This window comes from Mobula hypostoma, chromosome 31 (genome assembly GCF_963921235.1).
Source record: "Mobula hypostoma chromosome 31, sMobHyp1.1, whole genome shotgun sequence".
Classification (NCBI taxonomy): domain Eukaryota; kingdom Metazoa; phylum Chordata; class Chondrichthyes; order Myliobatiformes; family Myliobatidae; genus Mobula; species Mobula hypostoma.
In genome coordinates, this window is record NC_086127.1 from 7,892,849 (window position 1) to 7,964,937 (window position 72,089).

Consider the following 72,089-nt stretch of genomic DNA (forward strand, 5'->3'; position numbering starts at 1 on the left):
CTCCCCCACCGGTTCCAAGTGAAGCTGCCCAGCCACCCCTGTGACACAGAACACAGGACACAAAATGATACAGCGCAGTACAGACCCTTCGGCTCACGATGCTGTGCTGACCTTTTCCGTCAATCTAACCCCTCCTACATATCTCTCCACCTTTTCTGTTGTCCATGTGCCTATCTAAGTGCACCACCATCCCTGGCAGGGCACTTCAGGCAATTACCACTCTGGGGAGAAAAGGTATCTCGGAGATCCACCTCCAAACACCTGAAAATTTTACCCTATGGGATTCGCCACTTCTGCCCTGTGAAAAGCTCTGGCTATTCACTCGATCTATGCCTCCTCTCACCATCTTTACCAAGTCACCTCTCATCCTCCTTCACCCCTAACTGACCCATTCTCTTAAAACAAGACATTAATTGAGGCAGTAACCTGGTAACTCACCTCTGCACACTCGCTGAAGCTAAAACATCCTTCCTGCACTGATGTGACCAGAGGCACATATGCCCTGCCTCCCATGGAGACCATCTGAAGATTGTAAAGGAATAGGGAAGAGTAAAGGGAAATGGAGGGGTAGGGGGTGAAAATTGGGATGGAGGGAATTGGGAAAGGAGAGAGGATGGTGAGTGGAAGAAGGTGACAGGCAAAAGGACAGTGGAGGGAGACCAGAGGGTGGGATAGGAGTAAGGTCAGGGGTGCAGGATGAAGATTGGGTACTGAAGAACACGAAGGATGCTGAGAGGGAGCCACGGTTAGGGGTGTGGTGAGTTTCTGGAAGTTTCCCTCTAAGACACACACTGCCATGTCTTGGAAATACATTGCTGTACCTTCAGTGTCACTAGGTCAAAAACCTGGAACTCCCGAACATCATTGTGGGTGTCCCCACACATCAAGGACTGCAGCAGTTCAAGATGTCAGCTCACCACCACCACCACCTTCTCAAGGGAACCTCTGGTGGGGCAGTTAAACACTGGCTCAGTCTCTGAAACTCATGTCCCATTGATGAATAAAAAAATTATTGGTGCCCAGGGGCTACTAAGGGCAGAAATGCAGATGGGGTTTGTGGTTGGCAGACAAAGAGGATGGGGAATGTGAGCTGTACATTAACAGTGAACATCATTCTGTCCCTCAGTCACAGACTCCGCACTCAGTGATCCGTGTGTAACCCACACCGTCCTGGATCAGCCCTGGAGGAGCAAACAATGTGCCAAAACTGAGTGCTCCGGGGGACATTTGATGGATGATGGAAATCTTGAAGTGGGATGGTACGGATTCAACAGGTAAAGTGAGGAGATAATCACTGAGAACTGGACACAGAAGGGGAATGTAAACAGGGGAACAAGGGGTGTGTGAATGGGAAATGCAGGGAGACCGAGATCATCAGTGACTACACTGAGATGGGGAGTAAATACAGGGAGAGGAGAGATCCCACATTCTCGGGGAAGAGACAAGGGGGAGGTACAACAGAGAGGGAATTCCCAGGATTGGTGTGGTATTGACCAGAGACAGGGTACGGACAGGGTGAGTGTAATTTCCATGTTTCTCTGAGTGAATAAACTCCCTCAGATCGGGGACTGACTCTCTGATTGTTGTTTCAGTTCCGGAGGATGGAAGATTCCTGAGACAGTCGTTCCACAGTATCGCTGCTCTGGATGGAACCCAGGCTGGTTAAACGGTAGGGTGAGGCTCACTGGGGCTTGGTTATTTTTGGGAGGGTCACACTGACGATCCCGATCTCTTCAGAGAGCCCTAGCATGGACACACAACTTGATCTCCCTGAGAGGTCTCCCCACAGTCACTCAGACCGCTTTACGGTCCTGTATCATCATGGAGTCCGGTGGAGGAGTGACAACTTCCTGGAGTTGGGTTACAGAACTGATCTGCCCACTGGCCCCATTCTGGATACGATCCAGAGGAGTTTCAATCGTCCCATTCTCATTAAAGTGGGTTGAAGAGGGTCAGGTCAGCCACTGGCTGCTGACTGAGTCTGGACTGGACTGGGGGTTGTGAACCACTGCTTTACAGTGGGACTCATTAACATTTTACTTTATTGTCACCAAACAATTGATACTAGAGCATACAATCATCACAGTGATATTTGATTCTGCGCTTTGCGCTCACTGGAGTACAAATCAATAGTAAATATTAAAAATTTAAATTATAAATCTTAAATAGAAAATAGAAAAGGGAAAATAGAGGCAGGTCTGGATATTTGGAGGGTACAGCCCAAATCCAGGTCTGGATCCGTTCAGCAGTCTTATCACAGTTGGAAAGAAGCTGTTCCCAAATCTGGCCATACGAGTCTTCAAGCTCTTGAGCCTTCTCCCCGAGGGAAGAGGGACGAAAAGTGTGTTGACTGGGTGGGTCGTGTCCTTGATTATCCTGGCAGCACTGCTCCGACAGCGTGCGGTGTAAAGTGAGTCCAAGGACGGAAGATTGGTTTGTGTGATGTGCTGCGCTGTGTTCATGATCTTCTGCAGCTTCTTCTGGTCTTGGACAGGACAACTTCCATACCAGGTTGTGATGCACCCTGGAAGAATGCTTTCTACGCTGCATCTATAAAAATTAGTGAGGGTTTTGTGGGACAGGCCAAATTTCTTTAGCTTTCTCAGGAAGTAAAGGTGCTGGTGGGCCTTCTTGGCAGTGGACTCTGCTTGGTTGGACTAAGTCAGGTCATTTGTGATACTGACCCCGAGAAACTTAAAGCTTTTGACCTGGTCCACTTGCGCACCACTGATGTAATTGGGGTCGTGTGGTCTGCTACTCCTTTTAAAGTCAACAACCAATTCCTTCTTCTTGCTGACGTTGAGGGATAGGTTATTGTCTTCACACCATGCCACCAGGTTCTTAATTTCCTCTCTGTACTCAAACTCATCATTACCTGAGATACGGCCTACAATTGTGGTGTCATCAGCAAACTTATATATTGAGTTCGATGGAAACTTGGCTACACAATCATGGGTGTACAGTGAGTACAGCAGGGGGCTGAGTACACAGCCTTGTGGGGCACCGGTGCTCAGAGTGATTGTAGAGGAGAGTTTGTCCCCTATTTTTACAGCCTGGGTCCTTTCTGTGAGGAAGTTGAAGATCCAGCTGCAGATCTGAGTGCTAAGGCCCAGGTTCCGGAGCTTGGGAATCAGTTTATTTGGAATGATGGTATTAAAGGCAGAGCTGTAGTCAATGAAACGGAGCCTTATGTATGCATCTTTATTCTCCAGGTGTTCTAAGGAGGAATATAGGGCCAGAGAGATGGCATCTGCTGTTGATCTGTTGCTCCGGTAGGCAGATTGCAAAGTGTCCAGGTTGACCGGTAGGCTGTAGTTGATGTGTACCATAACCAATCTCTCAAAGCACTTCATAGCAATTGATGTCAGAGCCAGAGGTTGATAGTTCATTCAGGCATGCCACCTTGCTCTTCTTCGGCACTGGGATTATTGTGGCCTTCTTAAAACACAAGGGGATCTTAGACTGAAACAAGGAGCAGTTGAAGATGTCAGCAAACACTCCAGCTAGCTCGCTTGCACAGGCCCGGAGAACCCGTCTCGGGGCCCCATCTGGGCCCGTCGCCTTCCTTGAATTTATCTTCAGGAAGGCCCTTCTAACGTCGTCCTTGGTGACGATGAATCTCGATGCCACCAGGTCAGGTTCATCCTGAGGGAGTGGGATGCTCCTCTTCTGTTCGAGTCTTGGGTAGAATACGTTAAGTTCATCAGGAAGAGAAGAGCCATAGTTATTGATATTCCCAGCCTTTTCTTTGAGCCCAGTGATCTCATTTAGACCCTGCCATAGTCGACCGGCATCCCTCTGGTTAGCCTTGGTTAAACACCAAGCAGGTAAAGATGAGAAGTGACCAGTGCAGGATGAGAATGTATCTGTGAATTGGGGAGTGAGAGGGTTTGGGGTGACAGGGCATTTAGACAGGGTGTTACATGTGTGCAGGATGAGAATGTATCTGTGAATTGGGGAGTGCGGGGGTTTGGGGTGACAGGGCATTTAGACAGGGTGTTACATGTGTGCAGGATGAGAATGTATCTGTGAATTGGGGAGGGCAAGGGGGTTTGGGGTGACAGGGCATTTAGACAGGGTGTTACATGTGTGCTGGATGAGAATGTATCTGTGAATTGGGGAGTGAGGGGGTTGGGGTGACAGGGCATTTAGACAGGGTGTTACATGTGTGCTGGATGAGAATGTATCTGTGAATCGGGGAGTGAGGGGGTTTGGGGTGACAGAGCATTTAGACAGGGTGTTACATGTGTGCTGGATGAGAATGTATCTGTGAATTGGGGAGTGAGGGGTTTTGGGGTAACTGGGCATTTAGACAGGATGTTACATGTGTGCAGGATGAGAATGTATCTGTGAATTGGGGAGTGAGGGGTTTGGGGTGACAGGGCATTTAGACAGGGTGTTACATGTGTGCTGGATGAGAATGTATCTGTGAATTGGGGAGTGAGGGGGTTTGGGGTGACAAGGCATTTAGACAGGGTGTTACATGTGTGCTGGATGAGAATGTATCTGTGAATTGGGGAGTGAGGGGGTTTGGGGTGACAGGGCATTTAGACGGTGTTACATGTGTGCTGGATGAGAATGTATCTGTGAATTGGGGAGTGAGGGGGTTTGGGGTGACAGGGCATTTAGACAGGGTGTTACATGTGTGCAGGATGAGAATGTATCTGTGAATTGGGGAGTGAGGGGGTTTGGGGTGACAGGGCATTTAGACAGGGTGTTACATGTGTGCAGGATGAGAATGTATCTGTGAATTGGGGAGTGCGGGGGTTTGGGGTGACAGGGCATTTAGACAGGGTGTTACATGTGTGCTGGATGAGAATGTATCTGTGAATTGGGGAGTGAGGGGGTTTGGGGTGACAAGGCATTTAGACAGGGTGTTACATGTGTGCTGGATGAGAATGTATCTGTGAATTGGGAGTGAGGGGGTTTGGGGTGACAGGGCATTTAGACGGTGTTACATGTGTGCTGGATGAGAATGTATCTGTGAATTGGGGAGTGAGGGGTTTGGGGTGACAGGGCATTTAGACAGGGTGTTACATGTGTGCAGGATGAGAATGTATCTGTGAATTGGGGAGTGAGGGGGTTTGGGGTGACAGGGCATTTAGACAGGGTGTTACATGTGTGCTGGATGAGAATGTATCTGTGAATTGGGGAGTGAGGGGTTTGGGGTGACAGGGCATTTAGACAGGGTGTTACATGTGTGCTGGATGAGAATGTATCTGTGAATTGGGGAGTGAGGGGTTTGGGGTGACAGGGCATTTAGACAGGGTGTTACATGTGTGCTGGATGAGAATGTATCTGTGAATTGGGGAGTGAGGGGGTTTGGGGTGACAGGGCATTTAGACAGGGTGATACATGTGTGCTGGGTGAGAATGTATCTGTGAATTGGGGAGTGAGGGGGTTTGGGGTGACAGGGCATTTAGACAGGTGTTACCTGTGTGCAGGATGAGAATGTATCTGTGAATTGGGGAGTGAGGGGGTTTGGGGTGACAGGGCATTTAGACAGGGTGTTACATGTGTGCTGGATGAGAATGTATCTATGAATTGGGGAGTGCGGGGGTTTGGGGTGACAGGGCATTTAGACAGGGTGTTACATGTGTGCAGGATGAGAATGTATCTGTGAATTGGGGAGGGCAAGGGGGTTTGGGGTGACAGGGCATTTAGACAGGGTGTTACATGTGTGCTGGATGAGAATGTATCTGTGAATTGGGGAGTGAGGGGGTTGGGGTGACAGGGCATTTAGACAGGGTGTTACATGTGTGCTGGATGAGAATGTATCTGTGAATCGGGGAGTGAGGGGGTTTGGGGTGACAGAGCATTTAGACGGTGTTACATGTGTGCTGGATGAGAATGTATCTGTGAATTGGGGAGTGAGGGGTTTTGGGGTAACTGGGCATTTAGACAGGATGTTACATGTGTGCAGGATGAGAATGTATCTGTGAATTGGGGAGTGAGGGGTTTGGGGTGACAGGGCATTTAGACAGGGTGTTACATGTGTGCTGGATGAGAATGTATCTGTGAATTGGGGAGTGACGGGGTTTGGGGTGACAAGGCATTTAGACAGGGTGTTACATGTGTGCTGGATGAGAATGTATCTGTGAATTGGGAGTGAGGGGGTTTGGGGTGACAGGGCATTCAGACGGTGTTACATGTGTGCTGGATGAGAATGTATCTGTGAATTGGGGAGTGAGGGGTTTGGGGTGACAGGGCATTTAGACAGGGTGTTACATGTGTGCAGGATGAGAATGTATCTGTGAATTGGGGAGTGAGGGGGTTTGGGGTGACAGGGCATTTAGACAGGGTGTTACATGTGTGCTGGATGAGAATGTATCTGTGAATTGGGGAGTGAAGGGTTTGGGGTGACAGGGCATTTAGACAGGGTGATACATGTGTGCTGGGTGAGAATGTATCTGTGAATTGGGGAGTGAGGGGGTTTGGGGTGACAGGGCATTTAGACAGGGTGTTACATGTGTGCTGGATGAGAATGTATCTGTGAGTTGGGGAGTGAGGGGGTTTGGGGTGACAGGGCATTTAGACAGGATGTTACATGTGTGCAGGATGAGAATGTATCTGTGAATTGAGGAGTGAGGGGGCTTGGGGTGACAGGGCATTTAGACAGGGTGTTACATGTGTGCAGGATGAGAATGTATCTGTGAATTGGGGAGTGAGGGGGTTTGGGGTGACAGGGCATTTAGACAGGGTGTTACATGTGTGCTGGATGAGAATGTATCTGTGAATTGGGGAGTGAGGGGTTTGGGGTGACAGGGCATTTAGACAGGGTGTTACATGTGTGCTGGATGAGAATGTATCTGTGAATTGGGGAGTGAGGGGGTTTGGGGTGACAGGGCATTTAGACAGGGTGTTACAGTGTGCTGGATGAGAATGTATCTGTGAATTGGGAGTGAGGGGGTTTGGGGTGACAGGGCATTTAGACGGTGTTACATGTGTGCAGGATGAGAATGTATCTGTGAATTGGGGAGTGAGGGGGTTTGGGGTGACAGGGCATTTAGACAGGGTGTTACATGTGTGCAGGATGAGAATGTATCTGTGAATTGGGGAGTGAGGGGGTTTGGGGTGACAGGGCATTTAGACGGTGTTACATGTGTGCTGGATGAGAATGTATCTGTGAATTGGGGAGTGAGGGGTTTGGGGTGACAGGGCATTTAGACAGGGTGTTACCTGTGTGCAGGATGAGAATGTATCTGTGAATTGGGGAGTGAGGGGGTTTGGGGTGACAGGGCATTTAGACAGGGTGTTACATGTGTGCTGGATGAGAATGTATCTGTGAATTGGGGAGTGAGGGGTTTGGGGTGACAGGGCATTTAGACAGGGTGTTACATGTGTGCTGGATGAGAATGTATCTGTGAATTGGGGAGTGAGGGGGTTTGGGGTGACAGGGCATTTAGACAGGGTGTTAGATTAATGGGAGTGAGGGGTTGGGTGACAGGCTTTGTGTGCTGGATGAGAATGTATCTGTGAATTGGGAGTGAGGGGGTTTGGGGTGACAGGGCATTTAGACGGTGTTACATGTGTGCTGGATGAGAATGTATCTGTGAATTGGGGAGTGAGGGGTTTGGGGTGACAGGGCATTTAGACAGGGTGTTACATGTGTGCAGGATGAGAATGTATCTGTGAATTGGGGAGTGAGGGGGTTTGGGGTGACAGGGCATTTAGATAGGGTGTTACATGTGTGCTGGATGAGAATGTATCTGTGAATTGGGGAGTGAGGGGTTTGGGGTGACAGGGCATTTAGACAGGGTGTTACATGTGTGCAGGATGAGAATGTATCTGTGAATTGGGGAGTGAGGGGGTTTGGGGTGACAGGGCATTTAGACAGGCTGTTACATGTGTGCTGGATGAGAATGTATCTGTGAATTGGGGAGTGAGGGGTTTGGGGTGACAGGGCATTTAGACAGGGTGATACATGTGTGCTGGGTCAGAATGTATCTGTGAATTGGGGAGTGAGGGGGTTTGGGGTGACAGGGCATTTAGACAGGGTGTTACATGTGTCCTGGATGGCAGTGGGGAGGTAAGTCTAACAGCCTGGGGGAAGATGCTGTTTCCCAGCCTGGTTCACTTGTTACATGTGCGGTACAGTGGTCATGAACGATGGGGACAGTTCAAACCCTGCTTCTGATTAGAGTAGTGTTCACAGCCTCAGGAAATGGTACAGTTCTCCTTGTCTGGAGGCTGGTCCAGTAGGTCAAGATATTTGCAGCCTAGCAGCATATTGAGTTGGATAAATCCCCAGGGGCCAGGCTTGGACTTTGTACGAGGGTAGAGAAGAAATAATCAGAAGCCCTTGTGGAGTCTTTGCTTCGTCATTAGCCATGGTGACTGGAAGGGAAAGAGGGATAGTTGGGAAGGAAGGGGAGGGCAAGAGGGAGTGGAACAATGAAATAGAGGGGAATGTGAGAGGGAGAGGAGGGGTGGAAGAATGGTTACTGGAGAGATGGAAGTGGGGAAAATGTATGGCAAAGTGGGTGGGAAAGAGGGCTGAGTGGCGGAGAAATGCAGACTGGAAGGGAGAATAAGGTATGAGAAGGGGGGAAGAGATGGAAGAAGATGGTGATGCTGAGGATTCACAGGTCCACAGCTGGACAGTGCAGATCAGGAATCAGTGGTGAGGCTCATTGAAGGAAACACTATGGGAATATTTGTTTCATCCCTCTCCACTGATGCCTGAAATGTGGCGAATGTTGTTCTGTTGTTTAAGAAAGGCAGCAAGGAACATGACACGGATCAGTGGGGTTCAGGGGATCACTGGCTGACACTGGGCTGGTCAGGTGTGTGGAGTTGGGATGAGGTGGCTAAGGGATTGGAGACTGGTCATTGTGTGCGGATCAGAATAGACGTCTGGAGAATCGTAGCCCAGATAGAGGGTGGGAATTCACTGGACACCTGCTGAATATGGGACGTTGTGTAGAGATTGGGCAGGGCTATGATACATCAGGTTATTGGGTGGTATTTGAAGTGTTTGGGCATTGGAGGGTGTTGAGGGACTTGGGCATCAGAGAATGGTGGTGGTTTGATGGGTCTTTGTGAAAATGTTATATCATGGGGTGATGAATAGGGTCAGGATTGGGGCAATACACTCAAAATACTGGAGGAACAGCAGGTCAGGCAGCATCTATGGGAAAGAGTAAACAGTCGACGTTTCAAGGCTGAGACCCTTCGTCAGGGTTGGGGTTGGATTTGATGGACTGTAGGTGGGGGGGTGGTGGTGTGAGGAACTGTGGCTTGTGGACAGAGTGAGGAGGGATCATTGAGCAGAGAGTGATGAAGTAACTGTCAAAGGGATGTTCTGACAGAGGTCAGAGAGGAAGACTGACAGATCAGAGAGAAGAGACTGGTGAGGAATGAGAGAGGAGAGGCAGGAACTGTGACAGGATGGAGAGGGAAGGTGGAGGGATGGTGGACCCCAGTTGTGTGACAGAGTAATAAAGGAAAGTGGGATGTACTGGGGGAATAGCAGACGGAGACTGAGGAGACAGTGTGGTGGTGTCTGGGAGAGGGAGTGATGGAGTGTCTAACAGAAGAAAGATGGAGTGAATGGTGAGAGTTTTATCTGTGGGGTGAGAGAGATTTGAGTGGAGAGATTTCGGTGTCTCGGATAGGAGGGATTGGTGGTAAAGAGTGAGGGATGGGGTGTGAGATGAAAGAAGAGGGTTGACTGAAGACGGAGGTGTGAATGGCCCAGGCGGACTGTGGAGTTAGAGGTTTCAACTCGTGGGAACCCAGGGAGCAATGACTGGAGAACCTGGGCTGGGTTTGTCCTCCACCTGAGCTGGTGTCAGTGGAGGAGATTGTCGAAGGGAGTGTTCCTCTTCCTGTTCGAGCCCTAAACTTCATTCTGACTCGGGCTAAGGACAGTGACTGATGTTCAGGAGGGAGAGTCAATGCAGGGAGACTGAGTGTGTCAGGGTCATTGAGTTAACCCCTCTCCCCCACCTCCTGTCCCAGTCTGACATCCGAATGGAGGGAGACTGAGTGTGTCAGGGTCATTGAGTTAACCCCTCTCTCTCCCCCACCTCCTGTCCCAGTCTGACATCCGAATGGATGGAGACTGAGTGTGTCAGGGTGATTGAGATAACCCCTCTCTCTCCCCCACCTCCTGTCCCAGTCTGACATCCGAATGGAGGGAGACTGAGTGTGTCAGGGTGATTGAGATAACCCCTCTCTCTCCCCCACCTCCTGTCCCAGTCTGACATCCGAATGGAGGGAGACTGAGTGCGTCAGGGTGATTGAGTTAACCCCTCTCTCTCCCCCACCTCCTGTCCCAGTCTGACATCCGAATGGAGGGAGACTGAGTGTGTCAGGGTGATTGAGTTAACCCCTCTCCCCCACCTCCTGTCCCAGTTTGACATCTGAATTTGACATTTGCACTCTACCAACCGCTTTTGATTTCTTATTTTTATTTTCCAGATCCACCGAATTCCAAAGGGACCAGCCAGAAGCCGTCCTCTGGCCCAGAGGGAGAGACATGCTCAGGTATCAGGTTTTGTTTGATTGTGGGGAGGGTGGGGGTGTCTTCAGTCCAATTTGGTATTCAGGAGCAAATACAGTGACAGCATTGGGAGAGGCCTCTTTAAACCCTTCACATAGTTTGTGTAAATCTCTCAGACCCACCTTTGTGTACTGGTGTGTATAGCTCCTCATTCCACACCTACCTCGCTCCACTCCACCTTCCCTCTCTGACCGTCTGTACATCTCATCTCCGAGGGTCACTGATACTCAGCATTAGACCCGGACAGTCTACATCCCTGTCCACCCACCGTCAAAGTCAGCTTACCCCAGCTCCTCCCCACTCCACTTCATCCCCTACCCCCTCTCCCTCACCCGAGGTTTGTGCAGATGTCATGATGTTGCATCCTCTGGAGTAGATCAGCCTGTTTCACCGGCCTCACCCCCACCACCACCCTTCACACTGGGGGTTTGCTGCGTCTGGACCTGCTCCGGCAAAGGTCTGACTGAAGACTTTTCTCAATCTTCCAGTGAAGGGGCTCCCGTCAAAGGACGAGTGTGAGAAGATGATCAACAGTGCCCAAGTGTTGATCCTTGGGCAGAACAACCTGAGAAACTCCCAGGAGCAAGAGACCTACCTCCGTCAGGTGAGAAATGTCGTCCACATTTATTCCCAGGGTGAAGACTGTGGTTCATTTGGCTTTGGTTATTCCTGTTCAATGAGCAGTGACTATCCCTTCCCGATAAACGGTGAATGACCCAAACCAGAAACTGTAACACCTGAGTCACCAGCAACCCTCTGTTTTCCATCACCACCCAACGTAAGAAGAGATAAGAGCAGAATTAGGCCTTTGAGCACATCACGTCTCCCCACTGATTTTTTTTCTCAACCCCTTTCTCACGCTTTCTCTCCTTAACCCTAACCCTCTTATTGATGAAGAAGCTATCGATCTCTGTCATAAATACACCAAGTGACTTGGCCTCCACCACCAACTGTGGCAAAAAATTCCACAAACTCACCAGCCTTCGGCTCAAGAAATCCCTCCTCATCTCAATTTCAAAGAGACGTCCCTCTACTGAGAGGTGTGCCCTTGGATCTGGGAGTCCCTCACTCACATCAAAACCCTTCACACATCTGCCCCATCCAGGCCTTCAATATCCGGTAGTATCAGTGAGATTTATCCACCTTGCCACCATCTTCTGAACTCCAGCCCAGAGACCTCAAACACTCCTCATAAATTAAGCCTTTCACTCGTGGGATTATTCTCCCCCAACTCCCTGTCACCGCTCCACATTTACAAAGTTTACCCTTCCCCATTTATCCTTGCTCAAAGTTTGAAGTAAGTTTATGATCAAAGTACTGTACACCTTTGTCAGACCCTGAGATTCATTTTCCTGTGGGCATACTCGGTAAGTCTGTAGATAAATAACCATAACAGAATCAATGAAAGACTGCCCAACTGGGTTGTCCAACCACAGTGCAAAAGACAATGAACTGTGCAAATGTAAAAAGAAGAAATAATAAATAAATAAATAAGCAATAAATATCATGAACATGACAAGAAGAGTCCTTGAAAGTAAGTCCATTGGTTGTGGACGAAACGTCAACTGTACTTTTTTCCATAGATGCTGCCTGGCCTGCTGAGTTCCTCTAGCATTTTGTGTATATTGCGCGGATTTCCAGCAACTGCAGATTTTCTCTTGTCCATTGGTTGTGGGAACATTTCAATGACGTGAAGTTGAGTGAAGTTATCCCCTTTGGTTCATGAGCCTGATGTTTGAGGGGTAATAACTGTACCTGAACCTGGCGGTGTGAGTCTTGAGGATTCTGTACCTTCTTCCTGATGGCAGCAGCGAGAAGAGAGCATGTTTTGGGTGGTGGGGGCCCAGCGCATTTACAACGAACTGACCATATCTACTCAGCACCAGTTCCAGTGTCGCATCAACTGTTCAGGAGTGGTCGTTACTTGATTGATAACATCATTTGAGCTGAAGAGGTTCCCATAGTTGAGGGGAAAGTTTTCCGCTGGTGGTAAGTGAAGGGCTTCCCCAGTTTTGAAAGAAAGTTTACATCCCATTTTGTACATAAGGGAACATGATTCCGCTAGTTGATGTGAGGGTGGGTGGTGGGGGGTTTGTGCCAGGACGGGTGTATACTTGCTTTTGTAATTTAATCCTCTTGAAATGAATGCTAACATCACATTTGCCTTCCTCGCCACCAACGTATTCTGCTGATTAACCTTTAAGGAATCCTGCACGAGGACTCCCATGTCCCTTTGCACCTCAGATGTTTGAATTTTCACTCCATGAAAATAGTCTATTGTTTTATTTCTTCTACCAGAGTGCATGACCATACAGTTCTGGACACTATATTCCATCTGCCTCTTCTGTGCCCATTCTCCGAATCAAAGTCCTTCTCTGGCCTCTCTACTTACTCAAAACTACTTGCCCCTCCACCTATCTTCATATTGTCGAAAAAACTTGGCCACAAAGCCATCAATTTCGTCATCCAAGTCATTGACATATAACATAGAAACAATAGTCCCAACACAGACCCCTGTGGAACACCACTAGTCAACGGCAGCCAAGCAGAAAAGACTCCCTTTATTTCCACTCTTTGCCTCCTGCCAGTCAGCCAATACTTTACCCATGCCAGAATTTTCCCTGTAATACCATGGGCTTGTAGCTTCACATGCGGCACCTTGTTAAAGGCCTTCTGAAAATCCAAGTGCACAAGATCAACCAACCCTCCTTTAACTGTCCGGCTTGTTATTTCTTCAAGGAATTCCAATGGATTTGTCAGGCAAGATTTTCCTTAAGGGCAGCCATGATTTTCTTTATATATTCCTTCATAATCCAAACTATTTCCCGTGGGTCAAGATGTAGGCGGCTCTGTTGATCTATACGGGGACCTACTTTCTCACTTGCCTCTCTTTTACTCCTTCAGTTCTAACTGCTACATCTATCTCAGTCTTCCTTGATCTCCTATGCCCAATATCCACCATCAGTCAGGATTTCCCTGCATGTTCCAGGTTTATCCTTCATCCTGACGGGAACATGTTACACCTGGACTCTCGACAACTTACTCTTGCCGTTCATTCCTTTCCCTTCAAACAGTCTCACCCTTTTCTTTTTTAGATTAGATTATAAAGACACGCAGTCCTCTTTTATTGTCATTTAGTAATGCATGCATTAAGAAATGATGCAATATTTCCTCCGGTGTGATATCACAAAACACAGGACAGACCAGACTGAAAAAACTGACAAAACCACATAATTATAACATATAGTTACAACAATGCAACAACACTATAACTTGATGAAGAAGTCCATGAGCACAGTAAAGTTCAAAGTCTCTCAAATGTCCCACATCTCACACAGACGGGAGAAGGAAGAAAAACTCTCCCTGCCATGCCTGACCACAATCTGTCTCTGAGTAATCCGAAAACGTCGAGCCTCCGAATCAGCTCTCCGACACCGAGTACCGAGCGCCATCTCTGTCCGAGTGATTCGACCTCAATCTCGGTCACCAATAGCAGGCAAAACCAGGGATTTTGAGGCCTTCCCTCCAGAAGATTCCCGACCGTGCAGTAATGACAGCAGCGAATGAGCATTTCAGAAATTTCTCCAGATGTTCCTCTGTGTTTTCACGTCCGTCTCCATCAAATCAGAATTGTCCACGACCCCTATTTAACGGATACAATATCATTTTTCACCGGAGGGCTGCGCACACGCGGCGCGCTGCTCTCTCTCCTCCCGCCGATGTTTTCAACACTATCTTAAAACTAATATAATTATGCTCACTGGAGCCATACTACTCCGTGATTGTCAATTTAGTGACTCACCCTGCCTCGTTCAGTTCTGGTCACCTCATTGCAGGAAGGTTGTGGAAGCTTTCGAGAGGATGTGGAGAAGATGTACCAGGGTTCTGCCTGGACTGGAGAGCATGTCATCTGAGTGTAGTTTGAGCGAGCTGGGGCTTTCCTCTCTGGAGTGAAGGAGGAAGAGAGGTGACTTTCTACAGGTGTACAAGATGATAAGGGATATCGATTCAATCAGAGACCTTTTCTCAGGGCAGAAATGGTGATAGGAGGAAAGTATAGGAGGATGTCAGAGGTAAGTTTATTTGCACAGAGAATGGTGGGTGCATTAAATACTCTGCCAGGGGTGGTGGTAGAGGCAGAATCATTGGGGGCACAATCTGATTCTTCAACCATCAATGCATCTGTACCACAGGGTTCAATACTTTTTCTGTTTTCCTTCTTTATTGACGACTTGGTTGATGCATGCAGTAACGAGCTATACCTGTACGCTGATGACTCCACACTATTTGCACCATTTGGAGCAGGAGAGGGTAATACAGTGGCAGCAGGCCTGAATAGGGATCTTGACAGGATGAAAGCCTGGGCAGACGACTGGAGTGTCACCTTTGAGCCTACTAAGTGCAAGGCGATGGTGATGTCCAGGAAGAGGAATCCATCTAACCCCGACCTGTATTTTGGGAACTGCAAGCTGGATTTAGAGAAGGAGCTAGTAATCCTTGGTGTTAATATTGACAGCAAGTTGGTGTGGGATAAACACCTTTCCACTATTTCAAACAAGGCTGGACAAATGCTTGGAGCACTGCAGAAAGTAGCATCCAAACTAGACAAAGAGGGCAGAGCCACGGTTTACAAAGCCCAGGTACAAAGTATCATGGAGTATGCCTGCTTATCATGGATGAATGCTTCACAGAGTGTCCTCAGCCAGCTTGATTCCATTCAAAGAAAGGCTCTCGGGATTATAAGTGTAGGTGAAGCCACAGCTCGTGAGAAGCTAGCCATCAGTAGCTTACACCACAGACGACAGGTTGCTGTGGCTACTGTGCTATACAAAATGCACACCAGCCACAGCCCTGCAGACCTTCGCGCCATGCTGCCTTCATCTTATGAGAGACAGCGCACCACACGATCAAGTTTATCTATGCCTGCTCATGCTGTTTCTATGCCTGATGCGAGAACCTACACTCTGGATAGAAGCTTCCTTCACTGTGCTATCAGAATTTGGAACATCCTTCCAGATGCTGTGGTTGGAAACATCTGCGATGGTGGGGTCCAAGCCTTGAAGAGTCGAGTGCACAAACACCTATCATCTCTGGGAGGGAAGTCACATGCTTCTTCACAAGCTGTCATGAAGGGGACCAGGATGGCAATGCTTGGTTGTTGGTAGGTAGGGTTAATACCTGACTTTCAAGAGCACTTGTGAGTTATGTTCCGGCTGGACTTAGTCCGTAAACTGCCGGAGAGCAGTGCGGAAAGAACAAGTGCTGTTTTCTCCCAGCAGGGATTAGTTTTTAGTTCCAAGTGCTCTTGTCACGTTTTGTCACCCTGCAACCTTATCCTTCAATCTCTTTGAATTATGGAGGGCAGCATGTGTATGAATGTCTCTCTCCAGCAGACTTCATCATGACTCCAGTATTTCTACTAATTTTTTAATGTTTCTTAATTGTAGATATGATTTTTTTTGCGTTCTATCACCGAGCAGAGCCTCAGCCTATCAGAGCCCTCTTTGTTGCAGAACGAGTTGAACAGATCAGGTGAATGAGCAAAGAAGTTACCGATGGGATGTAATGTCGGGAAGGGCACGGACGTGCAGATTGGCAGAAGTAATAAAAGCATGGGCTATTTATTAAATGGGGAGGAAATTGAAAAATCAATGACCTCATGCAGGATTCCCCAAAGGTTCACTTGCAAGTTGAGTCGGTGGTAAGGAAGGCAAATGTAATGTTAGAATTCATTTCAAGGGGACAAGAATGCAAAAGCAAGGATGTAATGCTGAGACATTGATCAGACTGCACTTAGAGTATTGTAAACAGTTCTGGGCCCCTTATCTAGGAAACGGTCTGCTGCCGTTGGAGACAACCCAGAAGAGGTTCACAAGATTGATAACAGGAATGAAAGGGTTAACACTTCGAGGCGTGTTTGATGTCTCTGGACCTGTACTTGCTGGAGTACAGAAGAATGAGCGGAGAATCTCATTGAATCATAAAATGTTGAAAAGCCTAGAGAGAGTGGATGTGGAGAGGATGTTTCCTATCGTGGGGAGTGTAAGACAAGAGAGCACAGCCTGTAACTCCTTACCGGTGGTAGAAGTGAGAAAAGGCCTGGCCTGGATTGTGGGGTTCCTCGATGGTGGATGCTGCTTTCTTGTGGCAGTGCTTCCTGTCGATGTGCTCGAAGATGGGAAGACTTTTCCTGTGATGGACCAGGCTGTCTCCACCACTTTTCACAGGCTTTTCCATTTCTGGGCATTTACCCCATGACCAGCTCCTATTCAGAGACCCACCCCACCAGTCTAGTTTAAACCTCCTGTGTCAGTTTCCCTGCAAGGATATTGGTTTCTCTCTGGTCCAAGTACAACCCGTTCTCTTTTACAGTTTCCCTCTGCCCGAGGAGAGATCCAGGAACCTGAATCCCTACCAAGTCTACAGGCTGCAGAGCCACAAATTTATCTGACGTATCTTTCTATTTCTGTCTCACTGGCAGAGTAAACCAGAGATCATTGCCCTTGAGATCCTCCTCTTTACCCAACACCCTATTCTCATTCCACAGGATCTCATCTCTCCTTCCACAAACTGTATGTCATTGGTAACAGCTTGTACAATGACCTCTGGTTGTTTGCCTAACACCGTAAGACATAGGAACAGAAATAGCCATTCAGCCCATCGAGTCTGCTCATGGCTGATTTATTCTCTCTCTCAACCCCATTCTCCCACCGTCTCCCTGCAGTCTGTGATGACCTTACGAATCAAGAGCCTATCAATCACTGCTTTAAATGTACCCAATGATCCAGCCTCCACAGCCGTCTGTGTCAATGAATTACACAGGTTCACCACCCTCTGGCTAAAGACATTGCTCCTCCTCTCTGTTCAAAAGGGACGTCCTTGTATCTGAGGTTATGCTTTCCGGTCTTAGACTTCCCCACTATAGGAAATATCCTCTCTACATCTACTATATCTCGGCTTTTCAATATTCGATAGGTTTGAATGAGAACCTCCCTCATTCTTTTAAACTCCAGAGAGTACAAGCCCAGAAATATCAGAAGTTCCTTGTACGTTAACCCTTCCATTCCTGAGATCGTCCTCGTAAACTTCCTCTGGACCTTTTCCAATCCCAGCACTTCCTTTCTGAGATAAGGGACCCAAACTGCTCACAATACTCCCAAGTGTTGTCTGACCATCCCCTTACAAAGCCTCAGCGTTACTTCCTTGATTTAATAATCTAGTCCATTCGAAATGAATGCTAATGGTTGTCTGACCCTTCAAGAATATTCCTCAGCTGCTCAGAGACATCCTTGACCCTGACACCTAGGAGACAACACACCATTCCGGCATCTCTCCTCTGGTCACAGAATCTCCTGCCTGCTCCCCTCTTCACCACTGAGTCTCCCGTCACTCCAGTCCTGTCTGACTGCAATCTTTCCCTCTGAGCCTCAGAGCCTTTCACAGTGACAGAGACCCGAATGCTGCTGCCAGTCCCTGCAGGAACATCTCTCGACAGTATCCATAGAGGTGTATCTGTCAGTGAGGGGAATGGCCACGGGGGAACCCTGCACTGACTGCTGTCTCCCTTTACTTTTCCCAGTGGTCACGGAAACCTGCACCGTGTGTGTGATCAGGTCAGTGAGCGTCTCACATCTGGTGTTCTCAGCTTCCCGGATGATGCCGAGTATCTCCATTTCCTTCACCTGGTCTGTCAGGAGCTGCAGCTGGGTGCACCTCTTGCCATTGTAGTCATCAGGAAGACCGTGCAGGAGGAGCACTCCACTGCCCTGACGACCACTTTGCCTCCACCACGTCAGGTACTGAGGGTCAGCGGCAAAAATAAAACCTGACCTGTCCCTCCTCACTGATGCTGATCTAAAGATCTGCCCTCACTCCCAACACCTGGGCCACTCACTCAGCCCCTCATGGCACTACACTGGCCCACTTCACTGTGGCTGCACCGCCTGACCCTTACCTCTCCTCACTGCTGCCATCGGAAAGGAGGTACCAGAGTGTAGGTCACACACCACCAGGTTCAGGAACAGTTATTACCCTCCAACCATCAGAGTCCTGAACCAGTGTGGATAACTTCACTCACCTCAACACTGAACTGATTCCACAACGTATGGACTCATTTTCAAGGACTCTTCACAACTCGTGTCTCAGTATTATTTATTTACATTGTTTATTTGCAGATTGTCATTTGCAATTCATTGTCTGTATGTAGTTTTTCATTAATTCGATTGTAGTTTGCTGTTTTACTCTGAATTGCATCAAGAAGATGAATCTCAGGGTTGTATACGGTGACATATACCTACTTTGAGAATAAATTTACTTTGAACGTTGAACTTTTATGCCTTTTGTTGTGGCAACTGAGTCAACCAGAAACAGCTTTTTATTAATCTGCTCCCCTCGTCTGGTCTGGCTGCTGGGGAGGGAGTGAACGGGATTCCACTCGACGTGTTGGGGGAGCGGGTGGGGGCGATTTCCCACACTGCCCAGACAAACCGATTTGTATGTTTGTGAGGAAGAGGGTTCCCCTGGTGTGGGGGAAATGATTCCTGTGGGTGGGGGTGAGGGGGGATGGTTATTTTAGACGAATGGGAATTGTCTGATTTGGAAGGAATGGAGTTTTCCTGGTGTTTACGGAATGCAGTTCTTGGTGTGAAGGAGAAGGGAATCTCCTGGTGGTAAGTGATGGATTCTGTTGGTGATGTGGGGAGGGGTCCTCTGCTGTCCTGATCCCCACACAGTGCGGTCTAACTGTGTCTCTTCACCATTGACACCCCTGTCCACAGGTGCGTCAGATGCTGATGGAACAGCTCCCCTGCAAGCACGTCCTGTCCAACAGTAAACACGACAATGAGGGAGGGAAGTGAGGAGGAAGGTGTCAGATTGTGGTCTTCCAACGTATCACAGGATGATGGACAGTGGTGATGTGTGTGAGGGGTGGACTGGGGCACGAGGAAATCTAAATGTTGGTAAAATATCTGCATTAGCATGTATCTGGTTGTTCTTCTGTTATCTCTGTAGCTTATTAACAAACAAGTTACGCTTCTGTTAGTTACCGATTTGAATTATTTCTCAATTCAATGTAATAATGGCTTTAATCCAAGTAATGAAAGACACATTAGTGTTCCTGTAATGTGGCTCCGATTATTTCTGTATTTCTTATGCATCCAATGATATTGTGTTACTGGAGGATGTACCACTGTTTTACTTCTACACTGATCAGTTATTAAAATTAATACAATAAAGATACAACATTCATGCCCATGTTGCCAGATAACTTGCTGATAAAGGAGACCAACCTGCACAGATTACAGTGATGGTAATGGTGATAGTGAGGGTAGTCTGAGGTTACCAGAAGGCCATTTGACCCATCAATTCTGCTCTCCCATTCCATCATGTCTGATTTATTATCCTTCTCATCCCCATTCTCCTGCCTTCTCCCTATCAAGACTATCAACCTCCACTTTAAGTAAACCAAATGACTTGTTCTCCACAGGCGTCTGCAGCAATAAATTCCCCAGATTCACCACCCTCTGGATACAGTAAACAAAATCCTTCTCGTATCTGTTCCAAAGGGACATCTATCTGTTCTGAGGTTGTGGCCTCTGGTCCTAGACCCCCGACTATAAGAAACATCCTCCCCATTTCCACTCGATTTAGGTCTTTCAATATTCGATTGGTTTCGATTAGATCCCCCCTCATTCTTCTAAACTCCAGCCAGTGAGAGACCAGAGCCATTAAATGCTCCTCATACGATACCCCTTTTATTCCCAAGATTATCCATATCCTGGTGGATACTCTGATGGACATCTTTGTTGTCCACAACTCCACCAATTTTTACATCACGTACAAGAATATGGAATATAGAACAGTACAGCAAAGTACAGCCCCTTCAGCCCTCCATCTGCCAACCCTTTAACTTACTCCAGGATCAATCTAACCCTTCCCTCCTACAAGTCCTGCACTGTTCTATCACCCATGTGTCTAACTTTGAGTTTCTTAACTGTCCCTAATTTTTTTTTAGATTAGCTTATGAGGACACGCAGTCCTCTTTTATTGTCATTTAGTAATGCATGCATTAAGAAATGATACAATTTGTTCCTCCAGAATGATATCACAGACAAATCAAGACTAAAAAAACTGACAAAAACCACATAATTATAACATAATGTATTTGCCTCTACCACCACCCTGGCAGGGTGTTCCATGCACCGACCACTCTGTGTAAACAAAAACTTGCCTTTCCCCCTTATATTTTCCAACAACACCTTACAATTTTGCCCCCATGTATTGTCCATTTCTGCACTGGGAAAAGTGCCTTTGGCTATCCACTCGATCTGTGCCTCTTCTCATCTTATTCACTTTAGCAAGTTACCTCTCGTCCTCCTTCACTCCAGAGAGAAAACCCCTAGCTCACTCAAACTTTCCGCAGAAGAAATGCTTTCTAATCCAGGAAGCATCCTGGTAAATCTCCTCTGAAATCTGTCTAAATTTCCCCATCTTTCCTACTGTAATGCCCTGGTTCACATCTTTACTGTTAGAGCTCTGTAAGAGCTGCTGTTCTGCTTTCAGCCTGTTTGGGTTATTGTTGAAGATGAGGGGTGATGTGGAATTTGTGCCATCCAATCAACGGGAGGTTTTCTTGGTGAGGGACAATAAGGTTGGTCTTGGGCTTTTGTTCGAGAGGAGATGAAGAGAGAAGATGCTGTGGAGAACCGGTTATAGCATACGATCTGTGAGAGACCTGTTTGTTTGAACATAGAACATAGAAATTTACAGCATATTACAGGCCCTTCAGCCCATAATGTTGTGCCAACCATGTAACCTACTGTAGAGACTGCCTAGGATTTCCCTCGCGCATAGCCCTGTATTTTTCTAAGCTCCATGTACCTATCTGAGAGGCTCTTAAAAGACCCTATTGTAGCCGCCTCCACCACCATCGCCGGCAGCCCATTCCATGCACTCACCACTCTCTGTGTGGAAAAACTTAACCCTGACATCCCTCAGTACCTACTTCCAAGCACCTTAAAACTACACCCCCTCAGATTAGCCATTTCAGCCCTGGGAAAAAGCCTCTGGCTATCCTCACGACCAATTCCCCTCATCATCTTATACAGCTCTACCCGCCCACTTCTCATCCTCAGTCGCTCCAAGGAAAAAAGGCCAAGTACACTCAACCTATTCTCATAAGGTACGCCCTCCAATCCTTGTAAACCTCCTCTGCACTCTCTCTCTATCGAGCGAGATGGATTGGAGCGACATTGGGAAGGTGGTGTGAGCTTTCTCGTGAACCGAGGGCCCAGAGCGTGAGTGACAGAGAAGTTCGTGATGAGCTCCAACTTGTGCACATTGGACTGTTTAATTAGAATGGGCCCTTTTCTTTTTGTTGTTCTTCACTAACCCTTCAGTTAAGATTCATGAGTATAATTCCTTTAATCGTATGCAGTGTGGTCTGTTACGTTGTGGCATTAATTTGTAACAGGGTAGCAAATGACACAGCATCCACACATACCGAGGTTTGGGGTGGGATCAAACACGCCGCAATCTCATGGGTTTGGTGGGGCCGGAGCTTGTCTTCCCTGGACTTGTGCAGCCATGGATACCGGGGTGTTTCATTGTGGGGGTATCGTCCGGGATCAGTTTCATTGGATGCTGTGTGATTGCCCCGAGCATTGATCCAGTGGGTTGTGTGTTTGTCTGGGTGAAGCTACAGTCCGGTAAAGTGATTATGATACGTGGTTATGGATGCTGCAGGGATGGAGACGAGGTTTGATAAAATGGCAGGAAAACACATTGTTCTAATCCAGACCAGCACTGACGTAACGGCAGTTCAATTGCCTGGTACTATTGGGGCCCAGGGGAGAGGGGGCCATAGGCTGTCCCTACTTCCCGGGAGGTGGGGAGTGAAGGCGAGTGTGTGGAATCAGACTTGGTCCAGTCCAGACCAGCACTGACGTAACAGCAGTAGAACTGCCTGGTACTATTGAGGCCCGGGGGAGGGGGCCATAGGCTGTCCCTACTTCCCGGGAGGAGAGGAGTGAAGGCGAGTGTGTGGAATCAGACTTGGTCCAGTCCAGACCAGCACTGACGTAACGGCAGTAGAACTGCCTGGTACTATTGAGGCCCGGGAGAGGGGGGCCATAGGCTGTCCCTACTTCCCGGGAGGAGGGGAGTGAAGGCGAGTGTGTGGAATCAGAAGCCGAGTTTTCCGTAGCTGGGGACAGCGACTTTGAAGACAAGTTTGTCTCGTTTCTGTGGAGCGAGGGGAAGGAGTGGTCTGATGTAGAAGGTCCAATGAGTCCTCTAGCGAGGGCTGAGCATTCTGAGTTGGTAGTGGCCCTCACCTCCCTGGCGAATAAATGACAAAATGCCCAGGTTAAAGGTGCCAGCTATCATCGGCTCAGCCTGTTCTGAGGAACGAACCCACCCCTAAAGGTGAAGAGGAGTATGAGAGGCAGTGCCCTGACGATGAAAAAGACAGCAACTGGTTGAAAGTTTGGTGGGGCCGGCTGTGATGGAGACGTGTGAGGCCTCTGTCCGCAGGGTACAGTCCTCAGTAGTGGTCCCCTTGGCTGAGGTGATCACTGACAGCCCACCCTGGGGAGGTGGTGAAGGAGCTGGCGGCAGAGTTTAGGACTGAGATGTCCCGGTTGTTATCAGTGAGTACACCGCCGCACCCCCCCCCCCGCGTGTGATAGAGCTGATAGGGAGACAGACCCCCTAAGGGGACGGAACATGCAGAGGGCTGCTAGTGGCCGGGGTCCCGCGAGAAGGGGAGCGGCCGGTATTGTCTGTTATAACTGTGGTGAAGAGGGACACTTCAGGCGGGAGTGTGAATGATTGGAACCCCCGGGTACCTAAGCAGAGAGACCCAGTGAGGGAATGGCCTGGCATCTTGGGGGGAACACGTTCCCAGCAATATATCTAGGAACCTCCCAAGGTAAAAAACCCTAATCCTGAAGGCTTAGTGGGGCCAATCTCCAGTGTATCGCTACGGACAGAGGGTATTTATGCTAGAGCCATACTTGACACCGGGTCTCAGGTTACTCTGCTGTACCATTTGTTTTACAACCGGTATTTGACACATTTACCATTGACACCACTCAGTGCGCTAGAGGTCAGGGGTCTCAGTACGGATGACTATCTGTACGATGGCTACTTGTCATTGAAGCTGGAGTTTTTGGAGGCAGATGTGGGAGCAGCTGAGGTCCTTGATACATTAGTGCTGGTTTGTCTGGACCAGGTCGAGAGGGACGAAGCTTCAATTCTCGTGGGGACGAATACTCCTTTTGTGAGGAGGCTGGTGGGAATCTGCAAGGAGAAAGTTGGAGAGAGCTTTCTGAAAACATTGTCCACTCACCCTGCGCTCCAAGCTGCTTTTGAGGAAGTACGTGGCCGCACTGGGCTGGATGATGAGCATAAACGAGGGCCTGTGTGGTTCACTCAGCCAAAACCATTCATGTTACGGCCAGGGGAAGTAGCAACAGTGATGGGAAACAACAACTTTCCAGGAATGCCTGAGGCTGAGGCCCTCTTGGTAGATGCTCTGGAAGACCACGAAGAGGAGTCAGGCTTACCTGCTGGGGTACTGGTGAGGCCCAAAGTGCAGAAGCCCCAGGTTGTTCAGGTGAACAGGATGACAGTGAGTGTCTGGAACACTTCGGAGCGGGAGATCACCCTCAGGTGGGGGACGCCAATGGCGCACCTCTTCCCGGTGACGGTAATGTCTCATGTCCCTGTGAGACAAGCCGGGGAGAAACTGTCTCTGAAAAGAGGAAAGATGACTGCCGAGTCATTGAACTTTGGGGACTCCCTGGTAGCCAGAGGTTGGAAGAAGAGGTCGATAGAGAAAATGTTGAAGCTGGAAGATGTCTTTTCCGCTGATGAGTTTGATGTGGGTGATCTGGCTGTCCACCATTTTTCTGTTCTTCTGGACGGTTGCTATTTCACAGCATTCATTGACCACAAACCCCTCATGCACATGATGGCCAAAATATCAGATCCTTGTCAGGCAAGGCAGTAACGCCAGCTGGCCGACAGATCAGAGTTCACAACTGATATGCAACATTTCAAGGGGAAAAGTAATGCCCTGGCTGATTGCCTCTCATGGCCAGCCGGTGAGGCCGTACATGTAGGGATTGACTCTCCTCCATCAGATTCCTTCTTCTTCAGACCCTTCACCTCTTCAACGTATCAGCTCCCAGCTTCTCTCTTCGTTCCCCCTCACCTGGTCTCACCCATCACCTGCCTGCTTGTACTCCCCCCTCTCCCCCACTCACACACCCCCACCTTCTTATTCTGGCTTCCTTCCCCTTCCTTCCCACTCCTGATGAAGGGTCTCAGCCCAAAACATTGACTGTTTATTCCCCTCCATTGACGCTGCCTGACCTGGTGTGTGGGTCTGTGTGTGTGTGTGTGTGTGTGTGTGTGTGTGTGTGTGTGGGGGGGGGGGGTCTGAATTTCCAGAATCTGCAGACTCTCTTGTCCATAAATCTGTTCTTAGTCTGTGTACTTCCTGATAGACACAGGGCAGCAGGATGCAGCAAAGAAATTTTCACTCTGAAGGGGTGGGTCAACTCCGTTGTCAGTTCTCTGATGCAAATTATGCTGCAGCGAGAAACAAGGAAACAAATAGAAGGGTCAGTGGAATGAGACTGAGAGATGTTTGGGGGGGGGCAGAGGAGAAGGGTAGAGGGTGAGAGAGAGACAGTTCACAGGATAAATCCCCCCACACCGGCAATGTGTCGGTGTCGGACACCGGGCTGAGTTCACGGGAATATAATGGACAGAGAGGGTGAGAGATGGACAGTTCACAGGATAAATCCCCCCACACCGGCAATGTGTCGGTGTCGGACACCGGGCTGAGTTCACGGGAATATAATGGACAGAGAGAGTGAGAGAGTGACAGTTCACAGGATAAACCCCCCACACCGGCAATGTGTCGGTGTCGGACACCGGACTGAGTTCACGGGAATATAATGGACAGACAGAGTGAGAGAGTGACAGTTCACAGGATAAACCCCCCACACGGGCAATGTGTTGGTGTCGGACACCGGGCTGAGTTCACGGGAATATAATGGACAGAGAGGGTGAGAGAGGGACAGTTCACAGGATAAATCCCCCCACACCGGCAATGTGTCGGTGTCGGACACCGGGCTGAGTTCACGGGAATATAATGGACAGAGAGGGTGAGAGAGGGACAGTTCACAGGATAAATCCCCCCACACCGGCAATGTGTCGGTGTCGGAAACCGGGCTGAGTTCACGAGAATATGATGGACAGAGAGGGTGAGAGAGGGACAGTTCACAGGATAAATCCCCCCACACCGGCAATGTGTCGGTGTCGGAAACCGGGCTGAGTTCACGAGAATATGATGGACAGAGAGGGTGAGAGAGGGACAGTTCACAGGATAAATCCCCCCACACCGGCAATGTGTCGGTGTCGGACACCGGGTTGAGTACACGGGAATATAATGGACAGAGAGGGTGAGAGAGGGACAGTTCACAGGATAAATCCCCCAACACCGGCAATGTGTCGGTGTCGGACACCGGGCTGAGATCACGGGAATATAATGGACAGAGAGGGTGAGAGAGGGACAGTTCACAGGATAAATCCCCCCACACCGGCAATGTGTCGGTGTCGGACACCGGGCTGAGTTCACGGGAATATGATGGACAGAGAGGGTGAGAGAGGGACAGTTCACAGGATAAATACCCCCACACCGGCAATGTCTCAGTGTCGGACACCGGGCTGAGTTCACGGGAATATAATGGACAGAGAGGGTGAGAGAGGGACAGTTCACAGGATAAATCCCCCCACACCGGCAATGTGTCAGTGTCGGACACCGGGCTGAGGTCACGGGAATATAATGGACAGAGAGGGTGAGAGAGGGACAGTTCACAGGATAAATCCCCCCACACCGGCAATGTGTCGGTGTCGGACACCGGGCTGAGGTCACGGGAATATAATGGACAGAGAGGGCGAGAGAGGGACAGTTCACAGGATAAATCCCCCCACACCGGCAATGTGTCGGTGTCGGACACCGGGCTGAGGTCACGGGAATATAATGGACAGAGAGGGTGAGAGAGGGACAGTTCACAGGATAAATCCCCCCACACCGGCAATGTGTCGGTGTCGGACACCGGGCTGAGTTCACGGGAATATAATGGACAGAGAGGGTGAGAGAGGGACAGTTCACAGGATAAATCCCCCCACACCGCCAATGTGTCGGTGTCGGACACCGGGCTGAGGTCACAGGTCAGTTCATCTCCCCGCCGCGCGGGCCGCTCCTTCCGTCCTGTCATTGGTCAATTCGCCTGCTCGCCGCGCGCACGCGGCTGCGTCACTGCTCAGGTTACCCCGCCCACCCCGAGCACTATTATTGTTCAGGTGACTCCTTCGGCTCGCGAGCTCTTCCCTCCTCCTCTGGTCGATTCGTTTGGCCGGCGCGCGAGGCCCATCTTCCTCGTTTCTTTATTGGTCGGTCAGTCCGCCAATCCTGATAGTCCCGCCTTCCTCCGACCGTCATTGGTCGATTAATCTGCCCGCGGCTCGAGCTCTGCCTGACGGTGTCGGAGTGTCTGTTTGGAGGGTCTGAGGGTGAGGAGGGTCTCGGCGAGGGAGGGTCTGAGGGTGGGGAGGGTCTCGGTGAGTGAGGGTCCGAGGGTGAGGAGGGTCTCGGCGAGGGAGGGTCTGAGGGTGGGGAGGGTCTCGGCGAGGGAGGGCCTGAGGGTGAGGAGGGTCTCGGCGAGGGAGGATCTGAGGGTGAGGAGGGTCTCGGCGAGGGAGGGTCTGAGGGTGAGGAGGGTCTCGGCGAGGGAGGGTCTGAGGGTGAGGAGGGTCTCGGCGAGGGAGGGTCTGAGGGTGAGGAGGGTCTCGGCGAGGGTGGGTCTGAGGGTGAGGAGGGTCTCGGCGATGGAGGGTCTGAGGGTGAGGAGGGTCTCGGCGAGGGAGGGTCTGAGGGTTCTCGGGTCTCGGCGAGGGAGGGTCTGAGGATGGGGAGGGTCTCGGCGAGGGAGGGACTGAGGGTGGGGAGGGTCTCGGCAAGGGAGGGTCTGAGGGTGAGGAGAGTCTAGGCGAGGGAGGGTCTGAGGGTGAGGAGGGTCTCGGTGAGGGAAGGAATGAAGGTGAGTGAGGTTTCGGTGAGGGAGGGTCTGAGTGAGGAGTGTCGGCGAGGGAGGGTGTGAGGGTGAGGAGGGTCTCGGCGAGGGAGGGTCTGAAGGTGGGGAGGGTCTCGGTGAGGGAGGATCTGAGGGTGAGGAGGGACTCTGAGAGGGAGGGTCTGAGGGTGAGGAGGGTCTCAGCAAGGGAGGGAATGAGGGTGAGGAGGGTCTCAGTGAGGGAGGGTCTGAGGGTGAGGTTAGTCTCAGGGAGGGTCTGAAGCTGAGGTGGGAGCTCTTTGGAATGAGTGATGTTCTGAGTAGCTGCTGAGGTACAGATGGGTCTGAGGTGAGGGAACACTCCATGGTGAGGGATGGACTGAGGAAACTCAGGAGGCAAAGGGAACATCTCAGCTGAAGGAGCTCCAGGGATGGGCTGAAGGTTCTCCTGAGGTAGACAGATAGGCTGAAGTGGCGGAACTCTGGGTGAGGTAAAGATTGAGGGAGTGGGATAGATTGAGGTGAAGGAGCTCCCTCAGGTGAGCAATGGACCTGAAGGAGCTCCTGAGATAGGGGGACCATCTGACATGAGGGATCTCTCTTGGGTGAGAGATGGCCGGGTCTGAGGGACAGTCTTGAGGGGGCTTCTGAGGTACTGGTATGGTCTGGTGTGAGGGAGCTCCCGAGGGTGAGCTACGGTTTGTTGAGATGGAGCTCACGAGGGTGAAGGATGAATCTGAGGGTGTGAGGTGGGCAGAGTCCCAATGGCCAGAGTCCACTGATGACGGGTCTGTTGCAGGAAGGTGTCAGACTGAGAGCGATGGACTCTCCGTGTCAGAGGCAGAGGCAACGTCTGGTGAGGAGCCACAGGGGAACATTGAACAACAGATGGAAACCAGGCTGAGGTGAGAGAAGGAGCTGAGATTGGGAGGGTGAACATTTCCTCTGGTCTTACTCCCCAGTGAGATATCACTGCTGTCCCATCCCTGCCCCTATTATCCTGAATTAATTTCTACAACACTGTCCATCTTGACCCTCTGCTCTAGAATTACCTCCTGAGGCCCCTCCACCACTGAGTGTATGTCCCTCATGATTGTCTACACCTCTATAAGATGACCACTCATTCTGCTACACTCCACCGGGGACAAAACAAAAAGTACCAACCTGCTCAACCTCTGTCCATAACTCAGTCCCACGAGTCCTGGCAACATCCTGGTAAATCTCCTCTGTACTCCGTCCAGCTTCATGATATTGTTCCTGTAGCAGTGTGACTAAACCTGAACATAGTATTCCAAATCTGGCCTCACCAACATCTTGTACAATGAATAATGTCAGAACATCGAAATAGGAGCAGGAGAAGACTCACAGACACGAGACAATCTGCAGATGCTGGAAATCCAAAGCAACACACACAAAATGCTGGAGGAACTCAGCAGGTCCGGCAGCATCTGTGGAAAAGAGTAAACAGTTGTCATTTCAGGCTGAGACCCTTCATCAGGACTGAAAAGAAAGAAGAGAAGTCCGATTCAAAAGGTGGGGGGAGTGGAGGAAGAAGTACAAGGTGGCGGGTGATGGGTGAAACTGGGAGAGGGGGAGGAGGTGAAGTAAAGAACTGGGAAGTTTGATGAAAGAGATAAAGGGCTGGAGAAGGGGGAATATGGTAGAGTAAATCAGTACGTGGACTAAAGGAAATGGTGAAAACACACAGGAGAAAGGGATGGAGAGAGAGGTGGGATGCTGGAGTGGGAGCAATGTGACATGTGAAGAGAGACTGATGACTGTGTAAGGAGAATTGGGCAGAGAGATCAGTGAGAGTGACGCTCCAACTGGAGGGAAGGAAGGAAAGACTGACAAAAGGGAGATGCAGACAGAGTGAATGCCAAGAGAGGGAGATGTGTGGAGAGGGATTTGAGATACAAGGGTAGAGTTACTAAAGAGCAAAGGAGAGGAGTGTGTGTGTATTTTAGAGGACAGATTTGGACCCTTTGATGGGGTAAGTAAATATTGTTCACTGGAAGGAGAAATCGATATTCATACCAATAGGTAGGAGGCTACCATGTAAGGTGTTGCTCCTCCACATTGAGGGTGGCCTCATCTGGAAACAGGATGCTATTATCCATTCCAGGACATCAGAGATGTCCTCCTCCTTTAAGGAACAGAATTTCCCTCCTCTACTATTGATGCTGCCCTCACCCGCATATCCTCCATTTCGTGTACATCTGCATGTACTCTGTCTTCCCACCGTGATAATAGTGATTGAGTCCCTCTTGTCCTCATCTACCACCCATCGGATTCCCTCTCCAACAAATTATGCTGTGCAAATTTCACCGTCTCCAAAGAGATCAGATCACTAAACATATCTTTACCTCCCCCCCCCCACCCTTCTAGTTTCCACTGGAGTCACTTCTTCCATGATTCCCTTGTCCATTCAACCCTCCTCACTACTCTCTCTCCAGTCGATTATCCCTACAGCTGCTCATACACCACCTCCCTCGCCTCCATTCAGGGCCCCAAACAGTCCTTCCAGGTGAGGCAACACATCAACCGTGAATCTGCTGGGTTCGTCTATTGTGTCCAGTGCTCCCGGTACAGACTCCCCTATATTGGTGATGTGACAAGAATACACATAGATTAAGATGTAGCTGTCCTGTACTGGCACTGGTGGGATCAGCAGTTGGTCTGCCACCTGTCTTCAGGAGAGAGAGAGATAAGGAAAACAATGGAGCAGCATTTGGAGATGTTAATGAAGGAAGGAGAGCTGTCAAGATCGGCTCCCCCTTTGAACCCTGAACTGTTTGAAGTGATGGACAGGCGATACCCCAGCAGGGGGATAAAAAGGGACAGGTTCGCTAAGGCAAGACACACACGACACCCGAGGTAACAAGACCCTGGAAGCGGTGCGTCTCTCGCAAGTCGGTGGGAAGTACCGGGCCATAGACGCTCAGGGTGGAAAGGCACGATCGGCGGGAACCTGGTGTGTGTCCACCCTTGCCTGGGTGCCGGGTTCACCGTAGGGAAACGATCGCATCTGGAAACGGAGGGGTCACGGTCGGTGACCTCAGATGACATCACAAAGGACTCGTCCGAAAGCTGACTGCGAAGGTCTGTGTGGAAACCTTGAATATTCATTCGTTTTGCTCTCTCTCTCCTTCCCCCCACTGTCCATCGCCACGGCAGCGATTACTGTGAACTGAACTGAACTAAATTGAACTGAACTTTGCGTCACTTTGAAACTGGTCATTTACCCCTAGACAACGATAGAGCTTGATTGATCCTGTTATCTTAATTCTGTGTACATGTATGTTTATCATTGCTGAACTGTTGCATTCATTATCCTTTTGATTAGAGTACTGTGTTGCTTGTTTCTTTAATAAAACTTTCTTAGTTCTAGTAATCCAGACTCCAACTGAGTGATCCATTTCTGCTGGTTTGGCAACCCAGTTACAGGGTACGTAACAGTGAGACCTGACATAAATTGGAGTAATGCTTCTCAAGCACCTCCACACTCTCCACCATAAACGGGATTTCCCGATGGCCAAACATTTTAATTACTATTCCCATTCTTGTTCTGACATGTTGATCAATTGTCTCCTCTGTGCCAAGATGAGGCCACCCTCAGGATGGAGGGCATCACCTTGTACTCCATCAGCCTCGAATCTGATGGTCTGAATATTGTGTTTTCCTTCTGGTGAATAAAACTCTCTCCCCCCACTTCCTGTAATCCCCACTCTGACCTTTTACTACTTTATACCTGCCTATTGCTTTCCCCTGGGTCCCATCCTCCTCCCCTTTCTCCTGTTGTCAACTCTTCTCCAGCCTTCGACCTTTCCCACCCACCTGAATTCACTTACCACCTTCCAGCTAGCCTCTCTCCTCTCCCCTCCCCCCGCCCCCCCCCCCAAAAACCTTTCAATTCAGGCATCTCCCACCTTCCTGGTGGAGATTTACAAGGATGTTCCCTGGATTGGAGAGCATGCCTTATGAGAATAGATTGAGTGAACTTGGCCTTTTCTCCTTGAGAGGGGACCTGATAGAGATGTATAGGATGAGAGACATTGATCGTTTGGGCAGCCAGAGACTTTTTCCCAGGGCTGAAATGGCTATTAGGATGGGCATAGTTTTAAGGTGCTTGGAAATGGGTACCGAGGGGATGTCAAGGGTAAGTTTTTTTTTACACAGAGTGGAGAGTGCGTGGGATTCATTGCCAGCGGTGGTGGTGGAAGTGGATACGATAGGGTCTTTTAAGAGCCTCTTCGATAGGTACATGGAGTTTAGTAAAATAGAAGGCGATGCGCTCGGGAAATTCCAGACGGTTTCTGGAGGAAGTTACATGTTCGGCACAACATTGTGGGCCGAAGGGCCTGTAATGTGCTGTAGATTTCTGTGTTCTATGTTCTTCCATCTCAGTCCTGAAGAAGGGTCTCGGCCCTAATCGAACACTGTTTATTATTTTCCATAGATGCTGTCTGACCTGCTGAGTTCCTCCAGTATTTTGTGTTTGTCTTGGGGACAGAGTGGGAAGTTAGGGGTCAGGATAGGGTAGAGGGACAGACATGTGGAGGAGTTAGCGATCAGGCCTGTGCTCCATATTCAAAAGCCAGTGATGTGGTGGGTGACAAAGGACATATAACCATATAACAATTACAGCACGGAAACAGGCCATCTCAGCCCTTCCAGTCCGTGCCTAACGCTTACTCTCACCTAGTCCCACCAACCTGCACTCAGCCCATAACCCTCCATTCCTTTTCTGTCCATATACCTATCCAAATTTTCTTTAAATGACAATATTGAAGCTGCCTCAACCACTTCTGCTGGAAGCTCGTTCCACACAGCCACCACTCTCTGAGTAAAGAAATTCCCCCTCGTGTTACCCCTAAACTTTTGCCCCCTAACTCTCAACTCGCGTCTTCTTGTTTGAATCTCCCCCACTATCAACGGAAAAAGCCTATCCATGTCAACTCTACCTATCCCCCTCATAATTTTAAAGACCTCTATCAAGTCCCCCCTCAACTTTCTACGTTCCAAACAATAAAGACCCAACTTGTTCAACCTTTCTCTGTAACTTAGGTGATGAAACCCAGGTAACATTCTAGTAAATCTTCTCTGTACTCTCTATTTTGTTGACATCTTTCCTATAATTCGGTGACCAAAACTGTACACAATACTCCAAATTTGGCCTCACCAATGCCTCATACAATTTCAACATTACATCCCAACTCTTATACTCAATGCTCTGATTTATAAAGGCCAGCATACCAAAAGCTTTCTTCACCACCCTATCCACATGAGATTCCACCTTCAGGGAACTATGCACTATTATTCCTAGATCCCTCTGTTCTACTGCATTCTTCAATGCCCTACCATTTACCATGTATATCCTATTTTGATTAATCCTACCAAAATGTAGCACCTCACATTTATCAGCATTAAACTCCGTCTGCCATCTTTCAGCCCACTCTTCTAACTGGCCTAAATCTCTCTGCAAGCTTTGAAAACCTATTTCATTATCCACAACTCCACCTATCTTAGTATCATCTGCATACTTACTAATCCAATTTACCACCCCATCATCCAGATCATTAGTATGTATGACAAACAACATTGGACCCAGTACAGATCCCTGAGGTACACCACTAGTCACCGCCTCCAATCTGACAAACAGTTATCCACAACTACTCTGTGGCATCTCCCATCCAGCCACTGCTGAATCCATTTTACTACTTCGATATTAATGCCTAACGATTGAACCTTCCTAACTAACCTTTTGTGTGGAACCTTGTCAAAGGTCTTACTGAAGTCCATATAGACAACATCCACCGCTTTACCCTTGTCAACTTTCCAAGTAACCTCATCAATTTGTCCTGACGAAGGGTCTCGGCCTGAAACGTCGACTGCGCCTCTTCCTATAGATGCTGCTTGGCCTGCTGCGTTCACCAGCAACTTTGATGTGTGTTGCTTGAATTTCCAGCATCTGCAGAATTCATGTTGTTTGCTCATCAATTTGATACTTTTTTGTTACTTTTTTTCCATCATATTCTCTTCTGAGATGAGATAATGGCAGCTCTCTGACCAGTGCTTAATCTCTGCTTCTGAAAACGAAATGCCCAGTTCCGGTTCCCGTATCCCTGGGTCAAACTGTACAGTCATGGTTAGAATAATGATTCAAGAACTCTGTGACCTCTTCCCACAGACTTCCCAATGCTGCTGTGGAACATCTCCAGTTCCCGAGGACGAGCAGCAGGGAGCTCAAATTTGTCGTAAATGCCAGAAACCTCCCAGCACGGATAATGGAAGCAATGCAAGTGCCCAGGGAACATCAGCTACAGGTACTGAGGGTGGGGCAGTGGGATTGTGGAATGTGGGTTAAATCTGGAAGAAGCTGGAGCAGACTAACACCAGCAGTGCCATGCACAGTTCCCACCTCCAATCCTTCGGTCACACTAACACTGATAGTGCATGGTTCCACCCTCTTTATATCTGGTTTAGGCACACCACCGGGAGTACTATGCAAGCTTCCCAACTTGGTACCACTGAATCAGAATCACACAGAGTGCACAGATCCTGTCTCCATATTCCCTGGATCAAAACCACACCGGGGCCACCATTCACATATGGGAATTCTAGAATAATTTTTTTTTGCTTGGACTTTCTAACCTCTCTCTCCTCTCCCAGGACCTGCTAACGATGCTCGACCAGTTGCTGTCAACCTTGGCCAGACCTCAGCATGTTACCTGGCAATGAGTTCTTCTCCCAACGTGCCTGATGTTCCCTTTTGGCTGTTGCTGGGTCACCATTTCATCTCAGAGCACATCCAAGCCCCGCTTTTGGATAGGATTGTTGTGTTGTTGGGGTCCCATTACCTGCTGGTGAGGAGGATAGCTCTCCACACGGCCTCCCATGTCCTGGTGGTGAGGACAACATTGGCGATGGTAGAGTCCCAACCTCCGTACGCCGTGAGCTGTGTCTTAAGCCTCAGCGACACTCCAGCTGCTCATCCCGCAGGAGTTCCAGCATCCTGGGACATCAGCAGCTGTGCTTCCGGCCTTGTCAGGCTCACACTGGGCCGCCTTCGACAGGGCCGCTGGTCAAGAGCAAGGCAGGCCCCTCCGCACTTGAGCGCTCTCCATCGGCATCTCCCGTCCGATGGAAGTGGATCCACTGCGGGGCCAAGTGGGGGGCCCAACCCCAGTCCCAATTGAAGAGGTGACCCAGGCCAGCAACGGGATGGGGGGAGGGATCTGGGCCCGGTCTGCCCCAAGGAGTCCAGTTGCTGTGTCTGCCTCTGAGACGGCTGGAGACAGGGCAGGCCTCGCCTCCCTCCCCGCTCCCAGGCAGTCTACTGGGCTGCGTGCCCCGGAACAGTCCAGATTACTGGGGTACCTCCGCCCTCACCGCACGAAAAGAGGCCTGACAGAGGCAGCAGCGGCTGAGGGCCACGGCCCCCTGGCAGGCCGTCAAGGGCAGCAAGCCCCATGGGGCCGGGTCATCAGGGGTCTGATCCTCAGAAAGAGTACGGCAGAGTAGGACGTTAAAGTGGAACAGGGGACTGTTCCCTCTCAGCTGTGCAGGTGTGCGGCAGCGCAGGAACTGAACTGCTCACGTGCACGTAGCCTTTGTTTCTGCACAGCTGAGATTTTCTTCTGTATAATATTAATATAATTTTTAAATTATGCTAATCTAATTTTGAAATCCATTAATAAATGTGAAATACCATAATTAATTGTGTTAATATAATCCTTAAGTGTTGGCGCGTGGCCAAGTGGTTAAGACATTCGTCTTGTGATCTGAAAGTCGCTAGTCGAGCCTTGGCTGAGGCAGCGTGTTGTGTCCTTGAGGAAGGCACACATTGCTCTGCGACAACACCGGTGCCAAGCTGTATGGGTCCTAGTGCCCTTCCCTTGGACAACATCGGTGGCGTGGAGAGGGGAGACTTGCAGCATGGGCAACTGCCGGTCTTCCTTGCCCAGGCCTGTGCCCTGGAAACCTTCTAAGGTGCAAATCCATGGTCTCACAAGACTAACGGATGCCTATATATAAAATAAATAATAATCTTTAAATATTCTAAATAATAAACATACTCTAACCTTTAATTTGAAACATTTAGTGCTTCGTATTTACATTGTTGGTGTTTCAAGTTACAAACTGTAATCATAAATGCAGAAATGAAGTCAGTAGCTCATTGATAATAAACCCCTGGCCTGCTGAATGCTGACGCTGTCTGTCAGTATGAAAGATTTTCCTTGTACTGTATTTCATTATACCATTCAATTAGTAAAGAAATTCAAAAGTATGTGACTTGTCAATTTTAATTCTAAATGACCGAAGAAAAAGCATTTGAGGTGCCATGCAGCTTCTCAGCTCTGAGCAATGGTTGGTCGTCCATGCTGTAAAAAAAAGTCAGAGCAAACGCTGGAGCGAAGCATCAGCTTCGGGTCCCAGCCGAGTCCTGAGCACAGTCTAGTACAAGGCTCTTCTCTGTTCTCAGTGATCCAGGGTGGGTTTTCACGCTGAGGAGATGGAAGTGGGGATGGAGAGGAGAACAAGTGCGGTGGTGGTGATGGAGAGGAGAGAGATTGCGGGATGTGGGAGGGAGAGAAGAGTGAGTGGTAGTGATGGTGATGGAGAGGAGAGAGACTGTGGGATGTGGGGAGGAGAGAGAGGTGATGGAGAGGAGAGAGATTGTGGGATGTGGGAGGGAGAGAAGAGTGAGTGGTGATGGTGATGGAGAGGAGAGATTGTGGGATGTGGGAGGGAGAGAAGAGAGTGAGTGGTAGTGGTGATGGAGAGGAGAGAGATTGCGGGATGTGGGAGAGAGAGAAGAGTGAGTGGTGATGATGGAGAGGAGAGAGATTGTGGGATGTGGGAAGGAGAGAAGAGTGAGTGGTGGTGATGGAGAGGAGAGAGATTGCAGGATGTGGGAGAGAGAAGAGAGTGAATGGTAGTGGTGATGGAGAGGAGAGAGACTGCGGGATGTGGGAGGGAGAGAAGAGTGAGTGATAGTGGTGATGGAGAGGAGAGATTGCAGGATGTGGGAGAGAGAAGAGAGTGAGTGGTAGTGGTGATGGAGAGGAGAGAGATTGCGGGATGTGGGAGGGAGAGAAGAGAGAGTGATAGTGGTGATGGAGAGGAGAGAGATTGTGGGATGTGGGAGGGAGAGAAGAGTGAATGGTAGTGATGGAGAGGAGAGAGATTGTGGGATGTGGGAGAGAGAAGAGAGTGAGTGGTGATGGTGATGGAGAGGAGAGATTGTGGGATGTGGGAGGGAGAGGTGAGTGAGTGGTACTGAGGATGGAGAGGAGAGAGATTGCAGGATGTGGGAGAGAAGAGAGTGAGTGGTAGTGGTGATGGAGAGGAGAGAGATTGTGGGATGTGGGAAGGAGAGAAGAGAGTGAATGGTCGTGGTGATGGAGAGGAGAGACTGCGGGATGTGGGAAGGAGAGAAGAGTGAGTGGTGGTGATGGAGAGGAGAGAGATTGCAGGATGTGGGAGGGAGAGAGAGTGAATGGTAGTGATGGAGAGGAGAGACTGCGGGATGTGGGAAGGAGAGAAGAGTGAGTGGTAGTGGTGATGGAGAGGAGAGAGATTGCAGGATGTGGGAGGGAGAGAAGAGAGTGAGTGAGTGATGGAGAGGAGAGAGATTGTGGGATGTGGGAGGGAGAGAAGAGTGAGTGGTGGTGATGGAGAGGAGAGACTGCGGGATGTGGGAGGGAGAGAAGGGAGTGAGTGGTAGTGGTGATGGAGAGGAGAGACTGCGGGATGTGGGAGGGAGAGAAGAGAGAGAGTGGTGATGGTGATGGAGAGGAGAGACTGCGGGATGTGGGAGGGAGAGGAGAGTGAGTGGTAGTGATGATGGAGAGGAGAGAGATTGCAGGATGTGGGAGGGAGAGGAGAGTGAGTGGTGATGGTGATGGAGAAGAGAGAGATTGCAGGATGTGGGAGGGAGAGAAGAGTGAGTGGTGATGGAGAGGAGAGAGACTGCGGGATGTGGGAAGGAGAGAAGAGTGAGTGGTGATAGTGATGGAGAGGAGAGACTGCGGGATGTGGGAGGGAGAGAAGAGTGAGTGGTAGTGATGATGGAGAGGAGAGAGATTGTGGGATGTGGGAGGGAGAGAGAGAGAGGTACTGGGAATGGAGAGGAGAGAGGATGTGGGAGAGAGAAAAGAGTGAGTGGGGATGGAGAGGAGAGAGATTGTGGGATGTGGGAAGGAGAGGAGAGACTGCGGGATGTGGGAGAGAGAGAAGAGAGTGAGTGGTAGTGATGGAGAGGAGAGAGATTGTGGGATGTGGGAGAGAGAAGAGTGAATGGTGATGATGGAGAGGAGAGAGATTGCAGGATGTGGGAGAGAGAAGAGAGTGAGTGGTGATGGTGATGGAGAGGAGAGAGATTGTGGGATGTGGGAGAGAGAGAAGAGAGTGAATGGTAGTGGTGATGGAGAGGAGAGATTGCGGGATGTGGGAAGGAGAGAAGAGTGAGTGGTAGTGGTGATGGAGAGGAGAGAGATTGCAGGATGTGGGAGGGAGAGAAGAGTGAGTGGTGATGGTGATGGAGAGGAGAGAGACTGCGGGATGTGGGAAGGAGAGAAGAGTGAGTGGTGATAGTGATGGAGAGGAGAGACTGCGGGATGTGGGAGGGAGAGAAGAGTGAGTGGTAGTGATGATGGAGAGGAGAGAGATTGTAGGATGTGGGAGGGAGAGAGAGAGAGGTACTGGGAATGGAGAGGAGAGAGGATGTGGGAGAGAGAAGAGAGTGAGTGGGGATGGAGAGGAGAGAGATTGTGGGATGTGGGAAGGAGAGGAGAGAGAGTGGTGATGGAGAGGAGAGACTGCGGGATGTGGGAGAGAGAGAAGAGAGTGAGTGGTAGTGATGGAGAGGAGAGAGATTGTGGGATGTGGGAGAGAGAAGAGAGTGAATGGTGATGGTGATGGAGAGGAGAGAGATTGCAGGATGTGGGAGAGAGAAGAGAGTGAATGGTAGTGATGATGGAGAGGAGAGAGATTGTGGGATGTGGGAAGGAGAGAAGAGTGAGTGGTAGTGGTGATGGAGAGGAGAGAGATTGCGGGATGTGGGAGGGAGAGAAGAGAGTGAATGGTAGTGGTGATGGAGAGGAGAGACTGGGATGTGGGAAGGAGAGAAGAGTGAGTGGTAGTGGTGATGGAGAGGAGAGACTGCGGGATGTGGGAGGGAGAGAAGAGAGAGAGTGGTGATGGTGATGGAGAGGAGAGAGATTGCAGGATGTGGGAGAGAGAGAAGACAGTGAGTGATAGTGATGGAGAGGAGAGAGATTGCAGGATGTGGGAGAGAGAAGAGAGTGAGTGGTGGTGATGGAGAGGAGAGTGCGGGATGTGGGAAGGAGAGAAGAGTGAGTGGTGATGGTGATGGAGAGGAGAGACTGCGGGATGTGGGAGGGAGAGAAGAGAGTGAATGGTAGTGGTGATGGAGAGGAGAGATTGCGGGATGTGGGAAGGAGAGAAGAGTGAGTGGTGATGGAGAGGAGAGAGACTGCGGGATGTGGGAGGGAGAGGAGTGAGTGGTAGTGATGATGGAGAGGAGAGAGATTGCGGGATGTGGGAGAGAGAGGAGAGTGAATGGTAGTGGTGATGGAGAGGAGAGATTGCGGGATGTGGGAAGGAGAGAAGAGTGAGTGGTGATGGTGATGGAGAGGAGAGAGATTGCGGGATGTGGGAAGGAGAGAAGAGTGAGTGGTAGTGGTGATGGAGAGGAGAGACTGCGGGATGTGGGAGAGAGGAGTGAGTGGTAGTGATGATGGAGAGGAGAGAGATTGCGGGATGTGGGAGGGAGAGAAGAGAGAGAGTGGTGATGGAGAGGAGAGACTGCGGGATGTGGGAGAGAGAAGAGAGAGAGTGGTGATGGAGAGGAGAGAGATTGTGGGATGTGGGTGGGAGAGAGAGAGTGGTAGTGGGAATGGAGAGGAGAGAGGATGTGGGAGAGAGAGAAGAGAGTGAGTGGTAGTGATGGAGAGGAGAGAGATTGTGGGATGTGGGAGAGAGAGAGTGGGGATGGAGAAGAGAGAGATTGCGGGATGTGGGAGGGAGAGCAGAGAGAGTGGTGATGGAGAAAAGAGAGATTGCGGGATGTGGGAAGGAGAGAAGGGAGTGAATGGTAGTGAGGATGGAGAGCAGAGAGGGAGGGAGGAGAGGAAGCAGAAGGGGGAAGGTGGGATGGAAAGTGATGAGGGAGTACTGAACAATAAAAGAAATGGCTTTGACTTTTGTGTCTCAGGGTTGAGTGGGCTTGTAGTTCTCTGTCCGTTCCCCAGCACCCCTGCCCTCCTCCCAAACAGTCTGACTGCTCCCCCGGCGTTCTCTCCGCCAATCCTGTGGCACCAGCTCCCACTTGCCACTTCTCCATCTACCTCTCTCGTTCTTGACTGCCTCCCTCTCGGGAACAAGCTTCGTGCAATTGTCCCTCTCTTCCCCGTTATTAATGAGGGGTGAGAGTTGGAAGTGGACAATTCTTCCTCTTCCCCCACTCCCCACATCCTTCCCCCACCCTAGGGGACCAAAAGAATGTTGGGTTGAAACCAAAACCTGTGACACGCAGAATTGCCGTTGAAACAAAATCTATCTGCAAAAAATCCGGTCCCCAACTGCTGCCACAAGGGAGAGCTGTCAGTGTACAGAAATGTCAGCACTGCAGGGTATTCCTGACGACTGGAGAAGGCGCAGTGGTAAAATGTACAGAAATGAAGATCCAGAAACTAGGCCCCAAAATGGAATATTAGATTAGATTATGAGGACATGCAGTCCTCTTTTATTGTCATTTAGTAATGCATGCATTAAGTGATACAATATTCCTCTGGTGTGATATCACAGAAACACAGGACAGACCAAGACTGAAAAACTAACAAAACCACATAATTATAACATATAGTTACAACAGTGCAACAATACCATAACTTGATGAAGAACAGTCCATGGCACAGTAAAGTCTCTCGAAAGTCCCACATCTCACGCAGACGGGAGAAGGAAGAAAACTCACCCTGCCATGCCCGACCATAGTCCGACTCTGAGTCGTCTGAAAACTTCGAGCTCTGATCAGCCCTCCGACACCGAGTACCGAGCACCATCTCTATCCAAACGTTTTGACCTCAGCCTCGGTCGCCAGCAGCAGGCAAAGCCGGGGATTTTGGGCCTACCCTCCGGAGATTCTCGATCACACAGTAACAACAGCAGCGAACCAGGCATTTCAGAAATTTCTCCAGATGTTTCTATGCTTCTCACATCTGTCTTCATCAAATCAGAATTGCCCACAGCCCCTATTTAACAGATACGATATCATTTCACCAGAGAGCTGCGTCGTGCTGCCATCTCCTCCTGCCACAGAGGTGGAGAGCAAGGAGCTAATGGGAATTATGGGCAGAATGGAGGGTGTGAGGCAGAGAGAGAGAGTGAGTGTGATTAGGACACGGAAGGGGATAGTTGTAGGACAGAAAGAGAGAGGAGGAGAGAACACACAACATGGTACAGCACAGCGACAGGCCCATTGATGAGCTAATTAAATTGGCTAATGAAACTAATTGCTTCTGCATTCATAATGTTCACATTCCTACATTCCCTGCACATTTAAGTGTCAAAGAGTCCATAAGCCAACCACCACAAAGATATCAACACACTCACATACTCTGGTCCCAGCCATAGACTAAAGGAACAAGGCAGGAGCAGGATTTGGCCAGTAAACTCACTGAGTCCGCTCTACCATTCCACTATGTCTGATTTATTATCCCTCTCAACCCCGTTCACCTGCCTTCTCCCTGTAATCCTAAATAATCAAGTACCTCTGAATTCCATATGTACGACTTCCGAGCTAAAGAGATTTTTCATCTCTGTCTTGAGGCTGTGCCCTTTGGTCCTCAAATCTCCCACAACAGGAAACATTCTCTCCACATCCGCTCTGTCTTGGCCCTGAATAGAAACATAGAAACATAGAAAATAGGTGCAGGAGTAGGCCATTCGGCCCTTCGAGCCTGCACCGCCATTTATTATGATCATGGCTGATCATCCAATTCAGAACCCTGCACCAGCCTTCCCTCCATACCCCTTGACCCCCGTAGCCACAAGGGCCATATCTAACTCCCTCTTAAATATAGCCAATGAACTGGCCTCAACTGTTTCCTGTGGCAGAGAATAAAAATAGAATGAACAGTAATGTTTCAATCTCAATACCGGCTGGTGGGGCAGGAGCAGGAATTGAAGGCGTGGGCCATACTAAAGTGACAGGTTCCAGTGAGGTCGATCCTCCAGAAATTTTCCCACTGGCCACAAGCTGACACCCTGATACAGAACATCGGACAGCACAGTTCACTGTGGACCCTTCAGTCCCAAACCTTTTAGCCTCTTGCAAGTTCAATCTCACTTCTCCCTCTCATTTACCCCTCCATGATTCTTCCATCCATGTGTGTAATTAGAAAATATTTAAACATCCCTCACGTATCTGACTCTTGCGCCACCGCTGGCAGTGCGATCACGTACTGACCATTCACTGTGTGAGATAAGCCTACCTGTGACAGTTCCCCTATACTTTCCTCCGATCAATTTAAATTATGCCCCCTCACATTGGCCATTTGCATCGATGCATCTTATCATCTTGTCCACCTCTATCAAGTCACCCCTCACCCTCCTTCATGCCAAACAAAATACAAAAGCCCTCGATCACTTTTCCTTTCCTTATAAGACATGCCCTCTAATTCAGGAAGCATACTGATAAATCTCCTCAGCATTCAATCTCAAGCCTCCCCATCCTTCCTATAATTAGGTAACCAGAACTGAAGACAATACTCCAAGTGTGGTCTAACCTAGAGATTTATAGATCTGCAACATTGTATCACGACTCTTGAGTTCAATCCCCACACTTCTGAAGAACAATGCACCACACGCCTTCTGATCAACCCTATCAACTCGTGTGGCTACTTTGAGGGATCTATGGACGTCAATAAGATGTCATACAAAGACTCTTTAATTAGAGGAAGAATTCTCAGCTCCTGTCCTCAGCTCTTCCTGAAATATGTGCCAGCGTATCATTTTAATTTCCAAACTGCATGCTCATCCGGTATTGTTACTTTTGATGATTCATATTCAAGCATAACCAGGTCTTTCTGATTATCAACACCTTTCAATCTGTTGCCACTTCAAAACGACACTGCCTGTCTATTTTATTCTATGACCGTCAATAACCCTGCACTTTTTCACCTTATATTCCATCTGCCTGTCTTTGCCCCTTCCCTCAGCCAGTCTATATCTCTTGAAGCCTCTCTGTACCTCCGCAAGCCACACTGCTGCTAACACTACACCAACTCTCCCTGCAAATTGTACCTCAGTGTGTACATGTGGAAATGGGTTTTGTGAAGTACGTCATTATTCATTCCATTGGATGTTTAACTGAGCGCATGTGGGTGATAAAAACAGAGGCAAACTCATTAATTCAGTCAGGTAAATTTTGATTGGTACAATCGTGTGAAAAGAATACTCACCTTAAGTCACTGTCAGCAACCATTTCCGTAATGAAGTGCAATGCACTATGAAGCCCAATATCCTTAATTTATTGAGTCACAGTGTGTTGGGCATCCTGTGATAGCAAGCCTTTATTGCCCCTTAAACAAGGAGTTTGCCAGGTAGTGATGAGAGCCATGTTGGGAAAGACACAATGATGCATTTTGGTAAAAGGAACAACGGTGTGGACTATTATCTAAATGGGGAGAAGGTTCAAACATCAGAGGTGCAGAGGGACTTAAAGGAGTCCTCGTGTGAGACTCCAAGAAGGTTAATTTACAGGTTGCGTCTGTGGAAAAGAAGGCAATGCATTCTTGACATTCATTTCGAGGGGAATAGAATATAAAAACAAGGAGATATTGCTGAGGCTTTATAAGACACTCGTTAGGCCACACTTCAGGAACTGTCAACAGTTTTGGGCACCATACCTCAGAAAGGCTGTACTGTCATTGGAGAGAGTCCAGCGAAGGTTGATGAGGACGATTCCAGGAACTAAATGGTTAACACATGAGGGGCGTTTGGCAGCACTGGGCCTGGACTCACTGCAAGTTTGGAGAATGCGGGGTGGGGGTGGATTTCATTGATACCTACCGAATGTCGAAAGTAGTGGATAGGGTGGATGAGGAAAGGATGTTTCCTGTGGTGGGGGTATCCAAAACTAGATGGCACAGACCCAAAATTCATTGCCGACCTTTAAGAAAAGAGGTAAGGAGAGATTTTTTCGCCAGAGAGTAGCGAATCTGTGGACTGCTCTGCCACCCACTGTGGTGGAGGGCAACTGATGGATATATTTCAGGCAGAAGTTGATTGTTTCCTGATCGGTCGGGGCATCAGAGAATATGGCGAGAAGGCAGGTGTATGGGGTTGGGTGGGATCTGGGATCAGCCATGATGGAATTGCTGAACAGGATTGATGGGCTGAATGGCCTCATTCTGCTCCTATGTCTTGTGGTCTTATGGTCAAGCCACACTGATTTTGGCTGGGAGTCACATCAAGTCTTGGATGAATCAGGAGAGAAAATGACTTTTCCCCAATAGTTAACCAGATGGCCACCATCAATTTTAAAATCGATTTATTTAATAGAATTTGAGTTCACTGCTCTGGTAGGATTGGAACTTTCTCATCATTGACAGTGAGGACAATTGTAGTGGCAGTCCACAGCACTTTACCTGCAGGTCATACAGTTTCTCAGTGTACAGAATGCTGGTTAGTCAGGTAACTGGTCATTGCAAGCTGTCCTGTGATTAGACTGGGGTTAAATCGCTGGGTGGCATGAGTCGGTGGGCTGGTAGGGCTGATCAGTATTTTACCTCTAAAATAAATAAATAAAATCCACTTTCACAGAAGAACTGACTAGGAGGCAGTTAGATTCTTGTTACACCCTCACACTCAGCCCTACCTTCCAAGCATGGAAATAAAGAAGATCTGTCTGAGTCTGTGTGTGTGGGTGGGTGGTTTGCTGTTGTTATATTGTTGCTGTTGTTCTGTTGCTCTCAATAGACATCCTTCTATCCTCAGGCTATGCCCGCTGGGCCTAGATTACAGCACTGTAGGAAATATCCTCTCCATATCCACTCTATCTAAGCCTTACTGCATTTGATAGGTTTCAATGGGATCTGCCCTTCATTTACTGCATGTCTCTTTTCTTTCTTTTTAAATCTTTTTATTGAGTAAGTATACAAAAAAGGTAAGCCATATAAACATTCATACAATGTTAAAGTATAATAAAATTCCAAAAGATATCAATACCAAAAAAAATACTACAAACAATGTAATTTAAACATAAGAAACCAAGATAACATAATAGTATACTAAATTTTATATATATCAATGGAAAAAAAAAGAAAAAAAACCCCCCAAAAAAAAACCCACCGTGCAGCTAACTAAAAGCAAGGCAAAGCAATGGGCTAACTTGAAACCAAACAGAGTTAAACTTAAAATCACGTCCTCAATCCCGACCTCCATTAAAAACAGTGAAAAAAAACAAGAAGGGTAAATATTACATTAAATGAAAATATCGAATAAAAGGTCCCCAAATCTGTTCAAATTTAAATGAAGAATCATAAAGGTTACTTCTAATTTTCTCCAAATTCAAACATAAAATCGTCTGAGAAAACCAAAAAAAGGTAGTTGGAGCATTAAGCTCTTTCCAATGTTGTAAAATACATCTTTTCGCCATTAAAGTAAGAAATGCAATCATTCTACGGGCTGAAGGGGAAAGATTACTAGAAATTTTAGGTAATCCAAAGATAGCAGTAATAGGGTGAGGAGAGATATCTATATTTAATACCTTAGAAATAATATTGAAAATATCTCTCCAAAAAGTTTCCAAAGTAGGGCAAGACCAAAACATATGAGTTAAAGAGGCTATCTGCCCCGAACATCTATCACAGAAAGGATTAATATGCGAGTAAAAACGCGCTAACTTATCTTTGGACATATGTGCTCTATGAACCACTTTAAATTGAATTAGGGAATGTTTAGCACAAATAGAGGAAGTATTAACTAATTGTAAAATCTGCCCCCAATCATCCACAGAAATGGTAAGCCCCAATTCCTGTTCCCAATCTACCCTAATCTTATCAAATGGAGCTTTCCTAAGTTTCATAATAATATTATAAATCATAGCCGATGCACCTTTCTGACATGGATTAAGGTTAATTATCGAATCTAAAATATATGTAGGAGGAAGCATTGGAAAGGAAGAAAGTATAGTACTTAGGAAATTTCTAACTTGTAAATATCTAAAAAAATGTATTCTTGATAAGTTATATTTATTAGATAATTGTTCAAAAGACATAAGGGAACCATCTAAAAATAAATCCAAAAACCGTAAAATACCCTTAGTCTTCCAAGTTTGAAAAGCGCGATCCGTAAAAGAGGGAGGAAAAAATATGTTACCTAAAATAGGAATCGCTAACCCGAATTGATTAAGATCAAAAAATTTTCTGAATTGAAACCAAATGCGCAAAGCATATTTAACTATCGGGTTAGAGACCTGCTTAAGACGTTTCGAATCAAAAGGGAGAGAGGAGCCTAAAATAGAACCAAGTGTATAACCCTGAACAGATTGTAATTCCAATGCTACCCATTTAGGAATAGATAGTATGTCCTGGTCAAGTAACCAAAATTTCATATGTCGAATATTAATAGCCCAATAATAGAATCTAAAGTTAGGTAATGCTAAACCTCCATCTCTCTTAGCTTTCTGTAAATGTATTTTACCCAGTCTCGGATTCTTATTCTGCCAAATAAATGAAGAAATTTTAGAGTCAACTTTATCAAAAAAAGATTTTGGAACGAAAATTGGTAATGCCTGAAACACATATAAAAATTTTGGCAAAAAAAACATCTTAACTGCATTAATACGACCAATCAAAGTTAAATATAAGGGAAACCATTTAGATGAAAGTTGAGTAATATGGTCTATTAATGGTAAAAAGTTAGTCTTAAATAAATCTTTGTATTTACAAGTAATTTTAATCCCAAGATATGAAAAGTAATTATTAATCAATTTAAATGGAAATTTATAATATAAGGGAAGATGTTTATTAATCGGAAAAAGTTCACTCTTACTAAGATTTAATTTATAACCTGAGAAAAGACCAAATTGTGCTAATAACTCTAAAACAGCAGGAATGGATTTCTCAGGATTAGAAATATATAAAAGTAAATCATCAGCATAGAGTGATAATTTATGGGACTTTAATCCCCGAGTTATCCCAGTAATATTTGAAGATTCTCGAATAGCAATTGCAAGAGGTTCTAATGCAATATCAAATAATAGGGGACTAAGAGGACAGCCTTGTCGAGTACCACGAAAGAGAGGAAAAAAAGGTGAGTTTAAAGAGTTAGTACGAACCGAGGCTACAGGGGAATGATATAACAGTTTAATCCAGGATATAAATTTCAAGCTAAAATTAAACATTTCAAGCACCTTAAATAAATAAGGCCATTCTACTCTATCAAAAGCTTTCTCGGCATCTAAAGAAATAACACACTCAGGAACATTTTGTGAGGGAGTATAAACGATATTTAACAATGTACGAATATTATAAAAAGAGTAACGACCTTTAATAAAACCCGTTTGGTCTTCCGAAATAATAGAAGGAAGTACTTTTTCTAGTCTATTTGCTAATAACTTAGAAAAAACTTTAGAATCAACATTTAATAAAGATATTGGTCTATAAGATGCACATTGAACAGGGTCTTTATCCTTCTTTAGTATTAGAGAAATTGATGCTCTATTAAAAGATTCAGGAAGTTTACCAAGTTTCAAAGAAGCCTCAAAAACCCTACAGAGCCAAGGAATCAATAAAGAAGCAAAACATTTATAAAATTCAACGGTAAACCCATCAGGGCCAGGAGCTTTCCCCAGATTCATAGAAAAAATAACATTCTTAATCTCATCCATTGTAATGGAAGTATCTAATAAAGAAGACATACCCTGTGAAATCTGAGGGAAGTCTAACTTATCTAAAAAATCATTCATATATTTAGAATCTCGAGGAGACTCTGATTGATATAAAGAAGAATAAAAATCACAAAAGGTTTGATTAATCCCCACATGATCCAGTATCAATCGATCATTTTGGTTATAAATCTGATTGATTTGAGATTTAACATAATTAGATTTCAATTGATTAGCCAGCAGCTTGCCAATTTTGTCACTGTGAACATAAAAGTCACTTCTTGTTTTCTTTAATTGGTTTACAATCGAGGACGAGAGTAGTAAACTGTGTTCCATTTGAAGTTCAGTTCTTTGTTTGTATAACTCCTCAGAAGGAGCCATAACATATTTCTTATCAATTTCTTTAATCTTGTCCACAATTGCCATCTCCTCCTGCTTCTGTTTCTTCCTCAAAGCAACAGAATACGAAATAATCTGACCCCGAATATAGGCTTTAAAAGTGTCCCAAAGAGTGTTAACCAAAATATCTTCTGTATGGTTAATTGTAAAAAAAAGCTCAATCTGTTCATTCATAAAATTAACAAAGTCCGAGTCCTGAAGCAACAGCGAATTAAAACGCCATTGTCTATTATTTGGTATATTGGCCATAATTTTAATAGAAAGCTTAAGTGGAGCATGATCCGAAATGGTTATAGAATCATAATCACATTTAATCACTGAAGGAATAAGACGAGAATCAATAAAAAAATAATCAATTCTTGAATAGGAATGATGAACATGTGAAAAGAAGGAAAAATCTTTTTCCTGAGGATGCAGAAAACGCCAAATGTCCGTCGACCCAGAATCAGAAAGGAAAAAATTAATCAGATTTGCAGATTTATTAGGTAAAGTCCGTAAAGGAGCCGAACGGTCCAAAGCTGGAGACAAACAGGTATTAAGATCTCCGCCCCAGATCAATGAAAACTCGTTCAAATTCGGAAACTGATCAAACAATGATTTATAAAATTCCGGACAATCCATATTAGGAGCATAAACATTAACCAAAACTACTTTTTTATTAAATAGTAAACCACTAACCAATAAAAATCTACCATTCGGATCAGAGATAATATCCTGTTGTATAAAAGTAACTGAGGAATCTATAAAAATAGAGACGCCTCGAATCTTAGCATTGGAGTTCGAATGAAATTGTTGTCCCTTCCAGAATTTGAAAAAACGTAGTCTGTCCCCCCTCCGTACATGGGTCTCTTGTAAAAATAAAATTTGTGCTTTAAGTCTCCGGAACACTTTAAAAACTTTTTTCCTTTTAATAGGATGATTAAGACCGTTAGTATTCCAGGAGACAAAATTAATAATAGACTCCATAAATCCTAAAGTCAACCCACAACAAGGAGGATTGACGATAGGCACGACCCACAAACCCGGAGAGGAAACAGAACATACAAAAGATACCGGGAAAAAGGACGCAACCAGTACTTCAATAATGTATATAGCCCAAAAAGAAACAAACTAAAACGTGAAGCCCCTCCCACCACCCGCCGCCCCAAGACCCCAAGGCAAAATCTAAAGCAGACCCGCCAGAAAGAAGCAAGCGCTAAAACTACCCCCATGACTTCCAGTATACGCTCCCTAAAAAAAAGGTATAAATATGAAAAGGATCAGCTAATTGTGAAACTGTAAAAAAGTAAAAAAAAAGGTAGCTCAATTAAAATACACACAGAACAGAACAAAAGCCGGAAAATATATATTAAAAAAAAACCACAATAAACCTCAAACCCATGAATAGACACAGCAACAAGAAAAAATAAGATTATTGACATAAAGTGGTTATAAAAAGCAAAACAGAATAAAATTTTAAAAAACTACAAAATTTAAGGCCACACAGGAAATACGTAAGATGACAAAAAGGAAGTAACCACCCAGAATCCCCTGGGAAAAGAAAGAAATGACGCAGTTAAAAAGAAAGTTTAGCAACCATATTAAGAAATCAAAAATAAACTTTTCTGCCCAAATAGGGCACGAAAAAGTTAAAACCAACCAATTCACAGCCTCCGATCAACGGAGATAATTAAAAAAAAGCAATTAAGATGTTGAAGATGAAAGTTGATCCAGATAACTCTGGGCATCCGATGGAGAATCAAAAAAACGAAGGGCTCCATCTGACATGCGAATCCTTAGACGTGCAGGGTACAGCAGCGCTGGTCTTAAATCCCTCTTATAGAATTCCGACATCACGGATCTGTAACGGACCCGTTGGTCCCAGATTGGTTTACTGAAATCTTCCACGAATCGGAACTTAAGATCCGAAAAATCAATGAAACCTTTAGATCGAGCGAATCGAAACAGTCTCTCCTTGTCTTGAAAGTAATGAAAACGTAAGATAACATGCCTAGGTCTATCTGACCTAGACGAGTATGATGGGATTCTGTGAACACGATCCAGTAGCGGTGGTTGGTCAGGAAATACAGTAGGGAATGCATCTTTTAAAAGTTGAGAAAAATATTTCATGGGGTTGTTAGATTCCACAGCTTCACGCACCCCAATCATTCGTAAATTCTGCCGTCGCATCCTAGATTCCAAGTCAGAGTTTTTAAAAGTCAGAAAGTCAAGTTTCTTCTTCATTACATTAATTGTTTCTTCGATTTTCCCCATCCTAAGCTCACTTTGTTGCGCGAATTTTTGAAGATCAGATATAGCCGACTGATGTTCCGCAATAAATGTTTGCATCTTATCCATTGAATCGGCAATTTTCTGGAGATTAGTTGAGATTTCCGCATGAATCAGGTCTTTAACAGGGCCTGCAATTTCCGTACGAATCATCTCCCTAACAGAGGTTGAAATTTCCCTCTGAATTAACTCCGATATCGCTTTCAAAGTCACCGGTGATTCAGTCGGGGGGAGATCCGTAGCTTTCGGTTTAACCGGAGGTTTACCATCCTTGCCGTTTTTCCCGTTCTTAGACATAGCAGATCTAAGTATCATCCAATTGTCGGAGAATTCAGTTTAATTCAAAGTATTGTAAGAATTGATGCCTTAATGGTTAATTAAAGTATAGCTGACCATAGAGAAAAAACTCAGAGGTAATGGAGCGAGTCAAGAACGCGACTTCACTCCATGAGCGCTACCGGAAGTCCCCACTGCATGTCTCAATGTACATGTGATAACCTCATGAATTTGAAAGATAAACTGTAGCGGAAAACTGGGACCACTGATTATGAGGCGGTTGGATACTGGTTACACCCTCTCCTGCAGCACAATCTGGAAGATACAGGGGCCTCAGGACCCACAACACCTGGTTAAGGACAGTTATTACCCCTCAGCCATTATGCTTCCGAACCAGAGAGGATATGTTAACTTGACTTCCCTTGCCCCAGCACTGTACTGTTCCCACAACCTACGGACTCACTTTAAGGACTTTTCCTCTCACACTGGTGACATTTATTGTTTATTAATTTATTATTATAATCCTACTTGTCCTTTTTTTGTTTTTTGTACTTATTATGAATGCCCACAAAAATATCTCAGGATAGTATATGGTGACATATATGTTCTTTGAAAATAAGTTTGATGAACCATCCACCAACTTAACAAAAAGATTACAGGCATGTGATTTTATAACTTGAACCTTTCTTAAAATCTAATTCATAATTTACTCATGTCTTTCTTTGAATAGATGGAAGTTTAAGGTCGTACCGATAATTAATATTAAAACAAAACAAGTAAGTAATAATGTACAGTGTGTAGGGATCTCTGTAGATAAAGCTGCTTTGAGATTAATTCCTGTTTCTTTTGTTCCTGGTCCCCATAGCCAACACCAATCCTCCTGGATAGTCAGACATTCAGATAGGTTCTTGCAAGATGCATCTCAGTACTTGATGGATGAGTTGCTTCGCAGGCTGCCAAACAACAGACCGGACCTGGAGCACTGCTTTCACTGTGTCCCTCTGGGACATCATACCTGTGAGCAGCATGCTAGAAGAATCTGTTCATCACCAGAACCCCACCATTAGTTAGGACAGAGAATTCTGAACAGAGTTGTGGCTTTCAGAGAGTTGTTAATCTGGAATTTGTTGCTGCAGACGGCTGTTAAGGCCAAGTGATTGGGTATATTTAAATTGGAGGTTTATGGGTTCTTGATTTGTCATGGTGTCAAAAGTTACAGGGAGAAGGCTGGGGAATGAGACTGAACAGGTTAATAAATCAGCCAGATAGAGTGGACTGAATGGCCCAACTGTTCCCCCATCATATCTTCTGCAGCTGTGTCATTTCCTCCCTATAATGTTTTCTTTAAAAAGCTCCATAAATGCTGCCTGCCTTGATGGAAAGCATGTTCACCCGTTTCATTAATTTCCATGTTGAGGGTGAGACCCTTCATCCGGACTGAATGATAGAGAGGAGATAGCCATTACAAAAAGTGAAACGAAGGGTTACGACAAGAGCTGTGTGAAGTATTGTCCACTAGCACCATTGTGGTGTCAACCGGGATTTACAATGCAAGTTTGTACATGGACATGAAGGATCACATCTCAGCCAGTTCCTATCCTGGAGCCAAGAACACCACAGCATGTTAACTTGCCCTTAATCTCACTCCGATTTGTGTTCTGTCCATGTGGCTACTGGATCGAAATTGATAGCTTCCAGCACTGTCGGGCACCTTCAAGCAATGTTTTATTTTCTCGTTCACAGTGTGCATAATAGAGAATAAAACATTGCTCAACGTCCTCTGCTCAGGACAGGTGAAACATGCAAACCGCATTATAACATTTCCTCCACATTGACAGTTCTGAAAGACACATCAAAACTTCAACCTCAACTGCAAATCTTCTTCTTCTTCTTCTCCTCTGACTTTTAATGGCAGTTGGCAGTCCAACCTAAGGTGTATTACTGCCACTTACTGGACTGGAGTATGGTGTCGAGAATTGGGAAATAAAACCCTAATTAGTTCTTTATCAACTGAAATCTAAATTACCACAAAAAGCCCTATGTATTTTAAATATTGGAAGACAACATTGTGAATGAAAATCACTTCCATAACTTTGTAAAGTTTTAAAATGAAAACTGTCAACCCCCAAAGCTAGTAGTGCAGCCTGCATTTGCTTTCTTTCAACCTTGCATGCTTCCTATTGTAAAAGAATACGCTCAACTGTTTCATAATGATGGCAACACCTACTCACCCCAGACTGATGTTTTCAAACAAAGTATTAGAAATAATCAAGCACAGTATGCCCAATTCTAAGTCAAGTCTATAATTCCTTGTCTAGTTGTCTTGCCCCTTTCCAACAGTTTGATTTATTCTGTAAATCAGTCTCCCCAATGCCCTTCACCCCACAGGTCTTGCCATAATCCCCTTAGCCCCATCAACTCCTTAGTTTCTGATTTGCTAAGTGGAAGATCTATATCCACAGATGAACTTTTAACAACTTTTTTTGGTCAATCAATCTGCTCATTCCCTTCAACACCTCTATGTGCAGGAACCCACAGGAAGAGGATATGTAGACCAATACTTTGAATTTTAAATGAAATTTGGAGAGCTTCGAACAGTAAATCGAACCTACTATTAGAACGACCTGTTTGAAGACCAGTCAAGACCATAAAAGAATCTGAACAAACTATAACTTTGGAAGGACAGATTTCCTCCACCCACTGTAACCCTAAAGTGACGGCAACCAGTTCTGCAGTATACACTGATAAAAAGTTAGTAAGATGTTTCTTTATTGTTACCTGTAATTCAGGCACAAAAACAGCCACACTGACATTTCCAGTTAAATTATCTTTTGATCCATCATTTAAAATGGTTAACGTATCGCAATAATTCTCCTCAACATACTGATGAACCAACATTCTCTCAGACGTATCAGGATCCTTGGATTTCATTTCATCATGGAACCTAAAATCAACTAAAGTCATTGGAAAATACATGGTGGGGTTACCAAAATAGCTACTGTGGGGCAAACTACATATTCCAGCAAACACTAGTGTGATGAGAACCCGGTCACCCAAAACTAAAAACACTCTTCTTGTGATGTTCCCAACAGTCTTCCACACAGATCATTGCTCTGCCCCTCAGATTAATCCAGTATGTTAACAACAACTTCATCCTCCGCAACCATAAGGACAATTGTCCCATTTCAACCAGTAAAGCTGAAACAGATGACCTTCCTGCACCACAACATAGTCCTAAAGTCCGAGCTTGAATGGTGCTTCTATATCAGCTTATTATGCAGCCACATGCCAAGAATTCTTACCACTGAAACTTCTTCAAGAGGTTGACTATACAATTTCAAATTGAGTGCAGGTCTATTGATTCACTTTGTAGAACACATAACTTATGTTTTAGCTACTGAAAGCTTCAACCCCATCTATTTGCCCACTGTTCAACCTTATTAATTGCTAATTGCATCCTACATACACTTAAATTGAATCCCCCCCCCGATTTATAAAGCTCCATTATCTGCAAAAAGTGGTTTACCCACACCAGTGCCTATCTCAGAAAAAATATCATTAATCATAATATTAAACCAAATACTGCCTTGTGGAGTCCCATTCTCTATCTCATAGAAGTTCAGATATATTTTTCCTACCCTCACCTGCATAAACTGTCCAAATAAGCTCAGAAAAAAAGTCATACAGCCTTCCTCCCACTCCTATTTTCTATAATTTAATCAAAAGACCCTCCATCCAAAACACATGATATGCTTTTTTTCTATATCAAAAAATAGAGCTATTACAACTTACTTTCCTGTGCTTTCCTGATATCTTGCAAACATAAAACTGAATCCAATGTCATTCTACCCTTCTGAAAGCTGCTCTGATAAAACGCTATGTCACTTCTTTTTTCCCAAAATTTAATTCATCCGCTCCACTACCAGACGATTCAGGAGTTCCTGAAAGGAAAATCCGGCCTGACCAACCTATTGCAATTTTTTGAGGAAATACAAGCAGGCTGGACAAAGGAGATGCAGGGGATGTGGTGTACTTGGATTTTCAGAAGGCCTTTGACAAGGTGCCACACAGGAGGCTGCTTAGCAAGATAATAGCCCATGGAATTGGAGGGAAGTTACTAGCAGGAGTGAAGCATTGGTTGATCGGCAGAAAGCAGAGAGTGGGAATAAAGGGATCCTATTCTGGCTGGCTCCAGTTACCAGTGGAGTTCCACAGGGGTTGGTGTTGGAACCGCTGATTTTTACGATGTACGTCAATAGACTTTGGGATTAATGGTTTGTGGCTAATTTGCCAATGATACAAACATAGGTGGAGGATCAGGTAGTGTTGAGGAAACAGAGAGCCTACAGAGAGACTTAGATAGTTTTGGGGAATGGGCAAAGAAGTGGCAAATCAAATACAATGTTGGAAAGTGTATGGTCATGCACTTTGGTGGAAGAAATAAACTATTATTTAGATGGAGAGAGAATTCAAAACACAGAGATGCAAAGGAACTTGGAAGTCCTTGTGCAGGATACCTTAAAGGTTAACCTCCAGGTTGAGTCGGTGGTGAAGAAGGGGAATGCAATGTTGGCATTCGTTTCAAGAGGTATAGAATAAAAGAGCAGGGATGTGATGTTGAGGCTCCATAAGGCACTTGAGGGACCACACTTGGAGTATTGTGTGCAGTTTTGGGCTCCTTATTTTAGAAGTGATATACAGACATTGGAGAGGGTTGGGAGAAGATTCACAAGAATGATTCCAGGAATGAAAAGGTTACCATATGAGGAACATTTGGCAGCTCTTGGGCTGCATTCCCTGGAGTTCAGGAGAATGAGGGGGGATCTCATAGAAACATTCCAAATGTTGAAAGGCCTGAACAGATTAGATATGGCACAGTTTTTTCCCCATTGTAGGGGAGTCTAGGACACGATGGCAGGTCTTTCAGTATTGAAGGATGTCCACTTAGAACAGAAATGAGGAGAAATTACTTTAGTCAGAGGGTAGTTAATCTGTGAAATTTGTTGCCACGAGCAGCTGTGGAGGCCAAGTCATTAGGTGCATTTAAGGCAGAGATAGATAGGTTCTTGATTAGCCAGGGCATCAAAGGGTATCGGGAGAGGGCAGGGAAACTAGGATGACTGGAAGAAGTGGGTCAGCCATGATTGAATGGCGGAGCAGACTCGATGGGCCAAATGACCTACTTCTGCTCCTATATCTTGTGGTCTTAAGTTTCCACAAATGGGACGTTAATGATTTGGTCTATAACGAGAAGGATCCAGTGGGGGTTTCCAGGTTTTAGAAGAGGCACTATTACTGCCATTTTCCATGAGGAGGGAAGATGGCCTAAATTCCAAATATGATTCAGAAATATTAATATTCTCTTAAGAGTTGGTGGCTGGTAAAAAGACCCTTACCAGGAAATGGTTATCACAGGAGAGCCCAACTTTAAATGTGTGGATGGAAATTACAATGGACGTTTACAAAATGGAGAAGATAACAGAATCAGTTAATCATAAATTGGAACAATTTGATTCATACTGGGAACAATGGTTTAACCACATAACACCTCCTAGGTCTGATTTTATTCTCACAAGTCAATGAATATGTTGTAAAAAAAAATCACTCCCTACTTTGTACGTAGTTTTCTTATTTCGATTTTTCTTTCTTTCCTCTCCTTTCTATAAGTGTATACCTCAGATAAATATTATGTGGAGATTTATGACAAGTATGATTATATGATATATATGTACAGTATCTGAAATACATCTTATGGAAATGTTTGTTTGATGATGAACCTCAATAAAAAATAAATAAAAAGAGTTGTCAGCCATACATTTAAACATACAATAACAGACATCATCCATTCCTGTAGCTGTCTCACTTGTACTATCAATAGCTTTCATAAATTTATAAAAAGAAAACTCCACGTCACCTATACTATCATGGCTCAGCTAGCTTCCAACACATCAAGGTATTCACTTTGAACCTTATCCCTACAATGTTTAGCCTTGTCACTTCAATTAACTTGGTGATGAATTGCAGCAAAAGACCGAGCCAGTAATTCAACCTTCTGTTTCAGTAACAATCGTATTACCTTTTTTCATTAATACTGGAATGTTACTAGCCCTACGAATTCCAACCCAACCCATCCTTTTTAATCATTCCCCAAACATATAGGAAAGATGTCAACAAAATAGAGAGAGTACAGAGAAGATTCACTAGAATGGTACCAGAGTTTCATCACCTGAGTTACAGAGAAAGGTCGAACAAGTTGGGTCTTTATTCTTTGGAACGTAGAAGGTTGAGGGGGGACTTGATAGAGCTATATAAAATTATGAGGGGGATAGATAGAGTTGACGTAGATAGGCTTTTTCTATTGAGAGTGGGGGAGATTCGAACAAGAGGCCATGAGTTGAGAGTTAAAGGACAAAAGTTTAGGGGTAACATGAGGGGGAACTTCTTTACTCAGAGAGTGGTAGCTGTGTGGAACGAGCTTGCAGCAGAAGTGGTTGAGGCAGATTCGATGTTGTCATTTAAAGTTAAATTAGATAGATATATGGACAGGAAAGGAATGCAGGGTTATGGGTTGAGTACAGGTTGGTGGGACTAGGTGAGAGTAAGAGTTCGGCACGGACTAGAAGGGCCGAGATGGCCTGTTTCTGTGCTGTAATCGTTATATGGTTATATCTCTAAGTTTCATACCCCTCCAGTAAACCATTGCCATCATTCTGCGAACAACCCCATGATGAACTATGTGCATTAAAATCCCCACACCATACAACCCTTGGTGAGCTAAAGACACATATGCTTTTCAACGAATCCATCGAGAGATTTCCACAAGGGTTATAAAAACTATTACCACTTTAATACCCCTACCTGTTGAATCAAATACCTCTATATGTGCCTCACATACTTCATTTACATTCACAACTTTATATCCTGTCATTTCCCTTTTCAAACTTACATCACCACCCGTCTACCAACTAGTCTATCACACCGAATTTACAATATAATCCTGCAAAGAAAAACTTAAATGTGGCAACAACCAGCCTTCCTGAATACATATAACATCAGGTGGATTTGATAAATCAGAAACAAACTTCTTAAAGTCTTGACCATTAGAAATCCAGCTTCTTACATTCCACTGTAATATTTTTATGCCCATTATATATCTTCACAAGCAGGCTGAAATACTAATACCCCACCCATTAGAGCTTCATTTACAGCTTCCCACAAAACACCTGTTATACCTAGATACTTTTCAGCACCTTTCACAATAATTTTAATTTTCTCAGCACAACTAGATGTCTGAGCAGTACAATTCACCACATCCGTTATGAACATCACAAACTTCATTTTATCAACTAGTAAAGTATCTTTAGTAAGAAAAGTATGATGCCGATATATAGCGCTAACACGAGGAAATTTGCAGATGCTGGAATTTCAAGCAACACACATAAAAATAGCTGGTGAACGCAGCAGGCCAGGCAGCATCTATAAGAAGAGGTACAGTTGACGTTTCGGGCCAAGACCCTCGAAACGTCGACTGTACCTCTCCCTATAGATGCTGCTTGGTCTGCTGCGTTCACCAGCATTTTGTGTGTATGATGCCAATATATAGCCTCTGTGTTCACAGTCTGTTCTCTGACTGGTTAATACTTTATCGATGTTTGGTTTAACATTTTGTGCAGCCTCTGCATAAGACACGCCAAATGTACTTTATCCTTTTGAGCTTCAGCTGCCTTCTGAAGCGCTTCACATCCTCTATAAGCTGTACTTTGTTCCCCTCCGCATTACAATTGAACTTTATGCCTTCACAATCTTCATATTTATCTTCCCCACTGCACTTACTCCATCTTAGTTTCCCATGACACGCTGCTGCAACATGTCCAAACCGGTGACATTTTTAACATCTAAACCCGGGGCGGGGGGGGGGGCGCGGGGATGGGGGGGGGGGCGGAATATCAGCTTGAACATTATAGCTAACAGACCTCAAACTAACTTTATCAGGGAGCTTTTACCATCAAAACATATCTATATATACACATATATCCATCTCTATACATACATACACATCTCTCTCTATACACACACACACACACATACACTATCCATCCTTTCTCCATTGCTGACTAATTGCAGTCTCTTTACCTCATTAACCTTGCCTCTCAATTATTCAGATTTCACCTCTTTGATCGCAATTTCCACCGGATCTCCTGTCATAACCCCACTATTATCTCTATTTTCATTAGACAAAATAAGTACTATCTTTTTGCTAACTCTTCAATCATAAAGCCTTCCTACATTGCTTTTTTATCCTTACAAACAATTAACACCTTCACTCCTCTTCAAATAGGACAACAACTTATATCAATATTCCCGATTGCTCCTTTAGCTCTGGAGTTAATTTAATGGGATTGATGGAGGACGGCTGTTCTGGTGAAATTTAAACAATACCTTGAAGTCTTTCGTGTTGTTTTTAAGATTCATCCCTTCCTCTCCATCACTTGAAATTATTCCAATATTTTATTTCTTTTTCCATTTTTCAGATCTGAATTCAACTTCATTCCAACCTCCTCCCACCGACCCTCCATTTGCGGTCCCTTTTCCCGACCCTTCCCCGTTACCTGAACTGATACTATGTCCCAACACCCCAACACAATTCACAGCCAGCACCGCCAACTGGCACTCCCCGAGCCGGCAAAACTCTTCCAACGCCCCCACGCCCCGAGTCCCCCACCCCGTTCCCCAACAGCAAATGGACGGTGGCAGCAGCGGAGACGGTAACAACGCAAACATGCCGCCCGGAAAGGAAGAGAGGCTTATCACCCCGGCCATATTCGAGGAGGAAGCGGAGCTGCTCCCCGCCAGGGACAGGGAGCTCTCCAGCGACCAAGTGAAGGAGTTGGAGAGTAGAGCGAGCGGGTGAGTGGCAGACGACAGCACAGAGGTCCCGGTGAAGCAGGGTCCGAATACGGGCAGGCGATGCGGGATGTTGGCGTTGTGGGTGCTGGGGATTGATATCCAACACAAATATATAACAGGCACAGATACTGACACAGATTGGGATCTGACACAATGGAAAATACTGTAATGCTGAAACAAACGCTGGCTACAGTTTAAACTAAATACTCACGGTATCAGAGAAATTGGCAGTCGATGCATTATAGTTTAAAAGCTGGAAAGCTGCAATTAAAGTAGAAATTACTGGTGAATGGTGAAATTCTGCATAACTGTAAACGGACATTAAATTGGAAAATGGGGTTGGGTTTGACGGCGTAAACCAGGATGATGTGGAAGCGTTAGTGGAATTTCATGCCTAGAGGGTTACAAATGAGGATCTTTCACAGTTGGGCCAGCGGAGATGACGATGAATAAGAAGTCACCAATATAACCACAACCACTGAAGCAGCTCACTGGCAGTGTTGCTCCAAAATGGAGCAAGCTATCTAAAGGGAACAATACCAGTTTGGAGCAGGACATTTAACGAGACTGTTAGAAAATGTTGTGCTTTTCTATGAGAAGCTTCAAATCAAAACCTGTTTATATTTGTATTAATACTGTCTACTCACAGTAATGTGGAAACATGCTAACTAGAAGCAAGAGTAGGTTGTTCAGCCTTTAAATGTCTCCATCATTCAAGACAACCATGGTTGATCATTTCACTCAGTAAAGTATTCCTTTTCTCAATCCCTTGATACCATTTGCACTATCAGACTGAAATACTTCCATTATCATTCTCCAAAACACCTGGGAGGGAATTCAAAGGGTTAAAACTTCACCAGCCTGCTCCCCTCCACACCTCAGTCTTGCCTGAGGATGTTTTAATTATCATAGTTTGAAATCTCCTGCCTTGAAACCAAAGACTCTGACTCCTGTTCGAATTATTGTCGTCCTCCTCTCCACATCTACTGTCTATCCCTGTCATTATTTTGGAAACGTCAGTGGGATCACCTTTCATTTAAAGTAAATTTATTATCAGAGCACATGTATGTTACCATATACAACTCTAAAATTTGATTTCTTGCAGGCATACACAGTAAACACAAGAAACACAACAGACAGATAGACGACCACAGTGCAAAAGACAACAAATTACAAATACAAAAACAAAACAATAATAATAATAAATAAGCAAAAAAAAAATTTGAGAATATGCAATGAGGAGTCCTTGAAAGTGAGTCCATAATTTGTTGGAGGAACAACACCTTATATTCTGTCTGGGTAGCCTCCAACCTAATGGCATGAATATCGACTTCTCTAACGACTTCGCTAATGCCCCACCTCCCCCTTGTACCCCATCTGTTACTTATTTTTATACACACATTCTTTCTCTCACTCTCCTTTTTCTCCCTCTGTCCCTCTGAATATACCCCTTGCCCATCCTCTGGGTTTCCCCCCCTCCGCCTTGTCTTTCTTCCCGGACCTCCTGTCCCATGATCCTCTCGTATCCCTTTTGCCTATCACCTGTCCAGCTCTTGTCTCCATCCCTCCCCCTCCTGTCTTCTCCTATCATTTTGGATCTCCCCCTCCCCCTCCAACTTTCAAATCTCTTACTCACTCTTCCTTCAATTAGTCCTGACGAAGGGTCTCGGCCTGAAATGTCAACTGCACCTCTTCCTAGAGATGCTGCCTGGCCTGCTGCATTCACCAGCAACTTTGATGTGTGTTGCCGTAATCTGTGGGAACAGTTCAGTGATGGGGTGAGTGAAGTTGAATGAAGTGATCCCCGGTGGTTGAAGGGGCTGATTGTTGAGGGGTAATTAACTGTTTCAGAACTTGGTGCTGTGGGTCCTGAAGCTCCTGTACCACCTCTGTGATGGAAGCAGTGAGAGGAGATCACAGCCTGTGTGATGGGGGTGTTTCATGTGACGGTTCCCCGTATAGATGTGCTCAGTGATGGGCATTGCTCCTGATGGACTGGGCCATATCCACTACTTGTTGCAATGTTTCTCATTCAAGGTCACTGGTGCTTTCATGCAAGGCCCTGATAAAGCCAGTCAGTATGCTCTCTGCCACACAGCTGTCTACGTTTTTCAATGATTTAGACGCCATGCCGAATCTTCACAAAGTTACAAGGAAATTGAGTTACTGCCGTGCTTTCTTCATAATTACATTTAGTTCTGTGCCCGGTACAGATCCCCTGAAAGGCTAACTGAGGAATTTAAAGTTGCTGACCCTTTCCAACTCTGATTCCCTGATGAGGATTGGCTCGTGGACTCTGGTTTCATCCTCCTGAAATAAATAGTCAGCTCTGTTTTTCTTGTTGACACTGAGTGAGATGGCATGACTCAGCCAGATTTTCAATCATCCTCCTCTCTGCTAATTCCTCACCACCTTTGATTCGGCCAACAACAGTCGGGCTGTTGTCAAAGTAAAATAGAGCACTGGAGGCGTGCTTAGCCTCACAGTCACAAGTACAAAGTGAGTCGAGCAGGTGGTGGAGCACACAGCCTTGTGGTACCCCTGTGCTGATGGAGACTGGGGACGAATCGGCCACTCTGAACCGACTGCACTGTGAAAGTAAAGAAATAGAGGATCCAGTTGGATAAGGAGGTTTTGAGGCCAAAGACTTGAAGCTGATCGGTTAGTTCTGAGGGGATGATAGTATTGATCTCCGAGTTCCAGTCAATGAGGTATGCATCTTTGCTGTCCAGATATTGCAGTGTTGAGTGAACAGCCAATGAAATAGCATATACTGTGAACCTGTTGTGCCATTGTGCAGATTGGAGCGGATCCAAGTCACTTCTCAGGCAGGAGTTCACGTTTCATCACCACCCTCTCAAAGCACTTCATGTAAATGCTACTGGACGATAGTCATTGACACAGGTCACCACGATCTTCTTGGGGAGCGGTATAATTAAAGCCTACTTGAAGCAGGTGGGTATCTCAGACTGCCGAAGCAAGAGGTTAAAGATATTTTTCTCAATTCAATTGAATTTAAACCTAATCTTATGCAACAGACCCTCTATACCAGGAATTAATTTGATTAACTTTGGCAATCTCACCTTTCGTTGGCTTTGGGTATCAAACTGTGCCTAGTATTCTGGGTGATCACACAGATCTCCAAGGCCTGAGCAGGTTTATCCACCAGCACTGTGGGTGGCTGGAGAATAAATCCTGGGGGTCCTGGCTGAGACGTCATTATCCATGGATGAGATGGTGGTAGAATGGAGGGTAGTGGAAACCGTGTCTTTTAATAATGAAGGGTGGCAGAGAAAAACCTGGGGACTATTAGGCCTCTAAATTTAATGTATGTGGTAGGTAAGTTACTGGAGAAGATGCTGAAGGATAAACTCTATGCTTGTCTAGAAATGCGAGTTGGCTAGGAGTTGTCAGTATGGCTTTATGCATGGGACCTTGTGTCCTGAGAACTCGATTTAGGTGACCAAGAAAGTTGTTGAGGGCGAGGTGGTAAACGTGGTTCAAATGCAGTTGAGTAAGGCCTTTGATATTGAAGCACATATGTTAGGTTGCTAGCCAGTTTACAACATTATAAGAACACACAATGTCAATAAAACCAAGGAATTGATCGTCGGCTTCAGGAAGGGCAAGTCAAGGGAACAGACACTATTCCTCATCGAAGGATGAGTAGAAAGTGTGAGCAGCTTCAAATTCCTGCATGCATGTCAGCATCTGATAGCATTCATCATTAAAGACCCTCACTATCTGGGACGTGCCCTCTTTGCATCTCGACCATTAGGGAGGAGTGACAGAAGCCTGAAGCCCAACCTGCAGTGTTTTAACAACAGTGTTTTAACAACTGTTTCCTGTGGCAGAGAATTCCACAGATTCACCACTCTCTGTGTGAAGAAGTTTTTCCTAATCTCGGCCCTAAAAGGCTTCCCCTCTATCCTCAAACTGTGGCATCTCAACCATTAGGGAGGAGTGACGGGAGCCTGAAGCCCAACCTGCAGTGTTTTAACAACAGCTCTTTCAACCTCTGCCATCAGATTTCTGAACGGTCCTTGAGCCCGACCTCATTATACGCCTTTGAACTATTTATTCATTTATTTTGTGACATATTGTAATGTTTATGTTTTGCATTGTAATGCTGATTCCAAAGAACACCATTTCCTGCCGTACAAGATCATGAGACACGGAGCAGAACCCAGCTATTGTCCCATTGAGTCGTCTCCACCATTCGATCATGGCTGGTTTTTAATCCGTCTCAACCTCTCTCCCTTGCCTTCTTCTCAGAACCTTTCACACACTTACTGATCCAGAAACTATCAACCTTCACTTTAGATATCCCCACTGGCTCAACAGATGTCTGTCACAATGAATTCCACAGTTCAACACCCTCTGGATAAAGAAATTATTCCTCTCATCTGTTCTAAAACTGACCCCTCTATTCAGAGGCTGTGCCCTCTGGTCCTCGTCTCCTCCATTATCGGAAACATCCTTTCCACATTCACTCTATCAAAACCTTTCAATATTCAACAGGTTTGAATGAAATTCCCTCCACCATTCTTCTGAACTCCCGAGCCATAAGATGCTCCCTTACATTAACTGTGTCATTTGCAGGATCATTCTCGTGAACCTGCTCTGGACCCTCTCCAAAGCCAGCACGTACTTTTGTAGGATAGGGGCCCAAAACTCCTCACGCTGCTCAAAGTGGGGCCTGACCAATAGCTTACACAGACTCAGCATTACATCCTTGCTTTTATATTCTAGTTTTCTCATAATGAATGCGAACATACCATTTGCATCCGACCAGCTTTCCCCCGCATTAGGTCTCCCCATCACCTGTCAGCTTGTACCCTGCTCACACACCCCTCCTCTTCCCAGTCCCTCCATCTTCCATCTTAGTATTACCGTTTCTTCCCCCTTTCTCTTCTGTCCTGAGGAGGTGTCTTGGTCCAAGATGTTGGGTGTTTATTCCCTTCCATAGATGCTGCCTGAACTGCTAAGTAATTCCAGCACAAGATATCCAGCATCCACAGAACCTCTTGAGATGATGATCTGCCAGTCACGCGCTGTTCTCATCTCCTTGTCAATCATTCCCACCTCCCTGTCCATCCCGACGTCCCACCCCTCACACCCAGAACCATCAGTTTCCCAGAAACACAAGTGATGGCAGAGGAGGGAACCAGGAGTGACAAACATCTTGTTTAATTGGCTTCTTATTGTTTCCCGACTGTCCCAAGGGACGTGGATAAACCCAAGTTCATGTGCCACCCAGATAGAATGTTCCAGTCAGGAGCAGGGTAATCTGGGGCAAGGTCCACTCAGGAATTTTGTGGGATGTCTGGGGTGATCCCTGCTTCAGGGACGCTGGAGAGAGCTCACTCTCTAATTTGTTTCCTGATGCAAGGGGTCACTGCGGACAAAGTGCACGAGTTAGGATATCCTGTTCCAGCTGCCCAGGCTATTGGCAATCCTAAAGTTGAGTTGATTGTGTATGCCAGGTCTATGCATGCACAGGTGTGATGAAAACATTACTTGCAGAAAGATTACAGGCACATAACATCATACAAATAGTATTTACATGTAAAACAGAAATATAAAACAAATCAGAGTTTAGAAAAGTATCATACAGGAACAGGCCCTTCGGCCCACAATGCTGTGCTGAACTACTCAGTTGTCTCACTAAGCTGGTTCCTACTGTCCGCACAGTGACCATATAAAATGCTTTATTATTGTTCCATGTACTGAGGTTGAGTAAAACTCTTTGTTTGGCATATGATCCATAGAGATCTTTTTATTACAACAGTGAATTGAGACAGTACAAGGGAAAATGATAACAGAATGCAGAATAAAGTGTTCCAGTTACAGGGAAAGTGTAGTGCAGACAGACAATGAGGTGGGAGGTGGATCGTGAGATAGATTGTGAAGGTCAAGCCCATCTTATCATACAGGGGACTGTTCAATCATCTTATAACAGCAGGGAAGTAGCTGTCCTTGATTCTGATAGTGTGTGTTTTTTCAGGATCTTGTCTGATGAGTGGAGGGAGAAGAGAGAATGACGTGCCTTTTCCAGCACTGAATGGAGTGGACAACATCAAGAGGGGCTGGGAGATGCTGTTGGGGAGCAAAGGGCAGGTCAAGACTATGTGTTAACGGTGGGGAGGGGTGTTGGGACAACTACTCAATCCCCTCCCTCCCCAACACTGCCAGCCCCAGTCTGGTGAGCTCACAATGGGACACCTCCCTCTCCGTGATGTCACACAGCAGCCGCATGCTGGCAGCAGTCAGTCAGGTGTCGACTGGGACAGGTATTTCCCAGGTGAGCCCACAGACTGAGGAGCATCTCCGAGCCTCTCTCTGTCCAGCACACAGACTCTTCGGGTTGGAACTTGCCACATTCTACGGCAAACAAATGCCTCCATTTAGACAAACCTTCATTGCAGGCCATAGAGGTAAGGTGAGGGATCTAGAGAGCGAAGGGGGTGGGGAATCACTGTGGGGGGGGGAGGAGTGTTGAGGGGCTGGGAGGGTGATTCTTACTGACGGGGAGAGGGAATTCAGGGTAATTTCCCCCAGGAGGCGGAATGTGTGCTGTTGTAGACAGATGTGAATGGGGAGTCTGTTAAGTCACCAGTGAGGGAAAAAAGGGTCGGGGGCAGAATTCAAAGTTCAAAGTAAATTTATTATCAAAGTACACGTATATCAATGTGTACAACACAAATTCATTTTCTCGAGGGCATTAACAGTAAATCCAAGAAACACATAGAATCAATGAAAGATCACACCCAACAGGGCTGACAAACAACCAATGTACAAAAGTAAACAAACTAAATGCAGAAAGAAAGAGAAAAATAAATAGTACTAAAAATACCGAAAACTGTGAGAGTAGAGGCAGTTAATAGAAGTTCTGAATGTGTGTATATAAACTACACCCGAGAGTTGTGAAATCCCTGCAACATCTGATGGAACATTAGCTATTATAGTCACCCCGTCTATAAGCAACTCAAAAAGAACTATCACTGTTATCAATATAAACAGAGCACACTCTTGGCGACTCTCTTAGCCCACTATCGATTTGTCCAGCTTAAAACCTGCTCTCTTATCTACTGAATCAGATGAAAATAGGACATCAGATCAGGAACAACTAAAGAAATTGTAGACTGACATACATTCCATCCATGGATGATTTGAAGTTATACATTCCTTCATCAGTGAAACTAAAGCAATTAATTCAAATAGTAGCACTATCTTCTAAAGACATAAACATGAATCTTGGACTAGGTAAGTACAGAACATTAAACATAAGGAAAAGTGGAATGGAGCAAGTAGAATATAAAACAGGGCAGCAGGACACAATACAACTGAGGGATGAATATTACACATACAAGTATCCGGGATATTGGAAAGGGTACAGAGGAGATTTACCAGGATGCTGCCTGGTTTAGAAAGTATGCATTATGATCAGAGATTAAGGGAGCTAGGGCTTTACTCTTTGGAGAGAAGGAGGATGAGAGGAGACATGATAGAGGTGTACAAGATAATAAGAGGAATAGATAGAGTGGATAGCCAGCGCCTCTTCACCAGGGCACCACTGCTCAATACAAGAGGACATGGCTTTAATTAAGGTAAGGGGTGGGAAGTTCAAGGGGGATGTTAGAGGAAGATTTTTTACTCAGAGAGTGGTTGGTGCGTGGACTGCACTGCCTGAGTCAGTGGTGGAGGCAGATACACTAGTGAAGTTTAAGAGACTACTAGACAGGTATATGGAGGAATTTAAGGTGGGGGCTTATATGGGAGGCAGGGTTTGAGGGTCGGCACAAAATTGTGGGCCGAAGGGCCTGTACTGTGCTGTACTATTCTATGTTCTATGTTCTATATGAACAAGCAAAGAAAATAGATCATAGTGCGATAAAGGGAAAACCTTTGGCAGAATTTACTTTGATGCTCAGGAAAATCTGCCAAGCAAACTCAATTGTAAAAGTATGACAAAAATAATAAAATCCTTCACTATACCCCTATTAACATTTTCTTTTGGCTGAACATCTGGGTTCGAAATGGATTTGAAAATTTACAAAGAAAAATGAGACCGGAAATGACACATTTTCGAAAGCACTACATACACTCAAACACACTTAGTTTAACATTACTATGGACAGGAGGAGGAAGAGGAATAAGAGACATAAAAATTGATACAAGTCAGACTAAAACTTCTAAGGATATATTTTCATCAGTGAAAACAGGATTCAGCACTCCACATGAGCATATGCAATTCTGATAGATACACATCACTGAACCGAAATGGAAGCACAAACAGAAAAACGAAGAAATTATTATTACACAATGAAGATGACCAATGGACAATCATGACACTCCATGGAAGAAATCTCTGTGATCTGCTAGACTACGCATTGACAAATTTAAGTGTTGAATGCCTGGCTCAGAGATGACAGAAAAAGAGGGGTTTGTTGTGGCAACACAGGACCGGGTGTGAGCACCAAAAAAATTTATCAAAATACATCATAAAAGACCAACACATTTAAAACAATAAATATCGAAAATGCCAAGAGAAACCAGAAAAACAATCCAACACATTACAGGATTCTGCAGCAGTTTAACTCAATCTGATTACATACACAGGCACAATTAACTGGCAGACCTCATTCGCCAGAATCTTGCTTTAAAATATAAACTCAATAAAGACACCATAGCTTACTATAAGCACAAGTCTGATCTAGCTTTAGAGTCAAAGTACGACAAATTATACCTGGACCGATAATTAACACAGATAGGGCAACCTATAATGACCATCTGGAGATAATATTACAGGATAAACTAGCAAGAACAACTTAATTAATTGATATAGCCATTCCAAACGCACATAACATACAAAAATCAATAAGTGACAAACATCAGACATGCTGACTTAAGAGGAAATTGAAAAACAATGGAACATGAACAGGGTAAACATTGTACCAATCTTAATATCTACAACTAATATCATCCCATAGTAACTACACAATAGCATCAAACAACTTGTCCTACACAGCAATATTTATGTAAATCTTCAAAAAGCCATAATAATGAAGACCACTGGAATAGTCCGGAAGTTTCTAGCAATTGAAAAATGAGTGCGCTTGGCTGTGCCTGTCCCTCGGGTTGAGCTGAGAAAAACATAAAAATAATAACAACAGAGAAATAAGTATTAAGTATTAAGAACATTAGATGAAGAATCCTTGACTTTGAATCCATAGTTTGTGGGAACAATTAGGTAATGGGGTGACTGAAGTTGAGTAAAGTTATCCATTCTGGTTCATGAACCTGATGGCTGAGGGATAATAACTGTTCCAGAATCTGAATGGACTCCAAAGATTTGTTTTTCTCCCCTATCTCTGGGAATAGTCATAACAGAACTATGGGGCACACATTCCTCCCACATAAGATTGTGATTGTTTGTTTGTACAGTGAGTAGATGTGATGAGAACTGACACACAGATGCTCCCTGGGTGAGACAAAGAGTGCAGCTTCTGCCACACCAGGGATTCCCGGCCGTTTTTCTGCCATGGACCTCGGGTATTACCACGAGGTTTGTGGATCCCAGTTTGGGAACCCCTGTGGTCTACACCACCTCATCACATCCTTTTGGTGTCAGATATAGACTGAAGCTCCCTCCATCCTATCACACTATACCAGGGTCAAACACGGAATGACGCTCTTTCTATTCCTGTCCCACTGTAGGCAACATGACACCGCGTTGATCCCAACAGTCAAGACGACGACGGATCTCTTCCACTGTCGCTTCAGTGTTTGACACTTTGAAAAACCTTCTTTGCTACTGTTCATGTTTGTCGGTGAGTTCCCCACCAAGACTAAGCACTGTGAGAAATAAGAGTAATTCAACCCTCTGACCATGCCCGTTCTCTCTCATGCACTGGCTACAATTCCGATCATCCACCACCGTCCCCGACTGTAACCACTTCGTGTCCAATAAATGAACTACACCCTGCACAGGAACCATCAACACATCTTGACTGATTTGCACCCACTCTAAACAAACCTGCAATTACTACAGGCTTACCTGGGTTCTGCTCTCATAAAGGGGCAAAAAGTATCTTGGGGACCGAATGCATTTCGCTGTGAAGGTGGGTGCACAGATTGTGGGCTGTAAATCACACGAACAACACGCTTGCCTTTATTAGTTGTGTCTTTTGAGTTCACGAGTCAAAACGTTACAGTGCAGCTGTATAAAGTTCTCCTTGGGATACGTCTGGAGCATTCAGTCATAGTCGCCCCATTACAGGAAGGATGTGGAGGCTGTATAGAGGATAGAGAAGAGGCTCACCGCGGTGCTGTCTGGACTAGAAGGTATTTGTCACAAAGAGAAGTTCAATAACTTGGGTTGTTTTCTCTGGAGTGAGGAAGGCTGAGGGGTGAGTAACAGAAATTCACCAGATTATGAGAGGCAGAGAGTAGGCAGCTGTAACCTATTTCCCCTTGGGTGGAAGTGTTAACAGGAGATATTTCTGCATTTCAAGTGAGAGGGGCAAGTTTGCAAGAGGTGTGCAGGGCAAGTTTCCTACACTTAGAATAGTGGGTGTCTGGAATGCACAGCCAGGGGTGGAGATGGAGGCAGGTACGATAGAGGTGGTTAAGAGACACCTGGATGTGCACATGAATGTGCAGAATATGGAGAGATATGGACACAGTAAAGGCAGAAAGGATTAGTTTAGTTTGCCATATAGCTACAAGACTAATTAGTTCTGCACAGCATCATCAGCTGAAGGGTCTATTCCCGTACAATGTCCTTCAAGAAGACACTGGGATTGATTTATCCAAATATTCACCACACCCCGAGGTAGGAAATTCTGCCCCACCCCCAAGTGACCAGTGGGAAGTAACTCAGTAAATTCAAAACACACATCAAAGTTGCTGGTGAACGCAGCAGGCCAGGCAGCATCTCTAGGAAGAGGTACAGTTGACGTTTCCTGACGAAGGGTCTCAGCCCAAAACGTCGACTGTACCTCTTCCGAGAGATGCTGCCTGGCCTGCTGCGTTCACCAGCAACTTTTATCTGTGTTGCTTGAAATTCCAGCATCTGCAGATTTCCTTGTGTTTGCGTCAGGAAATTCACCCTGCTTTGCTGCACCATTGCCACATTCTGCATTTGCGCACTTGTAAATTTTTTTTCCATAATCTTCCCTTCTGAGATGAGATGATGGCAGCTCTCTGACCAATGCTAAACCTCTGCATTTAAAAATACCGTGTACAGTTCCGGTTCCTGTATCCCTGGGTCAAACCGCAAGGAGCACAGTCATAGTCAGTAGAATTATTCAGGAACTCTGTGACCTCTTCCCACAGGCTTCCCAATGCTGCGGTGGAACATCTCCAGTTCCCGCGGACGAGCAGCTGGGAGCTGAAACTTGTGACTATTCCATGTCGGAAGACTCTCGTAGCCGACCGATCAGCATGGAGAATGGAAGCATTGCGAATGTCCACAGAACATCAGCTACAGGTACTGAGATGGGGCAGTGGGATTGTGCAATGTGGGTTACATCTGGAAAAAGCTGGATCAGACTAACACCAGGAGTACCATGCACAGTTCCCACCTTTGAATCCATCAGTCACACCAACACTGACAGTGCGCAGTTCCAGACTCTGTACAGGTTTAGACACACCACCGGAGCACCATGCACGGTTCCCAACTTGGCATCCCTAAGTCAGAACCACACTGTGAGCACTATACACAGATCCTGTCTCTGTGTCCCCGGGTCAAAACCACACCGGGGCCACCATTGACATATGGGAATTCTGGAATACTGTTTTTTAGTTTGGACATTGTAACCTCTCTCTCCTCTCCCTCCTCTCCCAGGATATGACCTACGACCTGCCAAAAGTGCTCCACTGGTTGTTGGCCAGTCCTCAAGATGGTTCCCGGCAATGGGTTCTTCTCCCAATGTGCCTGATGTTCCCTTTTGGCTGTTGCCGGGTCACCATGTCATCTCAGAGCACATCCAAGCCCTGCTTTTGGATAGGATTGTGGTGTTGTTGGGGTCCCATTACCTGCTGGTGAGGAGGATAGCTCTCCACACGGCCTCCCATGTCCTGGTGGTGAGGACAACATTGGCGATGGTAGAGTCCCAACCTCCGTACGCCGTGAGCTGTGTCTTAAGCCTCAGCGACACTCCAGCTGCTCATCCCGCAGGAGTTCCAGCATCCTGGGACATCAGCAACTGTGCTTCCGGCCTTGTCAGGCTCACACTGGGCCGCCTTCGACAGGGCCGCTGGTCAAGAGCAAGGCAGGCCCCTCCGCACTTGAGCGCTCTCCATCGGCATCTCCCGTCCGATGGAAGTGGATCCACTGCAGGGCCAAGTGGGGGGCCCAACCCCAGACCCAATTGAAGAGGTGACCCAGGCCAGCAACGGGATGGGGGGAGGAATCTGGGCCCAGTCTGCCCCAAGGAGTCCAGTTGCTGTGTCTGCCTCTGAGACGGCTGGAGACAGGGCAGGCCTCGCCTCCCTCCCCGCTCCCAGGCAGTCTACTGGGCTGCATGCCCCAGAACAGTCCAGATTACCGGGGTACCTCCGCCCTCACCGCACGAAAAGAGACCTGACAGAGGCAGCAGCGGCTGAGGGCCACGGCCCCCTGGCAGGCCGTCAAGGGCAGCAGGCCCTGTGGGGCCGGGTCATCAGGGGTCTGATCCTCAGAAAGAGTACGGCAGAGTAGGACGTTAAAGTGGAACAG

The 72,089-nt window shown here is 46.2% G+C and overlaps 2 long non-coding RNA genes across 2 annotated transcripts; both read left to right on the forward strand.

Annotated features, from left to right (window-relative positions):
- Positions 1-10,422: 10,422 nt before the first annotated feature.
- Positions 10,423-19,738, forward strand: LOC134339987 (uncharacterized). Its single transcript, XR_010016471.1, has 3 exons — positions 10,423-10,491; positions 10,996-11,111; positions 19,285-19,738. It is a non-coding gene; the product is annotated as an uncharacterized LOC134339987 (long non-coding RNA).
- A 7,305-nt stretch (positions 19,739-27,043) lies between these two features.
- On the forward strand, positions 27,044-35,824 carry LOC134339905 (uncharacterized). The gene is made up of 4 exons (XR_010016462.1): positions 27,044-27,097; positions 28,397-28,502; positions 33,788-33,923; positions 34,270-35,824. It is a non-coding gene; the product is annotated as an uncharacterized LOC134339905 (long non-coding RNA).
- The last annotated feature ends 36,265 nt before the right edge of the window (positions 35,825-72,089 follow it).